This window comes from Chiroxiphia lanceolata, chromosome 15, assembly GCF_009829145.1.
Source record: "Chiroxiphia lanceolata isolate bChiLan1 chromosome 15, bChiLan1.pri, whole genome shotgun sequence".
Taxonomy (NCBI): domain Eukaryota; kingdom Metazoa; phylum Chordata; class Aves; order Passeriformes; family Pipridae; genus Chiroxiphia; species Chiroxiphia lanceolata.
Window position 1 is genome coordinate 9,900,826 of NC_045651.1, and position 60,948 is coordinate 9,961,773.

General features: G+C 40.9%; 1 protein-coding gene across 2 annotated transcripts; it reads left to right on the forward strand.

The window, feature by feature from the left end:
• The first annotated feature begins 12,967 nt into the window (after positions 1–12,967).
• Positions 12,968–55,645, forward strand: CPEB4 (cytoplasmic polyadenylation element binding protein 4). 2 transcript variants are annotated; one of them, XM_032702572.1, is made up of 9 exons: positions 12,968–15,685; positions 25,550–25,631; positions 42,044–42,067; positions 43,891–44,064; positions 46,405–46,494; positions 46,988–47,106; positions 47,970–48,084; positions 48,276–48,457; positions 51,229–55,645. In XM_032702572.1, the coding sequence occupies exons 1-9, from the start codon at positions 14,564–14,566 to the stop codon at positions 51,454–51,456; spliced, it is 2,136 nt and encodes a 711-aa protein (XP_032558463.1). In that variant the 5' UTR covers positions 12,968–14,563; the 3' UTR covers positions 51,457–55,645. The 2 variants fall into 2 exon arrangements, with proteins under 2 accessions (XP_032558463.1, XP_032558464.1); XM_032702573.1 differs by lacking the exon at positions 42,044–42,067 and having other exon boundaries at positions 12,969–15,685.
• The last annotated feature ends 5,303 nt before the right edge of the window (positions 55,646–60,948 follow it).

A 60,948-nucleotide genomic window follows, 5' to 3' on the forward strand; every position in this document is an offset into this window, starting at 1 on the left:
TACAAGTTGGCCCCTTCTTAGAGTGGCATATTAATTCGAAGGGCTTAAGATAAAGATGTCTTCTGCAGGAGTGGTACAAACACGAAGTCACCTGGCTTCTCCCATCCTTCAGGTGCCAGCTTTTTAACAGAGAGCTTTCAGGAATCCATTTCTCAATTTTTATACAAAGCTCGTGGCCTTAGGATCCAGATATGACTATTGCCAAGTCCTTGTGATAGTGATGGAGTGAAGCTCTGACCTCCAGCTTTCCTCTTTCCAGTGGAAAAGTCAACACTGAAGGTTCATGAGACTGTGAAAGACCCTCAGCTCTCTCCAAACATCCCACTGGGCTCCAGGCTGCAGCAGACAGGGCAGTCCCTTTTAAAAGGGTCCCTATTTCGAGCCTGTGATGCTTTTAAGTATGAGGGTGTGGGTGGGAAGTGATGTATCAGATGGAGCACTGCCTCAGCTCTGATATCGTGAGCCTGTGGAATAAAGGAACAGCACAATATTGCCTCTGGAGAACAGCCTTTCCTGGAACAGTTGACTGAAGCAGCAAGGTGGTAGCACAGACTCTGGTCTCTCTCGATTGTGTTCCTGGAAAAGCTGTTCAATTATTGATAAGGGTCGCACTGACATCGCCAAAAGACAACGAGGTTCTTGCTTGCCTTCAATAATTTCTTACACTGCAGATCTTTCCCTTCCAGCTCAGCAAAATCAGCATTGCAGGCACATCAGCTGAGATACAATATCCATGCCGGAAAGACAGAGAGGAGACTGCCTGGCTGTTTCATCTGCAAACTAGAAGGGAATACAGAGCTGGCACCCCGGGCCGACCCTGCTCTGCACAGGGAGAGCTGCCATTGTGCAGTTGGCACTACCAGGTTTTCTTTCCTGCTGATAACGTTTGGTCCTTGTTCATTGTTCACAGCTGCTCCTGAGTTCCTCCTCCCCCACTTATCACTCATGCTGGAAAGGAGGATTTCCCAATAAAGGTAAAGGGAAGGGATTGATACTAATGTTCCAGATGTAATTCCATTTAACAAGCACTACTCTAGCTAGTAAATCTGCTGCTGTTTTGTTCACAGTATAGTGCTGACAGCTAATGCAGGGAGGAGCATTAACCCCATCTGTTCCTTGTAGGAGGTTTAGTATTCCAAAAGAACTTTTTTAATTAAAGAGAAAGCTTTAAGCCTAAAAGTCCCTTTGAGACTCAGGACTGTCTGGGGTTTGTTTCTGGGAATGTGCCCTGCAGGATCAGCACCAAGTGGGAAGCAAGGGGAAGTTTTGGAGGGCCCTCATGAGATTCTGGTACCGTAACCTAAGCCCATAGCAAGTTTGGGTCAGAAGTTGAACTGCCACCTAAGATAAACGCATATGAAGAGTTTCTTTTTTAATCTGTTCTTTTGTTCCTAGACATTTCTGGGTGTCCTGGTGGCTGCCATTCACCTAATTAATGGGATCAGTAGCTGCCTGTGACATAAGGAGGCTAATGATCGAGGCTCATTAGAAAATGGAAGAGAGAGGCTCTTGTATCAGCAGATCTGAATGTCAAGCAGGGCTTCCCATCACTTTAAAAACGTGAGACCTGTAACTTCCCAGAAATTTCAGGTGGTGCTGCAAAATCAAAACCGTGCACCAGCGTCACACCCAGGGGAAAGGTCAGCCTGGCCATGGAATTTCACTTCAACACTTCCACTTTGTCTGAGGTCTCTGCAGCCTCAGGAGCTGCAGAAGATCAAACCACCAGTTTTTCCACTTCCACACAGTTTTAACAGTACACGGGTGTTTAAGGAACCTATTTACTCTGCACAGGTGAAGTGTCAGGTTCCATTTCCACAATTACCCCTGTGCTGGAGGTAGATGCAAACACTGGGTTGCCAGCGCTTCTGCGTCACAGATGCAAACAATTTTCATCAGGGTGAAAGCCCGGATGATACCACCATGGCAACCAATTTTAAATAGAAACAATAGGCCAGCTCCTTCCCTGAAATAAAGGCACAGGACCCAAGGATCTGGTTCCATATTCCTACAACAGCAATACAATTTTTGAGCATTCATATATTCTGTGTTTTTATTGCTTTTTTCCTCGGAGCATCTCAACATGCTGTTTGCAATTTATATGCAGTAAATACTAATGGAATGAAGTCATCTCTGTGGGGCTAGAAGCAGTCAGAGAACAGCATGGTGGATAAAGCAAGTTCTTGCCAACTTCTTTATCTTTCCAGTTACAGAATCTCTAAGTCCCATGCAGAGAAGTCATTCCAGTTTTTCCCTTGAAAATCTTCAAAAAAATAAACAATAAATCATTAATGCTGAAAAGTTGAAATGCTGAATCATGTCTCCCACATTTTAGAACCTGTGTTCCACTGAGTCTAACTATTTCACACTTGCTACCTCAATCTTTGAGCAGTCTCTTCCAAGAATATTCATGATGAGGGCTGGAAAAGAAAAAAGTTCTGATGAACAGTCTAACGTGGGGACAATAGTTCTGGTCAAGCTCCCTGGAACCTAATGTTGGCTTAACTCATAGCAATGGGATTTTATTTGGCCCAAACAACCTCAAGCAAACTTGAAACTGTAGTGAGGACAGTACAGTCAATGTGCAGCTGATCGAGTGAACAGAAACTGCAAGGAAATGTTGAACATATTTTTAAGTATTTTAACCAGTGTCGTTTGAGTATCTGAAATGAGGTGAAAATACATTAAAATATAACCAGATCTCTCTCTATCCCTTGTTGCAGCCAGCACATCCTTAATAGAGTCAGTGGGTGCAGAAATAAACAAAACTACCTTTTGGTTTTGCTTGGGTATTGGGGATTTACTATTTAAAAGATAAAATAAAAAAATCACTAACCTACAGCACATTCAGGAAGGGCATGTATCAAGTATCCTCAGCTCTTAATCTAAGAAGGAACTTCAATGCTCTGGCACTGTTCTCCCCTGTGCCATTCTTATCTGACATGTAGCATCAGCTGCCAGAAACTATATAGGTTTATTCTGTACTTTGTATTCTAATATAAATGGAGCTGAATACTTGTCATAGTCCTTTGGGCAGGGCTCCTTGCTGCTGCAGAGTTTAATACTGAGATTGGCAGCACTAAGGTAGCTGATGTAATCCGTTCCATTACAGATATTTACGGTCCAACATATTATAATACAAAGGCAGAGGTTTAGAGACTAGGAAGATGTGACAAGCCAAAAAAGCCAACCCATTCAAAACCGAGGCTGACTCTGCAGGGGTCAATTCCCCTCACAGGATGTTCACAGAATGTCTTTTAATGTCTTTAGGAGCACGTGTGATGCAAAATTCAGATCAGGCATAAACCAGAGGGCAGTTTCACTGATGGCAAAGTCCCTGTTTCACACAGCACATCTGACTGCAGGTCTGCCTTTAACATTAGCCAGTGACTCAGGATCACCAGCATGTGTTGTCCAATGTTGCTCTGGGGTTTCGCCACTCTTGGGCCAAACATCTCAAGCCTTGGAGTATTGTAGGGCAGGCAGAAGGGGCAGCACAGAGGACTGTTTGTTTCTCTTTCTAGCAGCCTCCTTGTACTCCTGCAGTAACCCAGGAGCTGATACAGTGAGTTATTACAAGTCAGAAAACTGTGCAGCTTATTTATGCTTTCAAAGTCCAGGATATTTCCTCCTTCGATTTCTTGCTCACCTCCAAGTTTCATCAAACCTACAATTTCCTCATGAGAGGCAGCAGAGGGGCAGCACCGATCTCTGCTCTCTGTGACCAGTGACAGGACTCGAGGGGCTGAGCTGTGTCAGGGGAGGGTTAGGTTGGATATTAGGAAAAGGTTCTTTCCCCAGAGGGTGGCTGGCCACTGAACAGGCTCCCCAGAGCAGTGGTCACAGCCCCAAACCTGCCAGAGCTCAAGGAAGATTTGGACAACACTCAGGTACATGGTGGGATTGTTGGGGTGTCCTGTGCAGAGCCACAAGTTGGATTGGATGATTCTTGTGGGTCCCATCCAACTGAGGATATTCTATGATTCTATGAAAACTCCTCAAGCAGCTCTTTCAGATTCAAGGGTGGAAGCTGAGTGACTCCCTACGTGTTTAAGAGCCCATTTCTCTCCTACAGCTCTCCTGGAGGATCTGCAGCATCTCTCGTGCAGAATCAGCACTTCATTAATCTTAATGGAGACACTTCTTGTGGAAGACACTGGAGAGGTTTCATATGTAACGGAGGAATTTCTATTCCAGACTGTTGAGGACATAATGCACCCCCCACTGCCTGGTACTTGTGATTTGATGTAAAAATAATACTGATAGTGTGGTATGACTGCAGTGTGGAGTTTCCAACACAGACGGGTCCAACCCAAGAGCTTGTTTCCCTGAATTTCTTAAAGTTCAAGGGAGGTTGGAGCCAACTGAGCAGTCTAATTTTGTGTTTTATTTGCCATGGAAGTGGCAAAAATTGACTTTATTAAACAAATGCTGTTTGCCATACCATTAAATCAGTTTCTTGCCTTTTGCAATGGCTTTTCAGTGCTATTGGTAAAAATAATGTTGCTTTTCCAGTATATCATGTAAAGTGATTTCAGCTGTGTTTTTTCCACTCCTGACCTCTGCAATGCTTGCATTTTAGACAGTTTTATACACTTATTGATTACATGAGGTACTGTTCTAATTTCTAGGAAGTAAGAACATAGCCCTTAAATCATCCAAACTCTCAAATGTTTTAATTTCCTCAAGTAAATACAGCATATTTTGCCAGGAATCTTAAATGTATGATACATGGATCTGATTCCACTTTTACCCAGGTCTTGTATAACTCCCTTCACTTCAGTGAAATTACTCCTGATTAGCATCGAGAAACAGGTCCAGAATATGGGGAGGAGAGTGGGTTAATGCCGTTTTTTCTGACATTGAGTGCTTTAAAAGCACTCTGAGACTGTAAACCATTACCATTTCTCAGTAAGTGCCCTTTGAGAGGACTGGGAAGGACTGAAGAGTTTTTAACCAGTAAGTCACCTCAGTTCTTTCACAAAAGAGTAGAGATTTAGCCATTTATAGTTCCTGGCTGTTTGGTGGTTATATATAGGTGGAAAGTTGGTGGTTTCAGTCAGCGGTGGACAAGTGTCCATCCACAACTCCTGCTATCAAATTAGTTCCCTTCCTGGCAGTCTGCTTCTCTTCCCAGTCTTTGCAAGTTTTCCTGTCAACCGGGAAGGAAAAGAGTTTTATAAAAATGCTTTCAAAAGCGTCTTTTTGCCTCATCCAGGGTTGTCATGCTTCAGCGCCCAAACACCAAGGCTGTTATTCTCCAACAACGCCGTCAAACTCCCACACTTCGATGACTGCTACAACTTATAAGCACTCCCAAAATAGGACTGGATTTTCACAGTGATAATTGAGAGCCATAACTTTCCATCAGAGAGGCTCTGTAGGTGGGAGCACCAGCACAGACAGTATCTACAGAGTCAAGGCTTTTTACCAGGATGTTATTTAATTTTATGACAGTTATTTATACCCCATAATCCGATCAATGTATACCCTTTCTTTAAGGGATGTCTCCTGTACACAGTTTTGGAACCATCTTTTGCCTGTGTGAGAAGAACCCCATGGGAGCTAAAAAAAAGAAATCTTTGTCCATATGACTGCCCTAAGCCCTGTTTCAGGAAAATGTTCATATTCAGGATTGGGCTTATGGAGACTGTTGAATAGTTCTGGATTCCGTGAACTGATGACTAGAAAAAAGTGTTCTTGCAGGGTTTTGTTTTCCTTCAAAAGAACTTCCACTGCTAAGTTAGCTAGTTCTGATGCAAATATCAGGATATTTAAACGCAAGATAAATAACAAAAAGCTAAACAGAGCAATATTCTCAGTCACTGTAAGAAATGATTGTTCCTCTTTTTGAGCTATGTGGCCAGAAAGACTGAATCAAAGAACACTTGTGGGTCACATTCTTACCTGGTTCACTGCCACCTCAATCAAATAACGCCAGAGATGCACTGCAGCAGTTGCTATTGAGATCAGAATCTGCATATAGATATAAATATTCTGTCTCTCAAGTTCTAAAAGTACTGTTATATTTCAAGTCAAAGAGAAAAGAGAGAACAAATAACACAATTTATTGCTGCAGATTATTTTTATGCCTGTGTGCTCCACTTAAGAGAATACTCTGTAAATGACTTATTATCTAGAAAAGTTATTTGTTTGCACTAATCAAGCCTTAAACTTGGAGGCATAATACGGAACTAATTATTTTTAACTAACTAATCAACATGTTTCATTCATAAGTTGGGATTTATCAATATAGCACATGAAAGGAGAGAACATATTATTATTTCAATTTAGATAATATGCAAAAAGCACTGTGTTTGTAATGACCTGCTTTCACTGAATATAATCAAGCTCCAAAGCTCTATTACAGGCTGGAAATAGCAGCAGCTTACTTTAATGAGATTTCTGGCTCTGGGCCCCAGCTGTTCTACGCAAGGCTCTCCCTTTGCTCTATGACCTACCAATATGTGCTGTCACCAGTAATGAGACAGGACCTATTTCCTAACATGGGGAAAAACTGGAAAGCATGAGTTCATTCTACTCTGCCGGTGGAAACACACCCTCTTTCACCCTGCAAGGTAGGAGGAGGGGAACATGGAATATGCAACATTCCCCCCTCCCTTGCCAGTGGAAATATGACATGGAAGCCATCAGGTGTGGAACTCAAAGGAAAAACTGGAAGTCTCTTCTGAATTTGTTCCCTCAGCACACTGAAACCCAATATTCATTAAGCAGATGCACAATCTCTCTCTTCCCTGCAAAGACCCCAACAGAGGACTCCCCATTATCTGCAAGGCACGGGAAGGGGGAACAGTAGCAGACTTGGGCTCTGAATTCTATGGATTTTGTGGAATTATACTCATCTCAAAGCCGCGCTGGGAATGTGCCAGGAGCCAAAGAGCTGCACTTAATTTACCTAAAATGGAGCAGATTGCCACTGTTCTCCTTTTTAATAATGGAGATGCAGCCTGGAGACTACAGATTCCATCAAGCAATGCTCCAAAAGGATCCAACTGCTCCAGGTGCTGGGGGTACTGTGGCTCCCAAGTGGAAAAAAAGACCTACCTCATTTTGGTCACTCTGAACTGGACTCTTAATATTGTTCACTTTGCTTTTTCTGTTGTATATTCCACACTTCTCAGAAATTCCGTTCTAGAAAATGTTTGATTAGCTAACCTTGGGGGGTGAGGGTTATGCTATATTTATCCTTAAGCTGTCACTTGGGCTCATTAACACTTTGCACGTGAATCTGGTTTTTTTTTTTTTAGGACAAGAAGCCAGTGTTTTTCTCCCCTTAATAGCATTGTTAAGTATTTCAGGAATCTAAAATCCATAAACTATTTCTGTGCCCTGAATACAAACCTCTTTGGAAAAAGCCAGCGAATATTTTAGTCAGAAAATTGGAAGGCGTGTGCTTAATGCACTTTCAAATTAAATGATTTGATGCTTTTCAATTTGTCTTTTTGCCCTTCCCAAATACCCAAAGGCACTAGCCCACTTTGTAAATGAATGGGCTATGAAGTCTTACTTTGAGAAATGAAGGTGTCACCGATTTGCAGTAAAAATTATACTCGGCACCAAGTGTACTCTGCAAGCCTGACTAATTGCCCCCTGCAACAGCCCAGCATTCCTCCTTTATTAACAGGAATTAAATAAGCAGTTATTTGCCTTCAAAGTGGGAAAAAGTTCCTAAACCCAAAGAGATTGAGAAGCTAATTCTCCATAGCATAAAAGGCCTCTTTCACTGAAGACCACTGAGTGGCCCTTGCTTTCCAGATGCCTTTTGGACAACGGGTGGTGCCCCTGGACAGGCTGTCCTGGCATGTCTGAAGATGGCTCATCCACTGGGTTCAGGTTCAGCCTCTCAGACTTTAAGCAGCCTGGCTCAAAATTTAGGAACTTCTAGCTCCAGGAATCCCATCACAGCACAGAGATATGCCAGGCTCTCTGTGAAAGGCTACAGTGGGCAGGCATATACCTCCCTGTGTGCTTTTTTCCTTCTACAATTTCAGAAAGAAAATTATAAAGCGAGCCTTCAAATTGGCCTTTTAAAACTCCGTGTCTGTGTGGAATCTCTTTTGTCCATCTTGAGGAAGCAGTATCCTTAAATGGAAAAAGAAAAACGGGTTTGCAAAGGTCACATCAGCAGATTTTGAAGCACAGTGGTAAGAATGCCACTGCCTTTGCAACACCACCTATTTCCTCTTCTAAATTATTTACGTATTTATTGTATTTTACATGAGCCATGGAAGCTAGAGGCATTTTTGCAGTGTCAGGTCATTCTGAAGTATATTCCATACAAAGAATAGGGCTAGAAAAAAATTGTATGTAATACTGTTCATTAATATTACATAATTACTGCACACAAAATAGTTCTCTGGGCAGTGATAAGGGTTTTTTCATAAAGACTAAAGACTCCAAGGCAATGTATTCCATTAAGGGGTTGCTTAACATATGAGGGTATATCAATATATAGTACCTTCATCCAGCTGCAGCAAAATGACGAAGCCAGCTTAGTCAAATGAATCCATTAGCATGTATAGTGTGCTTTACACAAGAGTTAAAAGGTTTATAAAATCATACTTTGATATTGCAATGACCAAGCTGAGATATGATCTAGCAAACAGCAGTTGCAGCTGCATCAGCACAAAAATGAACTGTCGGATTTTCTCTGCAGCCTAGAGAACATTTTCTGCAGTCTTTGAAAATTGCTCTGAAATTAAAAATTTTTCTGTACATGTAGGCTAATATTAGCTACTGACAGCTTGCCTGAAGTTTTTAGCTCAGCCTTCCTGGAGCAATTGTTTAGGATAAAATGTTGATGCAGCTTTTCAGATCTGTTGGCTGTTTTATTACCACTGACTGTGAGCAAGTCCTGTGTCTTCTGTGATACACTAGACCTAAAGTAATGTAGAGGAACATCTAAGTGACTGACAATCCCATAAATGATCCCTTTGAATTGTAGCATATCCCACTGCACTCTTCCTAAAGTCCCTGTGCTGTAAGTATAGTGTTAATTTTGAATTCAAATTTGATTTACTAAACTGTGTTAATATGCCATAGACCATTGTGTGGGCAAGATACAGCAACGATTTTTAGTATAAAACTAGAGATCTGAACATCCTAATAGGCCTTTTGACATTCAAGAAAACAGCAGTTACGGTTTTTGATAAATAAGATACAGCTGATAATGCTGCCCCTATAAAAGAGATTCTCATCCTCTTTCTGCTCCCTTTTTTTAATGCATATGACTTTAACTGCACAGCAGTTAACTGAGACTTGAATTCTCAGTTTCCCCACCAACAGTGCAAAACAGGTGCATCAATGTGATGTTCCTCTAGTGTGTGCAGTGCTAATGTTTGACGTTCGTGTGTTGAGTCACCGAGGGCTCACCTTTCTCTCTGGATGACACTGTGACAGCTGCAATCAGCAGATGCATGAGAGCTGACGGTACTTTGATTTAAAAAAAAAAAAAAAAAGAGGGTTGCTGGCAAGGCATTTCCATAAGGAGTTCCTTCTCAGCTCTGCAAGTCCTTTCACTTCTTAGCTCAATGGGACCTTGATTTGATAACATTCAGAGTGTTATCACAAACGGCACATCTGCTCTCCCAGATTCTCCCAGGATGAGTCGTGTGACTGAGCTGGAGAGGCTTCTTGGGGATTCCATTTGCTTTCAGGTTTAGTTTATCTGTGAGCCAATCTATTAAATTATCATTAGCAATTCCACACCTCATGGGGCACATGACCTTACCAAGACTATGCAGCACACCTGACAAAATTGAAGATGTTCCCCTTTGCTGTGTTTCACTGTATGTAACACTGAAAGACAGAGCAGGCCCTGCACCAGACCCCAGCAAATCACAGATCTCAAGATTATTTCTGACTGAGCAAAAGTGAGCACACAGATTTTTCTACACCAGTTCAGCCATCCTCAATCTTTCCTGTGACCTGAGACACAGTCAAGAACTTATTGCACGATGTGTTATGGTGATATTGTCAGTATAAAAGCAGGCTACGAAATCTAATCCTCAGAGGAGAGCAATATGTTCCCACTTGTGATTTAGTCTCACAGTGAAGAGGTTGTTAAGGGTTTTGTGACCCTGGAGATTGATTCTGGGGGAGCCTGCTTAGTGCACAGAGCCATTGGCAGTCATCAGCTAAAGCTGCCTAATGATGTCAGCTGGAGTGGCCAGAGGAATCCTCTCCTCTAAGGTACCCAGAAGAGTCGAAGTGCTTCCAGGAATGAATCCATTAAATGCTGGTAGTGATTAGTGGAAGGTACCATGATGATTTAAAGCACTTCAAGTGTCATTCAGTCTGAAACCTCTTTCAGGTGAAAAGTGTTGGATACATCAGAACTGAGCTGCAGGGACCTACTCGGTAGATGTGGCAGCAAATCTGGGCATGAATCTCACCACTGTGTGTAAGTAAATGCTACTGAGAAAACTCTGCCCTTTCCTTCCCACTGAAAAATAGTCTTGGATATTTATTGTTGTGGTAAAGGGAAATTTAAGATTAAATTTCTAAATTAGCTAGATTCACATTACTTCGATGCCCAAGGATTTGGGGTTTTCTAATTATTTGGATCTCATGTTTCAAGTTTCATCCAAAAGTTAGGTCAAGGCATAAGCTACAGGAAAATCAGTGTCTAACTCACTATGTGATAAAGGGTTAATTTGACTCTACAAGGGCTCAAGCTTATGGCTTGAGTGATTAAAAAAACTGGAGCAACCTGGTGTAGTGGAAGGTGTCCCTGCCCATGGCAGGTGACTGGAATGAGATGATCTTTAAGGTCCTTTCCAACCCAAACCATTCTGTGATTCTATGACACTGTCATGCTTTGCATTCTTTGAGACTCTCGTTACATCATCCAGTCACCAAAGTGGCAACTCCCTCACAGGTTGTCTTATTTATAGACAGTTCTGACTTTCTTCTGTGATTTATTCTTCTGTGTAACTATTACGGTGGCTGCAATCCCTGTGCACTGTTCAGGCACTTTTTCTCAGAGGTTGAATAAACTGACACAAATGCTGCTGGGCAGTGATACCATCCCAGCGTTGGCTGTTAAGAAACCTCCCATGGTTTGAGCAAACCATGTTTGTCAAGCGAAGTGATTACAGTCAGATTTTGGAAGTTGTTCTGCTCGTATCACTCTAGTGGATCTGCATCTACCCTAATGCATTGCAAGGGTGTGTCTGAAATTAAATTAAGGCCATGTACTCAGTCTTTCCCAAACTATTCACGGAATAGCAATCTGCTGCTAGAGCCAAGTTCATGGCATCCTGACAGAAGTGCCTGTTAACCCTGAATCTGATGATAATGATGATAATAACAGTATGACTAGAAAAATACAGAGAAAATAATACTTAGTATCAGATGGGCTCACATAGGTTGCAAGCAGTAAACAAAAGGGGAAATTATAACCCAGTAATTATATTTTCACAATGATGTTTTCACCATATGTAAACAAGTCTGTTTTCACACAATGAAACAAGGTATCTACGATTGCAAACAAAAAGCTTATTTAATAAAATTGTTGGGAAATACTTGGTTTGGTAAAAGATGCAAAAAAAAAAAAAGATGCATCATCCAAACCTACAATGAGATGACTGAGGGGGCAGAAAAGTCTTGGAGCAAGTAGTAGTGGACACCCCACTACTAAATGAAAACTACTGAGGGAAAGTTTCTGCACGTTTCCTTTTACAGTTGATTTTTCGACTGATGAATCTACATACAGTTATTTTAATTTCACTAGATCTTGTTACTTATTTTGAACTATATTTTTATTAGCACATTTTAATTTGCAAATGTGCAAAAAGAGAGCCCATCCCCAAAATGAACTCTTGTATAAACTGCACCTGCAGTAGATGGAACAAGATGGGCTTTAGGGTCCCTTCCAACCCAAGCCATTGCAGGGGCTGCAGTCCAGGGGTGCTGAAGGATGTTACAAAAAGGCAGCCTTTCATGGAGTATTCAGTTTTAGATATTAGCCATGAGACTGAGAGCAGCCCTGAAGAGAAGGACTTGGGTGTGTCGTGGGTTGATCCCACAGTGTGGGCAGCAGGGGAGGGGATCCTGCCCCTCTGCCCCGCTCAGGTGAGACCCCCCTGCAGAGCTGCCTCCAGCCCTGGGACATGGGCTTGGAGTGAGTCCAGAGGAGGCACCGAGATGTTCAGAGGGATGGAGCACCTCTGCTATGAGGAAAGGCTGAGAGAACTGGGATTGTTCAGCCTGGAGAAGAGAAGGTTGTGAGGAGGCCTCAGAGCCTCCTCCAGTATCTGACAGGGCTACAAAGAAACCGGACGGGGACTCTCCATCAGGGACTGGAGTGACAAGACAAAGGGACTTTTCCTCTGAAAAGGGAAAATTTAGGTTGGATATAGGGACAAATTCTTCCCAGTGAGGGTGTTCAGGCTCTAGCACAGGTCGCCCAGAGAAGCTGTGAGTGCCCTATCCCTGGAAGTGTTAAAGACCAGGTTGGATGGGGCTCTGAGCAACCTGGTCTGGTGGCAGGTGTCCCTGCCCATGGCAGGGGGGTGGAATTTGATGATCTTTAATCTCCCTTTCCAACCCAGACCCTTCTATATCACGCCACTGTCAGCGCGGTGACAGGTGACGCCCTGCCCTGCACAAACATGGCGGGCGCCGCGCTCCTCACTCCAAGATGGCGGCCCCGCCGGCATCCGCCTGACCTCTTGCCCACACTCAACATGGCGGCCGCGCTGCGGGCGGGCGCACCGAGCGCCGGGGCGGCCGCCCCAGCCGGGGTGTTCCTGCCCTTACCAAACATGGCGGCGCGCAGCGGACCCCGGGCGGGCGGAGCCGGGGCCGGGGGCGGGCCGGGGGCGCGGCCGCCACCGCCCCGGAAGCGCCGCGCGGCCCCCGCCAGCTGGTTGTCATTTGGTGCGGCCGCTCGGTCCAGGCGGCACGGGCTGGGCAGCGGCCGCGCGGGGACCAGCGAGGCACCGGCTGCGGCGGACGCCGGGGGGGTGGGGGGCGGGGGAGGCGGCAGCAAACACACGGAAAAAAAGACGCGAAACGAGGCGGTGGCAGCGGAGGCTCCGCGCCGGGGACACGTCGCCGGCTACCGAAGGCTGTCGGTCTCCTGGTCCTTGCAGATCTTCGCAGCAGCGTCCCCGCGGAGAAACCCCCCCCCCCCGGTGCGGCCGGTCCATGAGGGGCACGGCCCGCCCGCAGCCGAGCCGAGCAGCCGCAGGGCAGCGAGCGCCCCGAGCAGCCGCCGCCGGAGCCCCGAGCGCTGCGCCCCGACACAGAGCCCGCCCCGACCCCGCCGGGCGACCCGGGAGAGCCGCTTAAACACCTTCCATGGGGGAGAGAGGAGCCCGGCCGGCCGCGCCTTCCCCTCCCTGCCGGAGGCTGCTGCGCTGCTGAGGTAAAACCCCTCCTGCCTCCCCCGGCTCGAGCGAGGGCGGGGGGACACGCGGGGCACCCACGGCCCGGCCCCGCTGGACGCCGAGAGCCTGAGGAGGGAGCGCGTCTCCAGGGGCTCGCTAGGCTGCGGGAAAGCCGCGATTCCCGGGGAAGGAGGCGAGCCCCGCACCACAAAACACCCTCCCGGCAGCAGAGAGCGAGAAAAACCTCCTTCCCCTTCCTCCTGCGCTGTCCCCTCCCTTCCCTTCCCCGAACGGTGAATGCTGATTTCTGAGATGAAAACCTCCCTCCTCGGACAGCCAGGACTCTTATGAAGGACACGCAAATATTGGATCATAAATAAGAAGCGAGTCTGGCGAGCTCTGAAACCCAGCCCAGAAGGAGCAGCATCAAGAATCCACCCTTCTGCACAACTAACTCCCCACCCAGCACACATAGAATACTGATTTCCTGAGATAAGATCTTACCCCTTTAAACAACCACACACACACACACATACACACACACGGTGTATATTATTGCTAAATATAATAGGTTAAACCCAGCAGCACGGGGAAAAAGCCTCTTCTGCAACTCACTTACCCTTTTCACCCTCTGAATGCTGAGATCCTGAGGTAAATTTTTCCCTTGTCCACAGCAAAGACTCTTTTTAAACAGGACACAAATATATATTAGATTATAGAGATGTATTAAATTATTGCAGATTTAAATCTATTTTTTGCTGCCAAGGGGTTGAGGGACCAGACGTCATTGTATTTTTTTTCTTCCCTCTTAACTCATTTATGGGCGAGTCAAGGCTGCTGAGGAGGAAAAAAACAGCATAGTTAGAATCTCTTTATCCTTATTCGCCAGAAGCTTTTTCTCTCATTGCTGTGCATTTCCTTTCGAAAAAGGAAACCTCTTATTTTGTGAACCAAAGATTTATTTTTCCCTTCCTTCTGCCCAAAGGAAGGAAACGGACGCAAATTGACACATTGAAATAGTTGAAGAAATCTATCTTTTGCAAAAAGCAAACATCTTTATCCAAATCTGAAACAAATAGCGTGGAGGGAGAAACTGGAATATCTAGTGAAAAACAGGATACTTGCTAATCTTGCCTCAGAAGAGGACAAGCTAAACACTAAACATCAACTTGTTCTTACAGGGAGGATTCAAACCCTAAATATAATAAATGGGGGATTACGGGTTTGGAGTGTTAGTGCAAAACAACACTGGAAATAAGTCAGCTTTTCCAGTCAGATTTCATCCACATCTGCAGCCTCCACACCATCATCAAAATGCAACCCCCAGCCCTGCTGCTTTTATAAATAATAACACAGCTGCCAATGGCAGTAGTGCTGGGTCAGCTTGGCTCTTTCCTGCTCCAGCTGCCCATAATATTCAGGATGAGATTCTGGGGTCAGAAAAATCTAAAACTCAGCAACAGGAAAAGCAAGAGTCCCTAGAAAAACAGCAGCTTTCCCCTGGTCAAAGTCAGGAAGCAGGCATGCTCTCTGAACCCGAGAAAGCTAAAACTGAAGAAAATCAGGGTGATAATTCTTCAGAGAATGGCAATGGAAAGGAGAAAATCAGAATAGAATCGCCGGTGTTAACAGGATTTGATTATCAAGAGGCTTCGGGGCTCGGTACTTCAACACAGCCCTTGACATCCACTGCATCTTCTCTGACTGGTTTTAGTAACTGGTCTGCAGCTATTCCTCCTTCTTCTTCTACAATAATCAATGAAGATGCAAGTTTTTTCCATCAGGGAGGGGTCCCTACTGCCTCAGCTAATAATGGTGCTCTGCTGTTTCAGAATTTTCCACATCACGTCAGCCCTGGCTTTGGTGGTAGCTTTTCCCCCCAGATCGGACCCCTCTCTCAGCACCACCCTCATCACCCCCATTTTCAGCATCATCACAATCAGCATCAGCAACAGAGGAGGTCTCCTGCAAGTCCTCACCCACCTCCATTCACACACAGAAATGCTGCTTTTAATCAGTTGCCTCATTTGGCTAATAATCTTAACAAGCCACCTTCTCCGTGGAGCAGCTACCAAAGCCCTTCTCCCACACCATCCTCATGGAGCCCCGGTGGCGGCGGATACGGTGGGTGGGGAGGGTCCCAAGGTCGAGACCACCGCCGGGGACTGAACGGAGGGATAACACCCCTGAACTCCATCTCGCCCTTAAAGAAGAATTTTGCAAGTAATCATATCCAGCTGCAGAAGTACGCCCGGCCCAGCTCGGCCTTCGCTCCAAAATCGTGGATGGAAGACAGTTTGAATAGAGCTGACAACATTTTTCCCTTTCAGGTGAGCACACTCTGTTCTGTCCATAAGAAAAATGACCCCAAAGTGCATTAAAATGCTCTGGGAAGTGCAGTGTGTTGGAACAGCACAGCCTGGTTGTAGGATTTCTGTGCTTGCAACTTAAAAAAAAACAAAACATATTGAACTTGAAATGTCATAATGGGAATGATCCTCCAAACTGTGATTCATGTTGTTTTTTAATAGTGATGGTGATAAATATCTCTTGCCTACCAGCCACCTGTATTAGCCACTTTCCTTCAGCTTAATACTAACACACAGACAGAAATAGCCAATGAAGAAATTTAGTTACCAGCAGCAAGTATCTACAAAAAGGAATAAGGAAAAAAAGTGTTGCCTGTCAGAGTATGAAACATCTGAGGCCTTTTAAAATACTCAAGAATGTACCACATCTGAGAAAAGTGTATTTTATTTTCGAGTATCACATGGATTTGCAGTGCAACATAGTTTGTGTAGCATTCTTTTTTTTTTTTTGAAACTTTGATTTTTTTATACAGGATGGTAATTGGTGCAGTTTGCTCTCCTCAGTAATGGCAGCAAATTCTGGTTACAAGCCATTAAATCATCACTAAAATTAGATCTGGACCAGTGTCAGTTGGTGGTCTCCTATATTTTTGCTATGGCCTTCTTCTGGCAGGAGGCAGTGGCAGTTCAGCCTCTCCTCCGGGGCTGACTTGTTATGAATTTGAAAAGAATTGTATAATGTTGAACCTAATTTACAGTAGAAATTAAACCAGAAGTACTCTTCTTTTCATCTGACCACTAGTTAAACCGAGCTTTTATGTGTGTGTGCGCCTTTTGTAAACTCCTTTAGGGCGAATTAAACAACCCAAGAGCTCTATTACATTTCCAGGGTTGTTTTTCAAGCTCTTCAAATGAGGGCAAAAGTAAAAATCTCAACGTGATTGCAGTATTTCTGGCCACGCTGCAAGACACCCAGGGTGACCTACTTTAAAATAATTTCGAAGATAAAAGCTGTGCAATATGTCTCATGGTGTAAAGAAACAGAAATACATTTAATAATGACTTTGTGGGTTTGTGGATAGTTGGGTTCTTTGCAAACTGTCTTTTTTGGTGCTGTGCAGGGCCTGCTGACAGCACAGCAGCTCTGGCAGTAACTTTCCTTTAGGGCCCTTTTTTCTACTGCAGAGCTGTTGGCTGGTTCAATATCAGGTAGAGCCCTTCTAAATTTAGAATGCCTATAGTAATAATTGATTTTAATGTCGGGATTTGTAATGAATATAATCAACCTGTATCCAGCATATGGAATTTATACACTGAAACCATTAGAAAAAGGGCACAGCTGGAGCTGGTCTTTTTTCAGCCTCACTGCAGCGAGACTTGGCTCAGGGTTTGATTCACTCTGTACCCTGACACGTAGCTGATGTTCAGAGTGACAGAATGAGATCAAGTGTGTCCTTGCTGCTGTGTATAAGCCCCAAATATATACACAGGGATAGAAACGTGCTTGGATCGGCATCAAGGAAATTAGAGAAAACTGGCGAAGTCAACCTTGACTTGTGGATGGCATTCCAGACATAGAATAGCAGACACATGTAGTTTGATCATGGTAAAGAAATGATTTTTGTTTAGCATGTTGGTGTCTGTTTACATAAACACTCAGATGAAGCTGTACATGTCAAGACCAAGTCTGACACTCCTTCGTGCCAAGAAAAGGAAAGTGTGGAGTGGAGTGCTTTCCAGTCCGGTACTGTCACTTCTGTGAGGAAAAGGGCAGGGCAGCAAAACAGGACTTCAGCACTGCAGCCCTAGAAAGATGCTGATTAATTTTGAAGCCATCATGGACAACTGCTTTTTATGACTTTCTTTTTTTTTTTTGTATAAAATCTTTAGCTCCTTTGGTCACTTAGCTGAGTGTTGAAAGCACACTGAATTCTTGAATTGCTGGAAAACAAATGATGTAAAATTTGACCTTTGATGTCTTTTTTTTTTTTTCTTGATTATGCTGATTCTATGCCTGCCTCAAAGCAGAATAAGGACTTTAGCATATTATATATTTGTGTTTATGCATCTGTCTATCTTTTTATGAAGTATCCTTCATGTACTAGACGAGGTAGCAATCATGTACTGGACAAGGCTATTTTGTTACTGGAATATTCTTAGTTTCCTGTTTAGGAAATAGTTGAAAGCTGTCCTTGCTGCAGCAACATAATGGAGTAATTTGATACAACTATCCCTTTCATTTAATATTTATGTTTTGCTGCTTAAATCATTAACGAGTGTTGCTGCAATCTAGTGAAAATTAGTTTCTTTAGAAGGCAAAATGCAAACCAGCAACTGCAAATATTTGGGGATCACTTTCTTTTTTTCACAGAGGTTGTCTCTACTCCAAAGCTTGCCGACACACAGAATTCTGTCTGTTTTGATGCGAATCTTAGGGTAACCAGGAGTAAATGCTCGTTTCCTCTTTGAAGAGGATGATGTTGCATAATATCCCTGTAAGCCACTGATGTGAATTCCTGCTCACTTCAAACATTTCTGCCCGTGGCCCTTCGATTCTTGGGATGAAGTGGGTGCTCCAAATGGTTCAGATGAAAGGAAAATACTGTGGTGATCTGTTAGATAACCTTGCAATTTGATGATGCCGTGCTTGGTATGGAGGGCTGCGTGCAAACCCTGTGCTTTCTGTCCTAAGTGTTTTCCATTTGGAATTCTTTCTCCTAATGTTTCAGAAGTAACATGTCTGTAGGAATGTCTTGGAAGTGAAAGCAAGGTCAGAGAAGACTTACCAGATCTGTTAATGAAATTAAGTTTTGATGTTGTGCTTTAGCCACTGGGCAGCTTCCCCCTTCAAAGGTCTTTTGAAAAGAGAAAAGCCATTGTTCTTTGTGTGTTCGTTTGAAAAGGAAATGGTCTCCAAATGAAAAAATGGTTCCTGAATTAAAATTAAGAAGAAAAAAAATGGAGTCTTTTGGCTCTGACAGGCTTCCTTGAGATTTAATACATGAAAATGCTTTGACTGTGACTATTGCATCTTTCAAAGTTACTGATTTTTAAAATAATTCCTTCTACTTGTCTCCCAGCAGCACTGACAAACTGGGTGCTCAGTAATTGTGTTTTAGGGCAGCACTGCCTTCGAGATTGTTTTGGCTTTCCTTTTGCTGTGTACTTGCACTTCCTCATGAGTGGAACATCCTGCCTGTTATGCAATGCATAAATCTTGCTTTGATAGGCATTTCCAGGTTTCCAGATCTCATCTTCAATGTGTGACGATGTTTTTTAAATTGGTCTCTGAAGGCACAAGCAAGTGAAGCAATAGTGTTCTGTAAAAATGCTTAAAAATAATCTGTGTTTCTTCCTGGAATCAGGCTTGAAAATAACTGCCCATTTCAAAGAATTTTGTACATGAGAGCAGTTCATTATATCCACTTGTTCAAAATGTTTTTTCCTTTCTTCTACAGTGGCTGGTTTCCAGGTATATAACCCCTTCCAAATCCATCCAGGGGCTGTGCCAGAGAGACTTGCTCTTCCCCCAGGCAGATATGGAATGTTTGAGAAAACACATACGTGATTACAAAATGTGTTTGAATTCTGAGCTGTACGTCAGCATTTGTTTGCCCACAGAAATGGGTTGGTTTAATAAGTGCATTAAACAAATTCACGGGGAACTGGAATTAAAAAATAACCTCTTGAATGCATTTGCTAAACTTTCCTCTTGAAAAGATTTTGCAAGTAAATTTCTTTACCGTGCCCCTTTATTTTAATAGTTGGTTTTGAGGAACCTTTTCATAACTCACGAGAGCTGGTTGCATAAAAAGAGGTTATTTGTTTTGCAGAATTCCATTTTTATTCTAGCAACAGCAATTATTCCAAGAAATCTCAAGCTATCATTTGAAAATAGAATAAATACTTAAAGTTGGATTTTTAAACCTGTTCACCCATTTTTCTATAACTGCATCAGTTGTGTAGTAATTAGTATTTTGTGTGCTGTTCCCCACAGCTACTGATCTGTGGGATTAGCAGCACTCTAATGTGGTATGACATGCACAAGTTAAGTGCTGTGGAAGTTAACACTGTTCTTGTTTTATAAACTTACTACTGACGTTAATACTTGGGCTTTGGCCCTCCTGTGTGTTTTTGACCTCAGGGTTTCTGTTTAAAGAGAGCTTTTGTTAGAAGCTATTTGAATTATGTTTGTCTTTTCCTAAGATTAAAAGGAGTACTCTTATTAAGCATTTTGCTTTGAAAAGTTGCAGACTTAGCAGCCCAGCATAAAGAGTGAGAACACAAGATATTATGGGAAGTATTTTCTAGAAGATACATAGAAAACTTGATTTGTGGCTAAAATAGAATCAGACACATTACTGGAAATGTATATAAAGGTCTGTCATTTCTAACACTTAAAAAGTTCAAGTTTAACTAAACCAGAATTGTGCCCTCCCCAAAAAAACTCCTGTCTGATGTGCCACTTAACTTTTCCAGCTCCTTCTTATTGTTCCCTGGTGAAGCTATAAAAGATGATCCGGGCAGAATACAGCAACATCCTTTCAGGAAAAACCTGTTTATTCAAAGCTTTTAATTCACTGGATACTGAACTGGAAGCTGGAATACAGCATTTGCAGGGTGGTGGGAAGGAGGAGAAGCTTACCCAGAAGCATAATCAAGTCCAAATTTGCTTTGCAGTTAAAAGAAAAATGTGGAACTTGTATTTATGATGATAAATATGATGATATTGCCTCGCCCTGTACACCTTACTGTGCCTGAGACACACAGCTTTTGAGTTATGGGAAACAGGAACAAGGTTTCAGAAAGTTTCAGGCTTCTTGTGCTATAATGAGGGTACAAATGTAGTTGTGAGTTTTTTGATTTGCACAAATAATCTGGTTTGACAGATATTTAAATGTATGAAACAAGCCCCACTGGCAGCTACTCCATAAATACTCCTTAGTCACCTTCAGTAAATCACTTGGTGCAATGGCATCTTTGGCATTATTACTGATGCCCTGGACTTCAGATAAACCTTATTTTAAGAGATCAGGCCCAGACTTAGCTACCAGCAAGAGCTCATACCTTGCCAGGCTTGACTTTTTTGTACCTTTTGGGATTTAGCCCTGGGAGGCCCTTCATGGGAAGTGCTGAATAGAAACTCTCAGGTTCTGGAATCTTAATTGTTCAGGTGATGGTAGTGCTGTGGGTGCAGATTAAATACAATAAATCTGCACTTTCATAGTTAAGTTGAATGTACATCTTTCTGATGTGCAAGAGAATTTAGGCATGAGCTTTTAAAGTGCAAAGTATAGTCTTCCTGTGCATGAAAAATTCATTTAATTTCTTTTGCATGGGAGGATGTCCCAGTATATCTTGTATGTGCTTTGCACCAAGTGACTCTTTTTGGAATGAAACGTTTTTGGACTTGGAAAAATAAAATTGGGATTAGATTTTAGTGATTTCCTCTGTACCAGTGGCTCCATTTCTTAACAAGATCTCTAACCATAAAATAATCTGGGTGCCGGGGGGGAGATCACTGTAGTCACAGAGGTGAAGTGGTTTGCCCAGGCTGCAGGAGTCCAAGGACAAAGTCATGACATGAAAGTCCTGAATTCTTCTCTCTTTGCAGTGAGGTTGCATTATTAGGAACAGTATACACACATAGAAATTATTTCTAGACAGTAGAAGAATCAGAATAATTTTATTTTTCTGTAGAAAGAGATGGCCAGTTTATAGTCCAAAACTGTTCTGTTTGTTGTTGTAGAACATTCAGAGTCTCAGTAGCTCGTTCTTAACCAGATCTGCTGGCTGTCACTTCTTGTATATTGTGAAAACAGCACTGTTTGTTCAAAATGATGTGTAATGAATGTCTTTTGAAATGTTGGCTGAAATTTTAAACACAGTCATGTATTAAGACTGCAGGTTTCTTTCTTTTTGTTGCTCGAAGGTGATGATATTTGTTTGATTGGTTTGTTGTATGTTTGGTTTGGTTTTCTCTTTTTCTTTTTTTTTTTTTTTATTTTTGGTGGCCTTGTGTTTAACATGATGTCTTTCTGCCTCAGTTCTGTTTCCCAGGTCTAAATGTGAGTGTCCTTTGAGCCCTCTGTTAAAGCAAAATTTTAGATGCCCTAAACAAACTTGTGTAAAGCCCAACTTACTGTGATCAAGCCAGGGAAATAATACCAGGCCTGTGGTAGCCACATTTTGTTACTGAAGTTTGCACACTCTACTTTAGTCCAGGGTAGTCATTACCCCTATTTATTTTCTAAATAAATAAATAAATATCCAGTGAGCAGTTCAGCTCCATGGAAAGCACTGTAATTTTGTGAACTGATTCATTAAAACCACCACCATGTTGTTATTAATTCTCTCTGCATGAAGTCTTTTAAAGAAAACATCAGTTTTTTCCTGGGCACAGTATGGTTTATGTGCTTTATAACTCATAAATAAAATGTATCACATCTAGTTACCAGTTCATGATCAGTATCTTGACTGTTACAGCTATTTTTGATGTTATGGAGTGAAATGCAGAGTTAGGCATTTCTTCAGTGATATGGCCATTAGCCTTTACCAGCCTTTAATTTTACTTCAGGTATATAATACATGGATAGATTTCAGATGTGTTTCTTATAAAATGCACTGACCATCTTGGAAGTTAAGACTGACGAAATCTGGGCCACTGTTTTCAAAACATTTTTACTATAAAAGGACTTGAATTTGTATAAAAATTCTAAAAAGTACCAATGGTGACTTTCAATATCTGGGCAAGTAATCAACTAAATTAATGGATTTTTTTTTTTTTTTTATAAGCACTGTGCAAACCTCTGACCCAGCTGATCTTAGTGTTTTGGCTGGTCTTAATTTAGGACTGACATCTTTTAATTGCCTAGATGTACACAGGGTTACTGACATACCAAATTCTTGAATTTGTCTGCATTTCCAGAGAGGGGAACTGCTGCATTACTTTCAGGAATATGTCAAAATTCAATAGTTGTGTTTAACATGGTTTACTCTCTCCTAATTGATAAGCAAAGACACGGAGGAGCAAACTCCAACAAGCCAAGACTAAGGCCGATCTTCCCAGGGGCCATTCAGCACCATGCATTGACAGTGATGATTAGAAATGGAAAGTTGGAAAAATAGGCAAGAGACAGGAACATGGCAGCATTTTGAGGGTGTTCTAGCCTCTGGAAATCTCCAGTGCTGTGACAAGTGACTGGAACCACTACAGAGTGTAAGTGTGGGCCACATTTTAGCCATTCCTCCTTTTATGGGATTGCCAATAGCTGCTGAGCAGTTAATCTTTTGTATCGGTGCACAGGGTCATCTTTTAAAGTGTTTGCAGTGTGATTTTGCAGCTTATGGACCTTACACTGAAAAAGTGACACCTTGCTGCTTCCCTCAGAAAGGGAAAGCTGTGAACTCCTCCCCACAAAAAACTTCTATTGGAGAACGTGATGTCCCTGTTAGCTAACCAGTTCAGTTCCATTTTCTCCCCTCAAATATTTCAATTCTCTGTTCTCAGTGTTGAAAACTTACCATTGCAGCAAAGCCTTTGTTTACAGCTCAAGCCAACATGGACATTTTAGGGAGAAGAGACTCGCTTTGGCTCACGTGTTCCAGCACATACACAGCACAGTAAACTGGAAATTACTTGGCCTGGATTCCTCCCTTCATGTCTCCCAGACAACTGAAATGTCAAGTGCCACACTTCCACAAAGACATGGAAATACTTAGGTTCTGCACTTTGTGACATAAGAATTTTGTAGCTGTTCACGGGGTGCACTTGATGTTAATACGATGCACTGAAAGTCAGAATGCAGGAAGGAGAAGCTACTGAGGGATGTCAGGTTTTCTCCAACCTGTGTTTTAGGCTATTTTCTGTAGTCCTGTTGTGAGGACTGCTGGAAATGCAGATATTGTCTTCTAGTGCCCATTCCTGAGTTTCCCAGCTGTTGAATCCTAATGGATCCAAGATCCCAGGACTTGTACTCAATCCTGCTAAAGGATTTTAATGTAACTAGAGTGTGAAATAAGTTACAAACTAGGAGAAGTCAAAACAATGAACTAAATACTGCTTATAAAGGAAGAAATGTGTAAAACACTGGGTTTTAGAATTTAAATGCTCGCGATGGTTTCTCTAAGTTGCCTCAATTATCTTGTAATAGAAATGACCACGGAAATAAATACTGAGGAGAGACAGGGCAGTGCTTTGCTTTTTATAGTAAATTTGATATTTGCTAGACTAATAAAGCAACTGGTTCCAAACCCTGGGCCTTCTAATGCTATTTGAAATGCAGCACATCCGGGTTGAAATACGTCGCCTGTTCTGTCTCAGTAATAAACTGTTCTGAAGAGAGGAAAAATACCAGGAAATTTAATTGAAAACCAGTGGTTTTTTTAGTGGTCAGAATGTAACTTACAACTTGGAAATGGCTCAGGACTCTAGGAGCTGGTGTGTCGTTGCTCTTCAAATAGTATGAGATATTTAAAGCCCAGAATGACTGATCATTTTGGATCTGATCTGTGTGATATCAAGGACCCCCCTTGCCACACGCAGTCGCTGCTTCAGCACTGGAGTGAAGGCCATTATAACCTGATACACAACAGCCTGTGCAATACCCTTCTTTACTTCACCACTGCTTTTTAAAAATGTTCCAAGCGGGATCTGTGTGCTTTGGAGAAATTTCAGCTTCACAGCCAGCGATAGGGACAAAAAACATTATTTGGAGCTGTAATAATAATAGTTGTGGAGAAGCAGCTTAAAGCAAAAAATGTCTGTTTTGAACTACTCGCATTTTGTTAGAACAGATACTTCCTAGTGCTTGATCTTGGTTCAGAGGGGATTCCTTAGAACAGGAATGAAATAAAATCTTTAGAATTGATGCTAGAGTGCTTCTTGGACAGAGAAAAACTAAAGGTGGATTAATATAATTGTATAAATTTTTTTCCAAATCCAAATGTATAAATACACAGATAACATGGATAAGTGAATAATTTTGGGAACTATGGTGACTTTTTGCCTCCCTTTCTGACCTTATGTGGTACTGTAAAGATTTCAGACTTTACAAGAAATTTCAGTTATTCTGAATTTGCCAATTAAAATAAGGCAATGCCAGGATATTTTATGTTGCTGTAACATCAGATTTATAGGATGTGGAATTTGTTGTTTGATTGAGAAAGTGTGACCCATGTGTTAAATCATGTCTTTGGTTAATAGGAAGCAGAAATATGTAGTAATACACTTCAGGTGGCTGGAGGTAATGAAACAGTAAAGTACAGGAGACATTGTGCCTCCCATCTGTTTAGTCCTCCTTTAATTTTAGAAATGCTTGGAATGCCAAACTTGTGAATTCACAGAATTAAAAATCAAAGCAAAGTTGTCACCCAGTAAATGAGACTATTTGGAACACTCCTGCTTGTGTGGAATACCTTAGAATTATGTAGAATTTGAACTGACTGCACAGAATTCAACTATTTCAGGTGTCGAGATAGTTGTTTAGGTGGAGGAAATTCTACATGTTTCTGGAATTTAAAATTTCTTAAATTTGGACTGAAATACCTGTTTTATGATTTGTCCTTGCAATTCTGTCTCCCAGGATATATGATCTTTACTTCCTAACTGTGAAATTACTTTTAACAAAATTTTGCTGTGTAGAAAGGAATGCAAACTAAATATTGAATTGGGTTCTTAAATGAGTGGTTACAATAACTATAGATCAGATTTTTATTTAAGAATATTCTAGTTTTTAATATTCCTGTATCAGCCTGCCTTTGGTGTATGGTTTTTGCTTCATTCTGCTGTAGTAATGTAGAAGAAAACTGCAGTTTTTATGTTTCAGATGGTCTCGTTTAACGCTGTGTGTTGCCTAAACTGGCTCTGTCTGTATTTGCTTGCAGGATCGCACGAGGACTTTCGACATGCATTCACTGGAGAACTCCCTAATTGACATAATGAGGGCTGAAAATGATTCACTGAAAGGTAAATTTAGAAAGAGACTATTTCCTGCAGTAAATAATTGGGAAGAGGTGCTGACTTAGAATAAGAAACTTTGGTTTCGGTGAGGAAGAGTCACGTTGTGCACCTGTTGCATGGTCAGCTGGGGTGGGCACCCTCTTTCAGTTGTCTGTGGATGAAGCTGTTGCAACACAGGTACATTTTTTTTTCAGTTCTGTGCTGCCTTAAATTGCAGATTTTTTTGGTACCATTGGGAAAGGAAAAGGGAGGTTGAACTGACATGCGTTTGGAATTTCTCTCTTTTTATTTTTTTTTAGTTTTTTTGGCAAAGGTAATCTTGCTTTGGAAATACCTCAACTTACAAAGTATTCAAAGTATTGTCTGTGTATAATTTTGTCTGAATAGAAACTGCTTGTGGTCTACAATTCAGAACTCTAGTTTCTTGTTCTGTAGAATGAGTAATCCATTTCAGTTCAGTGGTTCCTTGTATGAGTAGAGAAGTCAAACTCTCACACACACTTCTTATCTAAGATTCAGTTTTGTTACCAGTCATGAGACCACTAAAAAAACAAACCTGCACTTGTGGTTTCTGCAAGTAAATTTCTTTTGCTATCAAGGCTTGTGGTGATAATGAAATCTGACTTGTTTTAATACTGATTCTTGCTCAGAAGACCAACCTCTGATAAACTGGCAATAACTTGTGTTTGTTGCCTTTGCTGTGGTCTGGAAAGGCAGCTTGAGTTTCCCATCCCCAGTGCTGTGCAGCCATTCAGGGTGATGAGAAGCACCACAAAATGCTGTTTCCTATTGAAAGACAAGGGGAACCTGCTGTAGATAAAAGTAATGTCAAATGAATTAAAACCCCAAAATACATTCCCACCTTACGTAGTGGGGACCAGGATTTTATAAGTGACATGTATTAATAGCTTTCATTTGGTTTATAGGCTGTCTTGGCAGCATCCTGTGCCTCCAGCATTGTATAGAGAACCAAGAATCAGGTGCCCTTCCTTGACTGCAGCACCTGGGATTTGCCCCAAGACCTTCTATTCAACTGCCAGGCCATCCCAAACCAGGTTACAGCTGCTGAAATCTGGCCCAAGGTGACATGGCCATAGAACAAATAAAATTTCCCTTTAAATTTGAATTTAACAAAGTCAGCTCCACATGTATTTATATTCAGCAACTAAGCAAGGGGAGTTCTGTAAGCAGTATGACTTTTCGTTTAAGTGCTTTGAAAGGATTCTTTGCATTGGAAATTTTTTTTTTTGAGTGCTTGACATGTTTTGAGAATGATGGAATAAGTGTGTCAGCAAAGAATACAAATAGTTCTGATACTCGTTAATTCCTGCTTTAGCTTGGTTGTTAATCCCCTCTGCAGAGTCATCTGTGGCTTGGCCAAAGTTTTCTATGTGTTGTCTCAGACTGACTGAAACACAGTGATATCAACTAGGTCCTGTTCTGGGAATTATTTCTTAGGTTTCTTGCAAATTACTCTGTATCAAGGTTAATAGTTACATAAGTATATAGAAAAAAGCCTCAAAACTGAGATGAGAAATTTAAGTGATCCTACGTGAAATACTTTGTTGTGAAGCCTCATTTTCAAGAGTCTCCTCGGCAAGGACATGAAGTTTGCTCATAGTGAAATGTGCAGTACACTGAATTTGACTGCTGCTGCTCTGGCAGAGCTCACAGTGACATAGTTCCTGTAATATATTTAGGAATGGATCTTTATTCAAACCAGCATCCGCTGTGCCGTGGTAATGCTGCAGAGATCATCCCTAAGTAGGGTGGGGTTTGTAAGGAGAGGAAATACCTTTAGTTAAACCAACTGATACAGCTGGAAAAAAATCGTGACTTGCTGGTACAAAACATTCCACATCAAGCCTGAAGTGGGGCTCGTGATCACAAGCCTTTTGTGTTTATTTTCCATCTGTGTCAGTGGCTGTATGATTTTGTCGTAACACAGATTCTGTCTCTCCTGTTTTTGCTTTTCTTGCCCCATCTTTATTTAAACCTTGGATCTAGAAATCTTAAAATAGGACAAATGATGGTTGTCAGCTAAATCTTGCTTGCCATTTCAAACACCTGCATTTAAATAAGCAGAGCCATAAGAAGTTTTTCTCTTTGCATTTTAAATGGGTTAATCAGTGCATGCAGTGCTTTGAACTAAAGTTGGATACTCTCAGAAAGGAAAAGCTTCTGGGTTTGAGACTTTAAAAATAGCCTGGGCAAGACACTAATAAAACATACTGGAGAGAGCGATCTCAGAATGGCATGGAAATAATTTAGATGATCTAATAGGTCTCACTGCTATCTTGTGAGTCTGTGAGAGGCTTTAATACTGGCTCGAGATGAGTTTAGTGTGCAGCACTGACAGCACCCCCTTCATGCTGTAATGGACTTCAAGAGAAAGAGGTACTATGTTAAAATGTGGCTTCAAAACAAGTCAGAGTATGGACATGATCACAGACATCAGTCACAGTTTGGAACCCGCTGTCTCTTGGAAATAATTTCTGTCTTTCAGTGATATGTTCAGAGCAGCAGGCTGTGGGTTCTGAAATAAAGTCATAAATAGGCATTCTTCAAAATGTAACAAAATCCATTTGCAGTGTGTTCCTTATGGCTGAGGTGATTAAGCTGTGCTAGCCTTGGATTTGTTTAGGACAGTAATAATTATGTTCTTGGGTTGTCTTGTTTTATGAAATAAATAGCATTTCCTGTGTGAGGCTAAAAGGTGAATCTTAAGTATCAGTGATTCACTGCATTCACTATTACCTCTTAATGCTTTGGATAGGCATTTTACCATTTTTTTCCCCCCTCTTTTAAGGTATATTTTTATCCCTGCTCAAATCCTCTTCCTTTGCTGAGCAGCTGCCATTTCAATATGTTATTTTTATCCACCCGAGTGAGTGTGCTGAGTGCTGCACAGCCAACGTCAGCCTGCAGAAGCCCTTCCCCGGAGACTAATTGCATCTTCTTTACAATGTATTCGGCCTTCGTGAGCTGAGCCTGGAATCCAGAGACTGATTTTTGAATCTGGGTCTTCCAGATGGCAATTTGAGCATTACTGTAATAGTAGTAGATTGACTAAATATTTCCTTGTTAAGTGACACTGAAATGTCTTTAAATACTTTATGACCGCAGGCTGCTTTATGACTGAAATATCCTATGTTTCAGTTGAGAATATAAGGTTATTGCCTGGAAATGATGCAAGGTGGAATGGATTAAAGCAGCAGGCCAGTCCATCTGCTTCTAGCACTGCAAAGCACTCCTGTAAAAATGTGGGTGTGAACAGCTCAATGTCTGCATGAGTGCTGAGAGTGTGACAGAGTCTTAAAAACTAAACATACTTGTGCACAAAAGGAAATGTTTTACAAGCAGACCAAGGTCAGAGTTATACACACAGACACTAAGAGAGAGGGTCAAACAGCATTTTTTAGTTTTTTTAGCTTTTGTTCTAGCTCTAAATTTTAGAGCTGGAAAGCTAGAATGATGAGAACCATTCAGAATTTCTCCAAGCAAGTGTATAGTCTGAGCTGTATTTTTAAAGCATTCATCAGCCCCTTAATATGGATCTGAAAAATTATGTCAAAATTGAAGAAAGTATGTAAACCTTATAAAGTGTTCTTGGATGACAGGAATCCAGATAGTTCTGAGAACATTTTCTGAATGGTGTTTAAGAATCTTAACTAGTTGCTTCTTTTCTAGTCATATGGATTAGGCAGCATGTTCATATTATTTGAGTAGAACAGGCCATTTGGTTTTCTATATTATCCAGAAAATTAATGAGAATCTGATGAGAATCAGTCCCAATTTTTGCCAAGGGCCAAATAACATTCTCTTTAGGGAAGTGATCCTTTTTATATGCACAGGACAAAATCTGACCTACTTTAAAATGTAATTTAATATATTTTGAGGTTTTTCATAGGCTGCTGTTGTGGTTGTACCTCAGACTTTGGGGAGCAGCATCAGTGGTTGTTCTGACCAAGAAGGTCAGTCTTATCTAAGGGTTCTTCCTTTGCAGCTTTTTAATGTGTAATGTTTTAACCCAGCCTCAACTAAAATGGACAAAAACTTTCCTTTCTGCTGCACCAGGCTGCAGACAGTTCAGGTTTGCTCTAATTGTCTTTGGAAGCTGTCATGAATTACTGTGTGAATGTTTCCTGCTCAGGATCTTCCTGAATGTTACCTCCTATGCCAGGAAAGGCTAATGGGATTTGCAGACTTGAGTGCATATTAATTAAGAGGAAAACCAATTGTTCTACTATCTCAAAATATTGCTGAACTGGGTCTAATAGCACTAAACTGCAACCCATGCTAAGGGAGACGGGATGGGGGAAACACAGTCAGTGTGTGTTTTATTTGAAATCAGCAGCTCCCATTCCTATTGCTGTCCACTGTTTTCAGGTGGATTAGAGTAGATGTATTATAATTTCTACTATTCTATATCCTAGAATATTAACAAGCAAGGGCACACTTTTTTCCAAACGTAGCCAATACTCAAAATTTTGGGGCAATACTCAATATTTTAATTTTTTAATCTTTTATGTTTTTCCCTTCCCAGTCCTCTTGTGGCAATTGAAGTGTTTGTTGGGTTATCCCTGCCCTTCCAATATTTGGGGTTTATTAGAGCTTTTGTTTAGAAACAGCCAACAATCTTGTAAGAAAACAAAATCACCTGGGCAACAGGAAGAAACTAAAATCTTCTATTAATAAACACTGAGATCAGATTCACAGATTGGATTCTACCCTGACACAGAAGTAATGGACACAAGCCATACATAATGTATGATTTTGCACTCATTAGCTATTACCTCATAAACTCCCAGCTTTCTCATTTAAATGGATATGTGGGTTTGTGGCTTGAACTAAATTCTTTGGAAGAGATACAGAATTTGGAAAATTCACCCCCCCCCCCCCCAGCTCTTCCTGCCAGGGCACACGTTTTCCAGCCGGTCCCTCCCAATTCCCAGCTCACCTGTGGTGCTCAGGGACCTCAGCTGGTTTTGGGACCAGTGGAGCTGACAGGACTTATGTTGTAGGTGGGAGTGGGGAGAGGAGAACACCCTCAGGTACAGTGAGTTTATTTGGAGCATGCCATCCCTGAGCTGGGATGGAAAAGTCACCAGGAGTGTTGTGCTTCCCAGAGCTTGCGTGTTCCTCTCGGTCTGGTGTTAAACTGCGATGGAGAGACTTGGCCATTAGTGGAGAGCGTCCAGCGGAGGCCACAAAGAGGATGAGGGGTCTGGAGCAACTCTCTGATGAGGAGAGACAGCAGGAGCTGGGCCTGGTTGGTCTGGAGAAGGGGAGACTGAGGGGGGATCTCATCAGTGCATACAAATATCTGCAGGACGGGTGTCGAGGGGATGGTGCCAGACTTTCTCAAGGACAAGGAGCAATAGCCATAAACACAAGAAGCTCCACCTCAAATAAGGAAGAACTTTTTTCTATGGAGGGTGGCAGAGCACTGGAACAGCTGCTCAGGGAAGTTGTTCTCCCTCTCTGGACACATTCCAAACCCACCTGGATGTGTTCCTGTGTCATCTGCTCTGGGTGACCCTGCCTTAGTGGGGGGGTTGGACTGGATGATCTCCAGAGGCCCCTCCCAGCCCCAACCATTCTGTGATTCTGTGATTCATAAAGCTGTGTTAAAACCCCAGGCACCTCCCCTTCCATAATTCAGGCTTCTGATTCCTTACCTACAACCCCCCACCGGCAGTGCGAGCTCTGGGTGTAGGTTTTGTGTGTAGCCAGAGAAGGAATGTGGAGCTACACAGGGTATTTTTGGCAGTGAAAGCCTTGGAACTAGACTGACTGCTAAGTTATCCAGTGATGGGCTGGGTTTGTGGTGCTGTATGCCATAAGAAAATGGGGTCAATTAAAAAAAAAAGTCTTAAAATTTATAGCAGTCTGGAATTTTAAGTGGATATAAATGAAATGAGAATTTGCTGGTTCTTTGGAAAACATGTGGACTGAGATACAGGTTGCCCTGAGGCAAAGGTAGAGTGTAATTTAGGTTAATACTTTTGAGAATTTTTTCATAGAATAATACAGTCATTTAGACTGGGAAAGACCTCCAAGATCACCGAGTCCAAACTTTGATTGATCATCACCTTGTCAACTAAACCAGAGCACTGAATGCCATGTTTATTCCTTGACTTTTCACCTTAATTTTCTGTTAGAAGTGACAGGAAAAAGCCAAGACCCACTTACGCTATTTTAGAAAACATTGTGCATTCCCAGTAATTGCCAATAAATAATTTAAATGCTTTGTATGCATGTACAGGGATGCATATTGAAAAATAAAGCAGTAGTTAAGTTTTTGTTGTTAGTTTTATTATTTCCTGCAAATTCCCATATTAGAATGCAAATTAAAAAAATCCCAGGATAGGGAAGTGACATTTAAGGTATATTAAAATATTTTTTCAATCATCTGGAATAATTTAGTAAATAGTAGCACAAGGCAAGTTATGTACTGAAATGTGGCAATTTAGTATTTGTTTTCAGTGGTGGAAAACAGCTGGAAGAGGTGAATTGCTGTTGATGTTAAATTATTTTACCAGGATTTACTGATATTCTTAATTTTAAGTGTGTGAGAAGTAGTTTGTAGGTTATGGTGCTGTTCAGAGTTTGAGGAATTTTTCAAAATGCTGACATTTATGTGCCTTTGGAACTGCATTCAGAACTGGGGTTTGACTTATGTTAAATATATACAATGTTAAATATAGTACTGGAAGAAAACAAGGTAAGGAAACTGATGCTGTTGGTTACCTATGCTGGGGATTAAGTAGATTAAACTTTCTGATAATACCTGTGAGAAATGCTGATTATTATAGAATGTGGTTCTTGATAATGCAGATATCAAGTAACAATCAAACAACTCAATGTTTTTCCTTCACCACTGCAGGATTTTGAGGTGGGCTATTAATGGAAGAGCAATACCTTGATCTTTGCTCTGTCCAAAACTGAGCCACTGAACAATAAACTAAAGGGTATTAATGCAACCACGCTTGGAGGCCAGGAAATTCCTTCCCCTGCCACCACAGAGCAGTACAGTATCCTAGGGCTTTCTGATCTTGATCCCATTTGGGAATCAGTGTTAGGATGCCTGTGAACTTCATTGGAGTAGACCTGACGAGCTGTCCCATCACCAGAGGCCATGTGGAAAATTAAATGTGTTTTGTACTCCTTAGACAAGATATTTCCTACAAATGTATGTGCTGTAAATGATGTGGCATTTAGGGATCTTTAAAACACAGCAAAACATCAAAATACTGCTGAATATTTTCATGTCTAACTCAGTGATTTGATCTTCAAGAGTGGTACAGCCAACAAAATCGTTCTGAATGCCATGACAGCAGCCTTGCTAATCTGATTAAAACCTTTCTAAGGTTTTTTTGCTTTCTTTCTTTTTTGTATTTGTGTCTTTGTGAAGTTAATTCCATCTCTTTTTTTAGAAGTGTGTTTAATCTTCTGCCTTGTTTAATATCACTGTCCACCGAGTGGGTTTTGGGGTTTTTCTGTCTTTTCTGAATTCTTGCTTTGATAATCCTTGACCATTCTGGATCATCTTCAAAGCAGCCTTTAATTTGGAGCTGTATTTCATGAGTAGTGTCTGTTCTTTGTTTTAAAAGACACAGAACTTGCCTGCCTCCCTTCCCAAATTGCTCAAAATACCTGTCTTTTTTTCTTTTTGCTCACTTTGTTCACTTTTTGCCTTGATGTTGAATCATTTGAGTCTTTTGTTAGCCCCATTTTGCATGCTCTCTACTGTCACGTTTATGAGGCTGTAAATGGCATGAAAGAAGCAGAAAGAAAAGCCTGATGTGCTTTTCTTAAAACTGAAGAAGAAGTGGGTATAGTGAGAATGGTGCTGAGTTTTGTGGAAAAATAAGGAGGTGAGTGCTGAGGTGTGAGTGTAAAGGGGAAAAATTTGCTGCTAAGAAAGTTACAGCAGAAACACTTTTTTAGTAGTGGGCAGTTATTGCATATACCCAGAAGTGACTATGCAGCACCCTGAAATTTGATTTTTGCGTCAATTTTAGATGTGTTTAGAAGGAATTGTGAGGCATATAGAATTTGTGTATTCAGAATCTACTTATTTGAATTCAGCATTAGGTAGAATGATAAGAACTATTGCTAAGGCAAATTTGAAAATACATCTCACAGTAGGTTTATCTGTACTTGGTTTAATGCACTGTGTGTTGGAATGCAGATTGGTCAGCTGTTTTTTTCCACGATAATGTTGATAATTGGGCTTTCAGGTGAGTGGGGTAGTGATGGGCTCTCTTTAGATATGCACATGTCAAGTGAAGTGCAGGGAGTGGTATTTCAGCTTTACTTAGAAATCCCATTAGCAAGAATCCCAGCTCAGCAGTCAGATTGGGTGGGTATGAGGAAAGGATAAATTTTGTGTATGGAATGTGGGGATACTTATATAAATACTGCTGGTGCCTGGTCCTGTGCACCATTTTTTTTAATGGAAGCAGAAGAAATGAAGTGGTGATTCTTTTAAAGTATGGTTTTCTGTTTATCTTCCCATTTGGATTGGGTGTGGGGAAGTGTATGGTACATTTTTTTTCACCTATGTAACTGGAAAAATTAGTGTCTTACCTGTGCTATTTACTGTAAAAATTAAAAATGAGGAAATGTTGTGCTGCAGAGGCTGGAGAGTGCTTGATCGTAGAATCCCACAGTGGTTTGGGTTGGAAGGGACTTTAAAGCCCATCCAGTTCCAAACCCCTGCCGTGGGCAGGGACACCTTCCACTAGCCCAGCTTGCTCCAAGCCCTGTCCAACCTGGCCTTGGACACTTCCAGGGATGGGGCAGCCACAGCTTCTCTGGGCAACTCTTGCCAGGGCTTCACCACCCTCACTTCGGTTTGAAGCCATTCCTCCTTGTCCTGTCACCCCAGGCCCTTTTCAATAGTCTCTCTGCATCTTTCCTGTAAGTTCCCTTCAGGTCCTGGAAGGCCACAGTTAGGCCATCCCAAAGCCTTCTTGTCTCCAGGCTGAACAATCTCGATTCTCTCAGCCTTTCCTCATAGGTTGATGTTGACTTGCTTGTGTTACTGTTCCTTTATTTTTTGGGAGTGAAGTAAGAGGATGGTTAAAAAAAGGAACAAAGCCCTCATGTTGCATTCCAGGCTGTCTTGTGATCATTCCTTCCACAGACAAAAATAAATTGCGTTGAACCTATTATTGTACTTCAGGAACCCCAGGTTTAAATCTTGTGGTGTAAATCCAGCTCTTGCAAGTCACATGCAGGTGATTCAGTAAAGCACAGGCAGAATTCCTGGTGTAGGAATTGGTGGGATGGTGTAGGCAGATACCAGCAGCTCTTGGGGTGAAATGCTACGTGTGAAGAGTCCGGGAACACAGTGATATGAACTATGACTATGAATGGGAGATGTGGGAAGTTTTTGCACCTTTTCCATATGGTTTCATAAGTTGTTCAATAAATTCTATAATAGGTGTGATAAATTGTTTTGTCACTTAAAAAATACATTTTTTAGCATATGTCATCCCATTCTTCCCTTTCCTTCTGTCAGAAAGTCCATCATTAATATGTGTTTTGGAATTTACTGAAGTTACCACCTTTGAAGTAGTTTTGTGGCTGAGAAGCTGATTTGTGTAATGCTTTTCCTTCTCCCAGTTGCAAATTCTGCCTTCATTTTTAAATTTTAAAGTGTATGTAGTAACACTTTAAGTGTTCAAAAGATAAATGCTGCCAGTTATTCCATATCATAAATTGTAAGATGTATTGAGGCAAAAGATTGGATGTTTTTATAACTTCTTGTCTATTCTCCAGCAGTCATACATGAATATAAAATAAAGCTCAGTGCCACCAGCAGTAGGGTGCCTGCTTTCCTGAAATACAGTATAATTCCAATGAACATCCAGTCTCCAGCTGAGGGTTGTGCTACATGATTTGTTCTTCTGCTTTTGGTTTCTTATCTCAGACCCTGTGGGGGTTCCTGGAGAAGAGAATGTTCAAATACATATGATATTTAAGGGTTTCACTTAAATTGATTTGCAGTATTGCACTGTGGCATAACTGGAATTAGGGAAAAAATACTAATACCTTGTAGACAAAGATGTAATTATGTTTAGGAATTGTTTAGGATTTATAGCAGGTTCGTTTAGGAGAGGATTTCTTTGTATTCTGATAGCAAAGAAAACTTCAAAGTTGGCTTTGAAGCTTTTGTATTTTTGAGATGAAGGAGACTGTATTTGGTTTGTCACCTTTCAGGAGTAGTTAAGTGGTTGTTGAAATGTAGGAAAATCACGTCTTGAGGTTCAGCCCACATGGCCCTGTGTTAGTCTGACAGACCTGAGAGCATCAGCAGCAAAGCAGTAATAGTGGTGGTGGGTTTTAAAGCCCTCACCCAGACTGAATTTCATAGTTAACCTTTTTTTTTCCCATTTCCCCCTCAGACTTAGGCTTGAATTGTGGAGTCCCCATCCCTGGAGGTACTCAAGGAATGACTGGACTTGGCACTCAGTGCTCTGGTCTAGTTGACAAGGTGGTGTTTGGTCACAGGTTGGACTCGAAGATCTTGAAAGTCTTTTCCAACCTCAGTGGTTCTGTGGTTCTGTAATTACATGCTGGAATCATGTCTAGGATTTTTTGTCTCAGTTGCCCAATCAAGTTCACTTGAGCTCCTGACAAAGGTGGATTTGCAGCTGGGCTGGGCTGGAGTGGCCGAGTTGGAAGCAGGTTGTGCCTTCTTGTCCCTGCCTGCCACTGCAGCTGGGATGGGCAGTGCATGGGAATCAGGGAATCCCACTGGAATTGTCAGGGTTGGAAGGGACCTCTGGAGATCATCCAGTCCAACACCCTGCCAAGGGAGGGTCACCAGGAGCAGGTGACACAGGAATGAGTCCAGGTGGGTTTGAAATTAATCCAGAGGGGGAGACTCCACACCCTCTCTGGGCAGCCTGTAAAGAATGAGAGCCTTTAGTGTGCTTTTTTTTCCCCTAAAGATGATTCTTTTCTGACTATAACTTCACCATCTCTTCAGTGAGGCAGTTTTGCTTTAGGCAGATTAAAGTCCCAAGAATTTGAAGCTCATTGCACAAGGCTTGGGAACTGTAGTTTTCCCTTTGAGCGTTTCTCAGCTTCTCTCCTCCTCCATCCCCCAGTTATTTGATGTATAAAGTTGTCAACACTCACTGTTAGCAGTTATTATGCTGAGAATCTGCTTTGTGCCATTCACTCAGATTCTACCTTTTTACCATGTGAACCCAATTAATTCAACATAATCACAGGTAAAAGAGTGTTACTTACCAAATGATTGGGTAGGTAGATTCTCTTCAGGGTTTTTGAAGAAAAGAAACCTGTTTGCTTTTTGTTTGTCAGTTGTTTTGTGACAGTGACCTGTAATTTAAAATTAAAGATTCTAGTCAGACCTGTACTTGAATGCTGTGGAATAACACAAACTTCATTTTGTTACTGTTCTCGACAGAAGGAATGGTAAATACTTGTCTTCAGGCATCTGGCTTTCCTTGAAATAAAGCATAATATTTGCATCTACAATAGTACTCTTGTTTTTCAGCATTTGTTTGGACATTTTGGACATAAACTAGAGCTATATTTCTTATAACATGCTTTAAAAAATTTCTTTTTACATTGTATTTCTTTAAAAATATATTAGGAGGAGAAATACAGGTTTTGGCACCTCTGCTGCTTAATTTTGCAGAATCAGTACTTCCAAAGGTGCTAATCCTTGATTTTACTCTGCAGCCAGATTGAGGCTGCTTTGCTGATTTAATACTGGCTTTGACATTGCTAAAAGTGTGACAAATACACATTCTTCAGAGGTATATATAGAGGTGCTTAATTTTCTTAAGGTTGTTTTAAGATTAAGCAAGTACTATTGGAATGTTTTTCATTCTTTGAAGTTTGGTAGTGTTTGAAATCTACCAAAAAAAGGGAATTTCTTATATTCCCTTTTAGTGGCTTACTTCGGAAAACAGTTTTTAAAACAGGAATCTCATTTGACAGCGTCAAAGATGGCTGTGAGTGTAAGATGCAATGGTCTGACATGGAATAAGTTCAGTGTCAGTGTAGATTTGTTAAAAATTTTATTCAGTTTATTCTGTATTGACGGAATTTATGCTGGATCAGGTATCCTGGGTCGGTGCCACTCTCTACCATGCATTGGCTGTTGCTCCACAGTCAACATATCATGTGCTTGGGAGAGTTTGACTGGAATGAGATTAAGGGCTTGGACTGGGCAGTGTTTTTGCACACAGGCACATGGCTCATGTCAACAGTCATAGAACTGGAGCCTAATTCTTTTGTCCATACTATTTTAGAACTAAAATCAAAGAATGCATAAAAAAGAGTACCTTTTTTGCCTGCCTTTGAATCCCACAATGGTTTGGGTTAGAAGGGACCTTGAAGATCATCCCATGGACAGGGACACCTTCCATCAAACCAGGTTGCTCCAAGCCCCTCCCAACCTGGCCTTGGACAGTTCCAGGGATGAGGCAGCCACAGCTTCTCTGGGCAACCTGTGCCAGGGCCTCACCACCCTCACAGGGAAGAATTTCTTCCCAATATCCACTCTAAGCCTACTCTCTGTCAGTTTGAGGCCATTCTCCCTTGTCCTGTCACTACAGTCAGTCCTCTGCTTTCATGTTGAAAATGTCAGCTAAGACTTAAATTGTAAGGCTCTATTAAATAGAAAGAAATACTTTTATGTATAATATAGGTAGATAAGATTTTTATGTTCTAATTTAAGAAACTATATATACCTCTCTGCAAAATATCTGTTTGGGTGTCTAAATTGCACCCTCATATAGAGATAATTTAACCAAAGGTATGTTAAAAATAGATGTTCTTTAGAATTTTTCTTTTTCTGATCTTGGTTTGGTTAAGGAGATGTTTACAGAGATGTGAAATTGGGCTGGAGGTGACCTTATAGAACCTCTTGTGAAATGTGCTCTTACCTGTGGTAGAAACATGTGATCCATGCATGACATCTGAAAGGCATTGTGAAACATGAAATGATGATAAAATCTCTCTCTTGAGTTACAGTCAACCCTACCTGCCCTCAGGGAGTAGTGGGGAAAAAGGTAGTAAAATATTATAGTTCATATTTTAATGGCCTTGTGCACAGCATTGTAAATCTTGCTATAATTGCAAAACATAGTTCAGTGGAAAAAAATGTACAAATAAGGCTTTGGTGTTGTAATGGCTAAACCAGATTGTATTTCAGTTATTCTTCTATAACTTAAAAGTAAAACTAAGGCAAGTGTAAATGTTTTCTCTAATAGATTCAAGAGATATCTAGCTCACTTTCAGAAATAATCCTGTGGAACTTTGATGCTTCTGTTTCTGTAAAAGTTAAGTCCTGAGTGAAACAGAAAACAGCCCAGCAACAAGTCACCTTCCTTGCTTCTGCTTAGGGGCAGAAAATGCCTCTCAGAGTATGAACAGTTTGAGTGAAAGCTTGAAACTTGGTGTTGGTGAAAGCTTGGTGTTGGTCATATTTGCTTTTCAGTATAAGCAACTTGTCACCTATGACCAGCTACCATTAATAATACAGAAAGGTTTCAATATAAAGAAAACCTTATTATACCCGTTTTAAAAAAAAAAATCTGGATTCTTGCACTTTTCTCTATTTATATAATATTTAAGCATCAACTGATGGTGGTACAGGTATAAAATACACCTGAAATCACTCTGCAGGTGGGAAGGCAGCAAGAACCAGGTGCTGAACCTGGACACACTTTGTACAGGCCAAGCTTGTAGAAAGTTTGGGGTTCAGGATGTGATTTAGGATTCCTGCAGATATTTTTCATGCTTTTTCAGCAGAATGTCATTGGGATATGGGATTATACACAACATCCTGACAGTCTTTTCAGTGCTTTCTGTAGAGGGAAGAAAGCTCAGCATATTTAATTGGAGGTATGTTAGACACAAAATATATGATTTTTTAAAAAGAAGGGAGAGAGGGAAATGGGCTCAAATGAGGAGAAGACACAAAAATTTGAGTGGGTTTCTTATTCATGATGTTCCTTAAAATGACAGACAGTAAAAGCAGCAGATTTTTGCAAAAGATCATTGACTTTCTGCATGGCTTTATTTCTGACATAGAAAGGAGTGTTGCAGGGAGGGCTGAGAGGACAAAGTAATTGTTATTAATGAGCAGATGAATTAGTTACACAAACACTTTGTGTTTTTTAGGTTTTGTAACATAATTGTTGCTGAAACATCTTGTGAGATAAGTAAATCTGTCCTAGGCCCTTTATGCAATTATTTCAAACACTGAAGAAATGGGAAAGAGAAAAACAGATCTGAGGAATCCAAACCAACTTTGTAGTTGTCTCATTTAGGGGATGGGCAAGTGTTGTGGTATCCTGAATTAAATCTTTTTCCGTGGTTGGTAGCATTTTAAGGCTTCATTTGTGTAGCAGCTGAGCTGGGTATTCCTGTAGCAAAGATTTTTCTTGATATGAAATTATGAAAGCCAGGGACAGAAAGGGTAACTCAGCTGCTTTCCTGGCTTGCCAAAAGAACATTCCTTCACTTCAATGCTGTTTGTGTTTCACAAAGTTTCACATTGTGTGAAATTAATGGCGTGTGATGAACTCTGCATTCAGTGAGCAGAGAAAGTTTGTATCTGTGCTGTACTGGGGTAGTTTATAAACTGTGGCTCCTGAGAAATGTTTTGAACTGTCAGATGTTGGTATTTTGCGGGTTAGATGAAGCAAATGCAGAAAATAAGAAGCAAATTAGGTAGAAGAAAAAAAACTTAGTATTTGGTTCTCAAAACCTCTTCAGTAGTATTTGGCACTGGAAGTATGTCCTAGTTGGTGGCTGAACCTTTTTTTGTTGTTTTTGATTCTGGTAGAGCAGAAAAATCCTCTTGCCTTGAGTGCCACAGGTGATGAAGGTGTGAGGAGTCCTCTGACCTGAATGGTGGTCACAGATCCGCAGTGGGAATCGGGTCTGTGTTCCGTGCTCTGCTGCCAGGAGTGGGTGTACCGAGTGAAGGAGGCTCTGTGGTTTTGTTAGTAATTTAGAAACCACAAGCAGGATTTTTATGGCTTTATAGGCAGAGCTGGTTTTGAAAGTGCTTGATGTGCAAAGGCTGCTGAGTTTTGTCAGGGATGCAGTAAGATTGTGATTGCTTTCTGTGAAAGAACCTTAAACTTCTGCTTTGAGGACTATATCAGCATCCTGGATTTGTATAATTCAAAATTACCATGGAAAAAATTATACTTGCAAAGGCTCTCAGCCTTTAAGATTCTCCCCTAAAACCTGTGCCTCAAGAATATGCTCCAGTCCAAAAACCGAGGCTTCATCATTTTGTGTTCTTGGTGTTGTAAGTGCCTCTACCTGCAAAAGATCAGAGGAGTGAAATGATCTTACAGATGTTAAATAATCATGAAGTAAATTGGACTGATACAGTTTTTATTTTGAAAGAGGAAACGACTCCTGTATTGTTGTGGTTTACAAATATTTAAATGCTTAAATTGTCGGCCTTGGTTTTGAATGGGGAAGCAAAATAAAACACATGATGTGCTCAGAGTTTCTCATAGCACTTGCCAGGAGAATCCAAGTTTTGAAAACACTTGGCCTACTTTCAGAAACAGATTTTAATGAGATTAAAAGAGAAAGAATGTGCAAGTTTGATTAGAAAGTTTGGCCATGCTCTGACAATGGGTCCTGGAAGCCAGCACAGAAAATGTTGTGGTTTTTAGTGGTAGAATTGATTTGTTCTGAAACATGAAAAGTAGGAACCGGTGGGTAACTTGAATTATTCCAGTAAAGTGTACTGAGTTAATATGAGATAATCTATACTGTTGTACACAGACTGCAGAGGGTCTGGAAGGCAATTTTAGTGGCCCAGACATTTTCTCCTTTGACTTGTCAGTATTTCAGCTGGTTATTTGCCAGTAATAACTTAACCAAGGATTTAGTGGGTTGTGCAAAGCTTTTACATCAACCTAATTTCAAAACAGAAAGTAACCCAATAGTCTTTCCCTTTCTTTCTGTCAGGGCTTTTCCTCCAGCTCAGATGAAGATCAGTGTTAGAGTATTCTGCAGCCTGGCAAGGCAGAGAACTTGGTGCACGAGAAAAGATCCATTTGCTTATAGGCACACACCTAGACATAGATTAAAATAAAGAAATAAATAAAAATTAATGTGCAAATTGAGGACTAAAATTGTTTTCAGAAAGTCTCTTTCATTATCCATATCCACTTTGTCAGTCTCCTGTCAATGTGTTTTATCAGTAAGTAACAGAGATGGTGTGAGGAAGTCATGGGGGGTGGGGGGGTCAGCTTGTGAACACCATTTTAAATGACCTGGATATGAAAAGGCTTGAGAATCACTGAGTCAGTATAAAGGCGATAAAACAAGGTCTTTTGGTCCTTATAACAATGATTGAAAGGCTGTTTTCTTTCTCATTTAACATGCAGCAAGGACATATGGGAGAAGGCGAGGTAACAATATTCCTATTTAATTTTCTAATGTTGACAATGTCTCATGGGAGAAATAACCTTAAGTTGTTACTAGAGGGCAAAGTCCAAAATTTAAGATGATAAAGGAGCAGTTTCACATAAGTTTACATAGAGTCTGCATGCCATAAATCAACATTTTAACTGAATTAGGGAGTACTTGGTTGAAATGGTCACAGTTCTCACAGTGGACATCACCTGTATGATTTGTTACCCCGGGGGGGCTGTGTTGCTGTTTGTGTGTATGTTATGAATGCCAATGCTGGAGAAGTTTATTTTGGGTGCTGATGGAACATAGTCTATAGTGAATGTATGTCCTGCTGGGTTCAATAACCAGATCCTGCAAACAGCAGCTGATGAACCTGAAAAGGCTGGTTAGGTCTGGGGAGTTGCTCCCTCCCACCGATACCTGCAGGACTGAGATCTTAAGACATGAAACAAATGACATGTGCAGCAGTTCATTAGGGAAAAGCAATGTTTAAGTCAATAGTACAGTATTTTTCTCAGAGCAGGAAGCAGGTTTGCCCAGCTACAGAAATAGGCCTGATTATACGTGACTTTAATTAAAGGTGTATAAAATATTATTGAAATTGCAAATAAAGCAACCTGATCCAACCTTCCATTTTTTATTCATGTAAATTCTATGGACAGTGGATTTTATTATATTTTTTTTCTTTCACATTGTTAGCTGTTTGATTTTTTGCATGGCAAACATCTGGATATTGGTCAAATTTTCTGTTCTCAAGATGTTTTCTTTTTTAAAATCAATTTCTTTCAAAGGAAGGAAGCAAGAGCAGGATAAATTAACCTCACCAGTACATTTCTGTGGTAGATTGTGATGAATCCTGAAAAAGCAGACATAGTATATCCCATCATAGGCAAAAGGAAATGTATCCTAAAACTTGTAGCACACCTCATTGGTTACTTTCCCTATATATATTTATTTCTAAAATGCTCCTTAAATGAGTAGAAGTCTACTCAGTTTGTTGTGTAGCTCTTGAATACTGTAACTAAAGAGGGAATTCATGGAAGAGAACAGCAGGTGCTCTATTTATGATGTTATGCAGTTGCATTTATAATAAAAGGATATTATTTGAAAGTAACAAATATTATTAGGAAATCTGTGATAAAGGATTATCATAGAGGGAAGCTGGACTGTGAGGGGAAGCTTACAACATTTTCTCTTAGAATGATTCCATTAATGGAACTCTGTCATAACATCAAAGTAAACTTGTAGGGGGGACAGTTTTCAGTCTTTGCAGTAAATGACAGTGGGTCTTCCTGTTTTTCTGTTATTTACAAGTGGGTGGTTTATGATATGCTTTGATATCAGTTAATTTAAATGTGTGATGTATTTAGCTGGTAGAATTCTTGTTTTCCCATTTACACCATGAAATCATATTGACTCACTGTAAGAAGCTGTTCACTGGAAAATGTGATATATGGCTTGACTTGCTTGTATTCCCTTCTCTTTTTACACTTGTTAAAAGAAATCTAATTGGAAACGTGAAATACAGAAAATGGTCAACTTGAGCATCTGTTAGAAATACCAGTTTGTTTCAAGTCTGTCTTAGCAGCAGTGCAGTTATGAAGGAGGTAGGAAATAATGCATTTGAGCTGCTGAATGCTGTTGAAAACCAAAAGGGTCATATGAAATTGAGAACATAACTGCTCGTTCAGAGGGCGGGTTGCTCACAGTTCTGCTGATGCAGCAACTGGTGCATTTTTTCCAATTATTTAAACAGTGTGCGCTTTGTTCTGTTAGTATGTGGTTTTTTTCCTGTTTTTTTTTTTAACCCCCTCTTCAGGTCAGTCTTCACTGTTTCCAATGGAAGACGGCTTCCTGGATGATGGACGTGGGGATCAGACTCTGCACAGTGGTTTGGGATCTCCTCACTGCTTCTCCCACCAGAACGGAGAGCGCGTGGAGCGATATTCCCGGAAAGTCTTTGTCGGGGGACTGCCACCGGACATTGATGAAGGTACACCCAGAAAATCTCACCCAGAAAAGCTGCTTCTGCCTTAATGGCACAACTGGGGTGTGAAACCTTTTGTCTGTTAGCTCAGGAACGATTGTTTTCCAAACTCTTTGATACGGAAATGGATCTTTGCATTTACCACTTGCAGTCTGTGCCAAATGTGAGATAATTCAGGTCAGTTTAGACTGTAGAGTGTTTCTGCCATTGAAGAAGAAAATCACGTTACCACGCATTTACCTGACTTCAGCAGTATGAAAAGTATAAAAGTGCAAAAATAAACAAGCAAATATCACCTGTTGAAACTCAGAAATCCATTGCAATCATTTTACAGGCCCCTGAAGTCAGTAGTAAGAAAAGTATTGCTCAGGGTTCTATAAAATTTGTATAGGACAGTAAGTCCTAACTCTCTGTTTGGTTGCTCATGTGTAGCTGTTGAGGTTGTTTCCAGCAGTGCTCGTGCCCTGTGGTAGCTTCAAACATGTGCATGGTGAGAACCCAGACAGGAGTGAATCTGTGCAGGGGCATCCTGTGAGGCACCAGGAATTTGTGGTGGGTCCATCAGACAGACACAGGTTGCAGTTGTTATTAAAAAAAAATAAAAAAGTCATGCACACATGTCATAAAGCTTTGTTTCACCAGAGCTCTGTGTTCTGTATGTCTGAGTGTGCTGGGATAGTGGTTAAAAGAAATGCAGGAATAAATCTGAGAAGTTGCTTTTTTTTAATCACAGAATTGTTTAATTATGTCAGAGAGCTCATAATGTGTGGCAGTGTGCACTGCTGTGACATGGCAACCTGGATTTCATGTCAAGCATTAGAGCTACTTTATTATTAAAAGGTCAAATATAACATGGTGTTTACAAGAGGAAAAATGACCTTGTGGTCTCTCTTTCTTTGTTATTGTTTGGGTTTTGTTTGTTTCTTAACTTTGTCACCTTTGTGGGTTTCAAAGCAGAGGAGTATGTCAATATTTTGGTCTCTGGACCCCAAACATTGAAGAACAGGATCTTCCTGTACGAGGAGAGTGACTTGAATTTCCGAGTTGCTTCTGTCAGGGCTCATCCTGTTAACTGCACAAGTGTGAATTAGAATAAGGAGTATCCAGTTTAAAATCTGCACCACAGTTGAATTTTTAAGGTTTTTCTCATCCTGTTTCCAGAATGCATTTCACGTATGTGCTTTGGCATTAAATTTGGGTTAAGTGCTGCTCTGAACTGAGGTTTATTTTAAGAATAGATATGTAGTGCAAGTATTGTTCTTCTTGGTTTCTGTCTTCATCAGTGTGTAACCCTGACACACAACATTGCTGGAGGTGCTCCTGAGGATCTGAAGGGCACAGAGAAGCTTGTCAGTCGCTGTTTCATTAGCAATGTCATCAAATCGTGTAACCAAACTGAAAAAGACATAATTGGCAACATGTTTTCAGCTTTCTAACTGCATATGATGGTGAAAATCCACTGAATTGTGTATTAGGAACCCCCACAGTGCTGGTACAGAAAGCTTGTACAGAAGCAGAGTAGAGCTGAGCAGTTGCCAGCTTAGGTGTTGCTCCAGCAATGTGAAGTTTATTCCTTTTCTTTCAGTTTTTGAATGAAAAATTTATGTCCAGAGAGCTTTAAGTGGTGCTGGTTCAACTGTGTCTGTGGAGAAGGAAAAGGGAATAATTACTCAAATTCAAGAACAAAATCCCAAGTAGAAGGCTTCTGTGGAACTAGCATATGCAAATTTCTACCAGGAATCTGAGCTCAAGGGCAGAATTGAAATGGAAACAAAAATTACTCCATGATCCAGTAACGTGTTCTTGTCATTTCACCTATCAAATTCCATAACTGTCCTCCAGGTTCACTCTGCTTTAGTTTGAGGCCAAGCTCAGATGGTGTGTGCACATCTGGCACTGGCATGTGATGGGAACAGGCATGGTTGGGTCTTGGGATAGGCCCTTTATTTGTTTCCAGTCCTCCACAATTATATTGGCAGAGCTGATTGCTTACTAGCAAGTCAGCAAATTGCCTCTAAACTCTGTGGGAGAATAGTTGAAGCTGGATTGTTATAACTGTATAGATGGAGGGACTCCATTCCTGCAAATTAGTGGGTTATGAACTTTTATTTGTAATTAAAAATAGAAAGAAAAGCCTGATCTTTGGTCTGTCTTGTTCCACAACGGGTGTTCTCTTGTTATAAAGATTCCTCATCAGCTACTGATCATTGCTTTGAGCAGCTGAACCTTGAGGGTCACAGAATGTTTGTTTATAGGATGAAGCTACCTGAAATCAGTGTTCTTCAGATGTCTTAAATTCAATTTATTTTGATTTAAATTCATGCCTTTTCCTGTCTCCTGTTACAGATGAGATCACTGCTAGCTTTCGTCGCTTTGGACCTTTGATTGTAGACTGGCCACACAAGGCAGAGAGCAAATCTTATTTTCCTCCTAAAGGTAAATAACTGAAAACCAACAACACGTGAGCATTTCAGAATAATTTTTCTTTATAAGGCTCCATTTTAGACAAGACTGTTTTTACAATGACACAATGTTTAGGGGAAAAAAATCCAAACAGTTAGTCTTTGGTTTGTTATAAACTGGTGAAGTTTAGAGTGTGGCTTTGCAATTATTATTCACTAAAAAAACTCTTCCTTAGCTTCCTGTTTTTATTTTATTCCATTTTGCCTTTTTTCCCCCTGTTGTTCTTCATTTTTAACCTAACCCTAAATAGTTCTTCAAAGGGACTAAATGGCTTCCACAGAAGCTGGGAAAGATTTTGTCTCTTATATGATCAACCAGAGGGCTGTAAATGTGTGAGAGCACCTTGAAGCTCGTCCCTTGCTGTGTGACAGTGTGATGACATGGTGTCAAGCATAATTCTGGGTTAAATTATTATCCTATAGGCAAATAGGCAAAACCAGTTATGTGCCTGTTTTCCCTTTGGTAGGATATGCATTTTTGCTGTTCCAAGATGAAAGCTCTGTGCAGGCACTGATTGATGCATGTATTGAAGAAGATGGAAAGCTCTATCTCTGTGTTTCCAGCCCCACTATCAAAGACAAACCGGTAGGTGGAATTGTCAGGGCCTGCACAATTCCTGGGTGATAACCAAAAACTGGTCTCTTCAAATGCATCTTTTCTGTCTTCAGAATGTTAGTGTTTAAAGTTTTTAAGGTGTCAAATTAAGTTTTCAAAGAGAAGAGACCAACTTACTTATTTTTGAACTAGACATGAAATTTTTTAGTCTAGTTACAATGCATATTTTGGTTAGAAAAAGATGTATTTTCAGACAGGTATTTTATGCTTGTTATTGATGAAAATGTAGAATTCATAATGTCTTTGAGGTGTTGTAGGTAACGTGTTTTGACAGAGAAAAATCCTAAAAAGCACAGCGTGGCATTGAAGTATAAATTATTAGTACAAATGGCTTGGGGGCTGATGCAAGCTTCTTAAGAGTTTGGAGGGAGTTCTGCTGTATTCCTGTGCTTCAAATTTGGCCAGCTGTAGACAAATATAAAGCAGCATAGTAAATAAACAGGCAACTCTGAAGCCTGTTGCACTGAGATAAGGCTGGTCTAGTGCTCACATTTGGCTGGGACAGTATGAGCAGGGTAGATCTGTGAGCACCAGGGGGGGGTTGTACAGAGCAGTTCAGTCATGATTAAGTAAATGTGTAAGCAGAGGGTGAGCTTTTTTTCTCCGAAATTTGGGTAACAAGGAAGTGTTGAAATTTAGTACGGTCAAATGGTCTGTCTTAAGAGAGCTTATTACCACTTCATTTTGAGAAATGATTGCTGAACAAGTAGAAACTGAGTTTACAAAGTACGGCTGTTTAAGAAGTTTTCTTCTTTGTAGGACACTGTTTTAGTTTATATTACTGAGATACTTTGAATTGTGAATGGTTAAAAAAAAAGGCTTTTTGTCCATAGGTTCAGATCCGGCCTTGGAACCTTAGTGATAGTGATTTTGTTATGGATGGTTCACAGCCTCTTGACCCAAGAAAAACCATTTTTGTTGGTGGTGTTCCTCGGCCTTTACGAGCAGGTACACACTGCGTGTTCCACTGGGCATGTTGGATGTGCAGCCTCGTTTGGGGAGCAGTGGGGGAAACGAGTATTTCAGCAAGGGAATATTGAGTGGGGGATGTGAACGCAACCGGACCGATCGATTTGATGCTTTTAGAAAAAAAAACCTGCCAGTTCTACAGCGCCGTTTGTGTTTCCTTTGTGGTTCAGTGGAGCTGGCGATGATCATGGACCGGCTGTACGGAGGGGTGTGCTACGCTGGAATCGACACGGACCCCGAGCTGAAGTACCCCAAAGGAGCTGGGCGGGTTGCCTTTTCTAATCAACAGAGTTACATTGCTGCTATCAGCGCTCGCTTTGTTCAGCTGCAGCACGGAGAGATTGATAAACGGGTAAGGGCCGCGCTCCTCGTTCCGCGCCTCCTCTGGAAATGCTCTTCCTTGTAAACACGTGTCACTGCGGAGGCTGTGAACGTTAGATCAGATGAATTGCATATTTAGGGCTGGATTGTGCCACTTAGATACAACACGGAATAAAGATGAAGGAGTGGTACAGAGCTGCTGGTTCTGGAACGTGGGAGGCAACTGTGAAACAGACTTTCTCGAATTGCTGAGCACAGTGGGAAGCGTGTCAGCTGCCTTGCCCTTTTATAAGAATATTGCACTCATCATATGCTCCCACTGCAAGTATTTGTAGTGTTTGTGTAATGCAGGGAGTGAGGTATCTGCCAAAGATGGAGCAGTTCTCACTCCTGCTCTGCATCTTTTGGGAGAAGGGCAGAACCACCCCAGGGTTACACAGTGTGTGCTGCGTGTCCAAGACCATCATGGTAATGCCCTTTAAACTTGTTTGTGTGCATTGCAGCCTCACAGTCATCCCCCACAGCTTGTGTAAAGGCTGTGTTTAGTTATTTTATTCCTTTATTATTTTATTCCTCATTTTTTTAAATTAGAGCAATATGCCAAATAGATCTGCAGTTTGCTTCTGCCCTCTTCATCTCTATAAAATGTACCTGCCAGTTACAGTGATCTTCAAACCACAATTTTGAGAAACTCAGATGCTCACATCTCCTGTTCTGTCTAATTCATCCTTTGTCCCTGGATTTTTCCTACATGACTGTCACTACTGATCTTAATTTTATAGTTAATACAGCGGAAACCCTCCAAACTTGGCTGATTAGCTCATTATCATTTCACTCCTGCTTTGGCTATAAAGCTTGGGTAGAAGAATTGTAACAACAATTTGACTGTGGGCCTGTGAATTGGAATGTCTTTGTTCTAATCTTGGCTCCAAAATAAGTTCTGAACAGCTTTGAACAAATAATTTGGGCTGCCCTTGTGCAACTTGTGCTTGCATAAGCAGACACTTGGGTGAATAGGTCCATTGAAGCTGGTGGGACTACAAATTTAAGTAAGTGCTTGTGAACTCTAGCAAAGATTTTGCAATCCATTTCCCCTTCCTTCTCTCCTCCCACTCTCCTTATTTCCTCATTTTTTTTGTGTAGTCCAGAATAAATGTGTGGAGATAAGTGCTCAGAGGATTCATTGTAGGAGGGATTGGGTGCATGAGGAAGGTAAAAGTACAGCAGTGGCAATGCAGCTTTTTATTAATAAGGTACTATTTATTAAGAATTTTCTAATAGTATTCTTCTGTAAAAATAAAAACAAAATTAGTAACAATAAGGGATTTCCTGTAAAATTAGGCAAGGAGGTGCTGCTGAAGGGTGTGCCCTCACAGAGATAATGCAAATGAAGTGTTCAGTGGCCTGCACTGCTGCCAAGTGCTGCCACCCTAAGTGGACTTGATGAAGCTTTTTCTCTGGAGCTGGGAAATCTCTCTGTAACCAGCTCAGGGAGCAGTTGCAGCTCCTATCACGCTCTGAATAAATGTGCTGAGGACACCTGTGCTATGGTTTGGCCTCTGAAGGTGGCTGAGCAGAGGTAACAGAGCAGAATCACCACGTGAAGGAGGCCTGTGTAGCATCTTAGTCCTTTTAGCACTTGGAGAAGCCAACACTCCTCAATACATTCCCAACCTCACACTACATAGCAGACTAGGGGATGGAGAATATTTGTCTGCTTCTGCTCTTCTACAAATTCATTCTTCTGAGCTGGCACAAAAGGGTTTTGGGAAATGCAACTTGAGCATTGGAAGAGAAGAAAAACTGAGGTCATTAAAAAGGCTACTATGCTGTCTCTAAGTAGCTTATATTTCCTGTAAGCACAAATGGCATCAAACTACTTCAGTCTGGACTGTGATAAAATCGGGTAAGTTTTAAAACACAAGAACTTATGAATGTCCTTATTTGACTGAGGTGTTTCAGAGGCTTGTGAGGTGCAGAGAGGAGCAGCCCCGGGGCAGATGCAGAGATAACAGCAGAGATACCAGTTGAAGTCTGGATGTTTGAAAATGTTTGTGAATACATCTAATTAAATGGGCTTCAGAGAAGGGTCACAAACACTTCTAGAGCAGGAAGTTGTACCTATATTTGTTTCTGTTGCACTGAATTACAGCCCCATCACCTGGCCCTTAATGCCAACAGCGTAGGCGGGAATCAGTTCCCTGTTAAGCTTCTCATTGTATCCCAACAAGATCAGATGGATTTCCTTTGCTGAGAGGACTAAGTCATGGAAAAAAAAATACAGACATGAGCTATTTATTTAGATAATAAATGACTTTTTTTAATGTTAGGAATTCCGACATTGAAATTTGCAGACCACATGCATATTTAATCTGCAGTTACAGTGTTGTATAGTCTCCATTCCTACCTGAATGGGGAGGATCTTAACTGGGCATCACCATGTTTAAAAATAACCCCTCAGGATTTTCCAGGGGTTTGATGGCAGCCTGTGTATCAGCAATAGGTTGATTGGGCCTTTCTATAAATCAATGACAGCATGTGTGATGCTGATGGTCAGCATTGGTTTCTGGGTTTTTTTTAAGGATAGGGATTGGGAGCAGAACTGTTCTCAAGTGACTGGAGTTTTGGGTGTTCAACAGCCATGATCATGTGTAATCAGGGCGGAAATTCTTGAGCGTAAACTCCCTGCTGCAGAACTGTGATGGCCATCCTGCTGCAACACAGAGAGTAGGTGCTGTGGAATTGTCATTACCTACATTGTAATTAAGCACTGTGAACTTTCTTCTCGTTTTCTGACCGCAGGTGGAAGTTAAGCCATATGTCTTGGATGATCAGCTTTGTGATGAATGTCAGGGGGCCCGTTGCGGTGGGAAGTTCGCTCCGTTTTTCTGTGCTAACGTTACCTGTCTGCAGTATTACTGTGAATATTGCTGGGCTGCTATCCATTCACGCGCTGGCAGGGAGTTCCACAAGCCCCTGGTGAAGGAGGGAGGAGATCGCCCGAGACATATTTCATTCCGCTGGAACTAAAGGATCACTGCAGTGCTCATTTGCAGGCCTCCAATTAAGTGCACTCTTCTGTTCTCCCGACTGCCCCCAGCCCTCCCCGCCCTGTCTCTTACTCACACAGCATGTCCTTTTGTAGTAGTCTGTAATTTAACAATAGTATAATGAAAGAATTACCTATAATATGGGTATTTTATAGAACCTTGTCGTTGAAAACTGTATTGGGAACTCCTTTTCGTATCGATAACATGTTGCAAGTGAGTCGCATTCTCTTGTCTTTACTACCGAGAGAACACTTAATTTCCTGCAACGTTTTCTTAGAGGAGAGAAAAATATTAAGAAAAGAGAATTGAAACAATAGAGTATTTTGGTTTTTTAATTAAATTATTGTTGATAAAGAACATAATAATACTTTTATTAAATAACCATGTAACAATAACACTATCAGTCTGTTCTGACACTTTTCCCCCAGGGAAGCCTGTTTTTGCCTCTCTTTTTTGTTTGGACTTTGGATTTTTCCAGCAACAGATGAAGTTAGCATTTACCTACCAACAGGAAAGAGCATGTTTAAAGCAACAAAAATGCATGAGCAAAGTTGAAGCAGCGCTATAATAATGATTTTATTTTTTTTTTTAAATCTCTTAAGGGTTTTGAGGCTGAAATTTTAGCTCGGTGTGTATCTGACCGTGCCTCTGGCTACCACCCGCATCCAAATTACTAACGAGATAGGCAGAGCTTACTATATTTTCATCAAAATGATTACATTTTAAGAATTCCTGAATGTAAAAGTTGAGTAAAGTTACTACTGAGGGGGGAGTGCACTTTTTTTTTTCTTTGAGAGAACTCAATTGTCTGGTTACAGCCCTAGATATTCTACCAAAGCTAGAGTAATGACAACTAGTGAACTGGCATTTCCTCTCCTGAAGGATAAATATATAGATTTTATTTTTGATGGCTATATATAACTCTATATCCTAATATACTAACATTCATCAGGGGCCAGCTTTTGCTCTCCATTTTGACGTGAAAAAGTAGAAAACCTAAAGATACCTCAAGGATATCACTGATTTTTACTGAAGTTTTGATATTCCATTGTGGCACACAAACTCAAATTGGCTGTTTATTGGTTTCCCATGTAAAGTTAGTTTAAAATCCCCTCAAATTTATAGGTAACAGACGGCATGAACTGAAGGAGTTTCAAATCTTGTTTTGCACTATTTTCTGAATTTGTGCATGGAATGGTGCAAGTGTGCACACACCTTTCTTACTCTTCCTGTAGAAGGACCCCAACTAAGATTCCACCTGTTCAGAACTAACTCTGGGGAGATAAAGACACGCAGGTGTTTGAAGTGCCAACCTTGCGAAGTTAATGCCGGCTTTATTGTAACTGAGTTCTACCTTGAGAAGCATTAACCCATCCATGTGAGCTGTGCAGGGGGTTAGTTTGAAATAGGCAAATGAAGGAGTAGTTCTGAAAATTATTTTTATTACCTTTGAACTGATTCCCTGGCCAACTTCTCAAATGATGATGTTGCAGTGTGCAAATAAACTGATTTATTGGCAATCTTCTGAGTGGTCTGGGACTATCCCAGAGTCTCCCAAACCAAAGACTTGCCTCAGCACTGCTTGGAAAACATCTGCTCCGTTAAAAGCCCTCGTGGGCCCCCCTCATCCCGTTCCCCCAGCCCCGATTATCTGTATGAGAAGCAGTTTTTATTTTCAATACAGGCTTTAATGAACTTATACCTTACCAAGTTCCAAAGGTCAAAATGGAGACATTTGCTGTCTACTAGTCAAGTATAGCAAGGGAGCTGCTTTTACTGAAATCCCTGAAAATATTGACAACAGTAATGCAAATGCAGAGTGCTCTTGTGTAGATTGTCAGGGACTTTTTTTTCTCTGAAGTACATAATTATAGTTGGAATGTTCCTTTAATTTTTTTAATGCTTGTAGGTGGCTTGGGGTGTGCTATTGTGCCGATCCTACCCAGCAAACAGGTGAGGTGGGTTTCCATTACAAGAAATAACACTGTTTGAGAACTAGCTTTGAATAATAATTTTTTCCCTTTGTACATGACCTGCTGAATTTCGGTACAGTGTTTTTGTAGCTAACTTATTTTGTCATGCACATAATGTATATTTGTTATGCACTACTTTTGTATATCTTGTTTTTCCAACAGTGAGCATTTTTAGGCACACTTTTCACTGACGGGATATCTCTTTATGCAATACCTCAATTTTTCATATTGCAAAGAGTAGCTTTTTGTACTTTTATTACTGAGAGATCTTCATATACTTCATTTTTTAATATAAATAATTTTAATAAATTTTATTTTCTTATATTCTGCTTTTTATACATTTCAGTGCTCTGCATACATTTTGAATTATGGATGTTGTGCACTGGCAATGCTATTTTAGAATCTGCAGAGAAAAGAAAGCATGTTGCTTAAACATCTTAGCCCAGCACCAGGTATTTGGTGTACATATAATTTAAGAAATAGTATATGTAAAGTTGAGAATTAAAGAAGAAAAGCATGAAAGTGACAAATGACACTTGTCTTTAGACCCATGAAATTTAAATGCATAAATATAGTGTAGAAATTTAAAAGTCAAGAACCATCAAAATTGTCTACCGCTTCTTACTGAGTTTTTAAAAATTATACACAAATGCAGACGTTTTTGGTGAATGTTTAGCCATTTTTATTATTAATAAAGAATCGATGTTAGGTGTTTGATGCAGAAATGTGTCTGCTCTTTTAAATTATATTTAAAGAATAAAAGAGAGCCTGCTGGGTGGCAGGCATGTAATGTTAGTATGCATGACTAATGTAAGAAATTGTTATTCTACTAATATTCACTTGTGATTGTGTGACAAGCGTGTTTACAGATCCTTTGGTTACACTTCGATTTACAGGGCATAAACAATTATATACATTACTCTGTGCTTCAATAGTGATGACATGTCCTTCTGATTCCATGGGGTTTGTGGTTTTGGGGTTACCATGTAGCTCCAGACGTGATTAACGTGTAATTAGGTACCAGTCGTGGGGTATCCCTTCGATGAGCAGCGGGGTTGGGGAGCGTGGAGTCGGATCCCCCTGGCCCGGCACCGCCCAGGCCTTTCCAGTGTAGTTACAGAGTAATTACATGGTTATTTTTGCAATGTAAAATAAAGTGTTTCTGATTATTTTATATGTAAAGGAACCCCACTGCCCCGTGCTTTTTGGTATAGTCTCTACTTCTCCATACACAGACCTCTGCAGAATGCAAATTTCAACCTTGCAGTGACTGAATTTAGCGTTTTATAAGGATGCTGTTGGAAAGACTTGATAATTCACCCCTTGTGTTTTTGAAGAGTTAAAACCTTCTGTTCAAAGGTGATTTAAAACTTGAATGTGATGAATTGTGGCAAGTTAACTTCAAGTTATGTGCAATACCTATTTCAGACTTCTGGAAGATCTTTGCAGTGTAATTCTTTGTTTTTAATTGCAGACATTTAAAAATGTCATTTTCTACTGTTCTAGTAAATCCTCTTTCTTGCTGGTGTTTCTAAAGAAAAGAATCAGAAATCAATCTTTCTACTAATGTAAATTTGAGATTATTTTTAAAAAAAAATGGAATAAAAGGTTTTGGTCATTTGCTTTATTTTATTATCTTATTTTAAAGCTACTGTGATAGCATTGTAAGAATTGGGACAATATTGTATTCAACTGTTTTATTTTTTATATTTTTAAATTTTAAAGTATAATTAGTTTTTATAATTTTCATCAGATTTTTTGTTATATTTTTTGGAAGTGAAACTTTTAGCAAGTGGGTGTCTAGTTTTTACTAATCCCTAATATGTTTTTCCCCCAATGTATTGCTCATATTATCAGAAGGAAAAGTTATTTAAGTATGTCAGTTAATTGTACTACTTGGCTGAATTTCCATATAGTTTTTACTGTGTATGGGGAGGTTGTAGTATTTATTATAGCATTTTAAATAAGGGTAATTCATTTTTTATTAAAGTCATTTTCACGTTTAAGTTCATATTTTTGTATGTTCTACTCTAAGTTATATAACACAAGTTACTTTTTTTAAAGAGTTCATTTGTTGAAGTGCTAGTGAAAATTAATGTTATTAAATAGTTTGCAAATGACTATTTATACCAGTATGCATATAATTTTTAAATATTTGTAATGTGAGATGTTGAATGAATAAAACTTTTAACTCAATGCTTCTCCTTAACCTTTTTATTTTGATCTTCCTGTAGACACTTGTTCCTTTGTGGCTGAAGCTCGTGGGGCTTGGGGACGTGATTTTGACAGAGGTTATGGTGCCTGTGTGGCTGTGTGAGGTGAAAAGGGCTTTAGGGGAAGTTCTGGTGCCCTGTTCTGGTCACAAAAGTGCAGTGAGGTTTCCCTGGGGAGAGGAAGGAGGGTGAGAGATGCCGAGAGCCCTGAACGCTGCACCCACTCAGTACCAAATCCATGGGCAGAGCTGTGCACTGGGAAGGGCTCTGTCTGGAGGGCTGTAGAGCTGCTCTCTGTTGAATCAGGCTCTGAGAACCCTCTCTACTGCTTGGGTCCATGTGTTGCATGCTAAGTGTTTAATTTTGTGAATTTGGTGCTTGTTAAGTGTTCAGTAGAAACCTCGTGGAGCTTTGGAAAAGCCTTTCAGCAGTTCCAGCACTGCCCTTCCTATTCTTTGCACAGCCTGGCCAGATAATTGTAGTTGGGTCACTTGTTTGTGCTCAGTGTTCTCTGCAGCTCATCCAGAGAGGTGAAACCCAAAACACAGCTGGGAGATCCAGGTAACTGGGCAGGTGACTGTTCAGTGAGGAGAGAACCCCTGAGGCACAGGTAGTACCAGAATGGTTTGGGTTGGAAGAGACCTTAAAGATCATCTTGTTCCAACACCCTGCCATGGGCAGGGACACCTTCCACTATCCCAGGTTGCTCCAAGCCCTGTCCAACCTGGCCTTGAACACTTCCTGGGATGGAGCAGCCACAGCTCCTCTGGGCAACCTGTGCCAGAGCCTCACCACCCTCACAGGAAAGAATTTCTTCCCAATACCATCTAACCCTACTCTCTGTCTGTGTGAAGCCATTCCCCCTTGTCCTGTCACTCCAGGCCCTTGTGAATAGTCTCCAGTTTCCTTGTCGGCTCCCCTCAGGTACTGGAAGGCCACAATCAGGTCACCATGAACCCTTCTCTTTTCCAGGCTGAACAATCCCAATTCTCTTTAGCATATCAACCAGAAACCACTGTGCAGCTGGGACAAGCAGATAACCAGACTGGGGCCAGGGCAGAGCCCAGCAAGGCATGGACAGACAAGGATTCTTTTTAAATTGTCTCATGGTTGTGATCGGATAGAAACAGAAGGAGGACAACTGGCATTTTAAAGAGCTTGCTAATTTCAGTCTTTATTTTAAAATATCTAAATTTTAAAATTCTGAAAAGTTCCGTGAAGTGTTACAACCTTACGTGTTTGCTCTTCAAGGATATTCAGCAGGAACTGTGCTGAAAGAATTCAAGAGTTTTGTCACTAATCTCATGTGCCATCACAGAAGGAATGGTGGTGTAAATGTTAAATAGATGGTGAGTATCATTCTTTTGTGTGGGTGCTCCAGGAAATGCAGATCTTGCAGCGATGGGATTAGTTCTGCCAGAGGCTGATTGCATCACTTGCCATTGGCTTCAGAGGATTCCCAAGTAGGAGCTAATGCCTTTAGAAACTAGTTTTTAATGAGAATGAAAAGTTTCCCTGGTGGCTCGGTGCAGGTACTTCCAATCCCTTAAAATGAGAGTGTGTAAACAGAAAAGCTGGGATGCTTTGGGTGAGAAAGAGAGGCTGGATCAGTGCTGTCCTTTGTGCCAGCCAAGCAGCACCAGACAGCAGTGACCAGTGTGACTTGGCTGGAAAGAGTTATCCCTCCATTCTCTGCATCGGGCTTGTTGGGAAATAGTCACAGTTCAGCCTGTCCGATGTGTTAGCAAATTCCTGACATTGTTTTCCAGTGCAAATGGTGCTTAGCAGAGGGTTGTCTGATGTTTTTTAACAGTTATGATAGACTTGAAATTTGGTCCTGGAATATGGAGGGTTTAAGTCTTTGGATGCCATGGTGGTGGAATCAGCAATGTCCTTCACAAACAAGGCACTCCCTGGCTGATTTCAGTTCAAAGTGCTGTAAACTTTATCAGGATCCAGTATCTGATTTACAGCTGAGGATGTGCATATTCAGTCTAAAATTCTTTTGTTCTGAAGATTGCAAAATACTTTGTGAATGTTTAATAAATGAAATTTTCTTAGTATAGGCAGAATCTAAAACATTCAACTCAGCAAGGTGAAATGCCAAAGCTCTGGAGCATTCAAAACTCCAAATGATCCCTGTTGGTAGTGATCACATGATGGCCTTTGCTGATTCTGAATTGCTGGGAAGTAACTTTCTAGGACAGATGACGTAACAAATCCCTTTTGGGTTCCAGTGTGTCCTGAAGCTATAAATAAATGGTACAGGCAGACTCCAGAAGATGGAGGTTGGCCTGCTGGGTGAAATTCCAGAATTTCTACGGTATGGAATCCCAGCTCTTTCCTTTCAGCAGAAGCTGCCCCAGCACAGTCACTGCCAGCTCTCCCTGGTGCTCCTTGCACTAAATGAGCTGCCACATTCCACATTGGTTGGAGGTGGATATAACCCATCTCGTGCTGATTTAAAGGCTGAGGTGGATCTTCCAGACAGTCTCTGAGCTGTCAGGTTGTTGCTGGACAGTTTCTTCTGCCAGTCCAGATTCTCCAGCTGCTGTTTATTCGCTCAGCCCCAGCCCAAAATGCACAGTGCCTGGCTACAGGAAATCTAGGACAAGTAATAGCCTCAGAAAGGATAGATGAGGAAAAACACTGACATCTCTTCCTCTGTGTAAAATAAGCTGATTCAGTCTGTCAGTATGAAAAACAGCCTGTGGGATAAGAATATACTCACAGCTGTCTATGCAGTCATAGAAATTGAAGGGGGTGAATCAGTGCTCTGAATACATCACTGAAAGTCTTCCTGAATCCTGATGCTCTGATTGATGCCATCAGATATCACCTGTTTTCATGACACAGGAACTATAATTTCCTGACTTCTTGTAGAGCTTGTGAGAGAGACAATTTGATACTAAATGTTGATTTATTTGAATCTATCTATCACTAAGGGAAGCTTTCTCAGTCACCTTGTTTATGGAGCTTGGGAGACCATGTTCTCTTAAGGTTCTGTCACAAAATCTGCTGGTCAAAAGTTCTCAGTACTCCTGGTGTATATGAAACATAACAATATATAAAGTCTGTGTTTGACTATGCTTCCAGAAATTTATTTCTGATAAGTCATGAAAGCTGAGATTAAATCCTCTGAACACAGTGCAGGTAAAGGGTAACTCTGAGGACACATTTTTGGGTTTCCATTATTCTTACTGTTTAAAATGGACTTAGTTTTATTGCTCTCAGCTATGTGGTATTTTTTTATTCCAAAACTGTAGCAGGTTGAATTGATTTGCTTTTCATGGGATTGAAGAACACAGTTTCTAAATGGCAGAGTGATGGGGTAGATGCAGTGGACACACACTGTGTGCCTTAATAACAGCCCAGATCTGAAATCTGTGGAAGGGTAGCAATGCACTAGTAGGGCAGTGCACTTAAAGAGAAAAGAAGTCTCTGCCAGCCTTCTCCAAGCCAAGGCTTGAAAAAGTGTTTGCTCACTGTAAATCACCATCTGACAGTGCTGCTGACTCATGGACCAGGATCAGTTTGCTCAGGGATTGTTTAGGCCTTGCTGTGCATTAAGTTGTCCATTTAGGAGTGTCACTTTGCAAGACAGTGCTTGTGGCTTTAAGCTCGTGCCCAGTGCTGGTTTGGGTTGGAGGATGCTCATGCCAAGCGTTTCTGAATTTTCTGTCAGTGACTTAAATGCAATTTCTTGGGTTTTTGAGGAATTCTCATCACTAAGCAGCAGGCAGTAGCCCCCAGCTTTGCTTCAGCGGGCCAGCTGTGCACAGGCAGATGTTGCTCTGTATACACTGGTAAAGTCAACTCAGCTCTTCAGTCAGTGGCAAGAAAATTTGCTCAAGCATTGCTTTTACAGGGGGGTGTGTCTTTGGAAGAATGTGATGGCAGAACAAAGCAGTGACTGCTTCAATTTTCTCTGCAGAGTGAGCAATCCATGGAGACAGGAGCCCTACTCAAGTTCCTTTTCTGGCAACATCCTGATCCCTGCGGGTATGGAGGCAGGGAATGTTCAGTATCTGAGTTCTGCAAAGGCCCCAGTGCTATCACAGAGAGGCCTCACTGCTGAGAATCACAGAATTGAGATTGGAAAAGATCTGCAAGGTCATTGAGTCCAACCTGTGACCGATCCCCACCTTGTCACTGAACTTTCTCAGCCGTGTGTTCACACAGGGTCTGACTGCTCATTCCCCAGAATAGCAGGAGTAACTTTTAATATTTAATTTCATAGTCTCTGCAGCCTGAAATATGGTAAAGTTTTCCTGTCTCTGATTTGGAAACAAAGGATGTCATCCCTTAATACTGATAACTTGCACATTTATGTGGGAAAATTAAATCAGAGCAACTGAAATCCTTTCCTGCTTTTTGCTTTATCCACTTGACTACAAACCTTCCCTGGAAATCAGGCTGTTCACTTCTGGTGTTATTTCAGGGCTTGTTTTGTCTTTCTGAGTTTCCCCCATAGTTTAATTTCCAATTGGCAATCTGTATTTAAATATTGTAACATGAAATTCTTCTAAGCCAAGGGTTTTGGTTGTATTGACTTGGGTTTTGATTATAAAGCCTATGGATCTTCTCAGTGATTTGGAAATCTCTCAAGGGGAGGCTCAGGCTTTTATGTAACAAACTTAGTTTACAGTCTGCTAAATAATATTATACACAGTATGAAGAGATGGGAAAATAGGCCTCTCCATAGGAATGGTGTGGAGGAAGTGATTCCCACGTGTATGGTTTGTAAAGCAGTTGGAGATGTGCAGGTTCATTGCTATGAAATCCAGGTGCATCCCGAGGGCAGTTGGCCATTTTCTCTCTCTGCTGCCCAGTCATTGCTCACACAATTAACTGAGAGCCAGGGTAAATGATGAAATTCTACAAGTAAGCAGAATCTGAAGGCAAATGCATTGCTTTGACTTACCAGAAGTGGTGACTTTTGTTTTTATAATGATTCCTGGTTACACTAATAAATGGTCCCCAGTGTCTTCTGGAGAGTAACCACATTCTAATGAAATACCTCACGCCAGTGACTCTTATTAAATACTCTGTGAAAATGAAGGTGATAGAATAATTGTTTGTGCTACTGCTGAGGGTATAATTAATAAGGTTTGAGTGTAGCTGTTGTCAGAATAAGCACACTTTTCATGTGAAAATCCCTGTTCACAATGTTAGATTCCTATTTCACATGTATTCACTGTTTGCAGTTGATCAAGATAATGTAACAGTTAATGAGCAATTGGCCTTGCCTGAGTTATATTGAATTTTAGGGTAAATTCAGGTTAG

Coding starts and splice junctions, on each gene's coding strand:
- CPEB4 (XM_032702572.1), top strand. CDS start 14,564: ATGGGGGATTACGGGTTTGGAGTGTTAGTGCAAAACAACACTGGAAAT. Junction 42,068..43,890: donor GACATATGGGAGAAGGCGAG/GTAACAATATTC, acceptor CCCCCTCTTCAG/GTCAGTCTTCACTGTTTCCA. Junction 44,065..46,404: donor GCCACCGGACATTGATGAAG/GTACACCCAGAA, acceptor CTCCTGTTACAG/ATGAGATCACTGCTAGCTTT.